Source organism: Ziziphus jujuba, chromosome 2, assembly GCF_031755915.1.
Source record: "Ziziphus jujuba cultivar Dongzao chromosome 2, ASM3175591v1".
NCBI lineage: Eukaryota > Viridiplantae > Streptophyta > Magnoliopsida > Rosales > Rhamnaceae > Ziziphus > Ziziphus jujuba.
Window position 1 is genome coordinate 16,405,975 of NC_083380.1, and position 67,329 is coordinate 16,473,303.

Sequence of the window (67,329 nt, forward strand, 5' to 3'; positions counted from 1 at the left end):
CAGAATGGGTATGCCAATTTTTAAAGGACATTCCAAGGTGACCTAAACCTATGCCAACAATAAGTTTAGATTGTGATAGTTAATCTGCGACTGGCAGGGCATATAATATTATGTATAATGGAAAGTCTAGACATATTCGTCATGGACATAATTCTATTAGACAATTAATCTCAACTAGAATTATCTCAATAGTCTATGTAAAGTCAAAAGATAACATTATGAATCCGCTAACCAAAGGGTTAAATAGAGACTTAGTTGAGAAGTCATCGAGGGGATGGGATTAAAGCCCATGAGTAAAGTCGATACAATGGAAACCCAACCTAGTTGATTGGAGATCCCAAGATCTAGGTTCAATAGGAGAATGCAATTGTAAAGACTGGTATGGATCACTGTAGAGATTAATCTTCTGCCCATTCCTATGATGAAACAGTGATAGATGAACGTGAAGGATAAAGTATGCTTTTCATGATTCCTATAAGTGAGTGTTTGGTAATCGATGCATAGTTATGCTGATTACGCAAGAAATAGGAATCACCTATTTGAGAGAGAACACTTGTTTGTCAGGACCCATCTAAGATCCCTCACCGGAACCCTAGACAAGTCCTGATCCTAGGGAAACACTACCGAACCTTCCAACGGAAAATCCGGCAGCATCTCCCCTAAGGGTAGGACTTACCACAAAATTCCCTGCATATAAAACACACTCCAATAAATACCACCTTATTCCTCCCACCTTACTACAATTTGTTTCCACAAATTTACAGGACTCCAAAATGATAACAGGAAATCAGTAAGCAATTAAACAAATATCTGTCCAATCCGTATATAGAGTGTTATACAAATAAATATGACTTTAATACAATGACAGATAAAGAAGCAATACAAGATGGAGAGGAAAAAGGGAGAAAATGCTTCTTGGACTTTTGGCAATGAACTGAGACGTCGAGCTCGTTCCAGATGATCAATGTCTCCCAACCTAGGTCTAGGGGAACGGAATTTAAAAACATGAGATACAAATCATCTCAGTGAGTGACCCCATCTATTACATAATTATAATATTAATAATATAACAATAAAGGAAACTTAATTAATCAATACCAAACAATTAAATAAATAATTATAATAAATATTTGAAATAATGTTTTCTCTCAAAAACCCTTACAGTTCACTCAGTTGGAAAAGTTCTCCTTTTAAAACATCTTCACAAAACCTAATAATTGTACCCCAAAAATCAAGGAATAATTAATTAAATAAATTATAAATAAAATAATTAAATTAAAGATTTAGAATGTATAATAAGAAACAAGGATAATTTTAATAACAATTATTAAAGTGTACACAAAATGTCATAAATAAAATAAGCAAAATCACAATAAAATTTACATAAAAAAAATAATCAAGGAAATATCAAATTAAATGGAATACAATAATTTAGAATGCACATAAATAAAAATATTAATTTAGAATTCAATATATACATTGAAAACATTTTTAAAAATCCAATAATTAAATTTAGAATAAACATCACTAGATAAAATAAACAAAATCGTAAATAAACTTGTATTAAAGTAATTTGGCATAAAACAAAAACAAACTTAGTATATAAATTATAAAATTTATTGTTTAAATCAATGAAATAATCAAAGAAATATTTTAATAGATTTTAAACCTCAATTTAAAATAGATAAAAGAATACAATAAAATTCATGTTAAAATCTCAAAATTTAAATATATAATATCAACATGGTAAAATAAAATTCTAAAACACCAATTTAAAATAATTGATAAAAACATGAATAAATACATTTTAGAAAATACCAATTGTAAATAGGTGATAAAATAAGTTAAATACATTTAATTCAAATACGACTTTAAAACTTTAGGATTTGAAATTTATATCTGAAAAATAATACTTTACGCACCACACTATATACCAGTGATGCCCTACGATCCCCAGTGTCCCGAGCACCATCTGGCGGGAAGTTAAAGAGAGAAACTTGCATACGGTCGCTTCGGCATCCCAAAAGCGCCGCTGCTTAAACCGTCAACCCGGCCATGGAAGGAGGCAGCTTATGGCCAATATCAAACTTGCCTGTTCTTAGTCCGATGGCAACTCATGAAAGACATTATAACTTGCGCGCTCATCCACATACACAATACAGAACACCAGTATTGTATGAGTGCGTCTAAAATAAATAACCATATTATTTTTAAAAATAACAAATTTTCTAAAACTCACCGTGGAAATCATACCATTTTTCAAATTCACCATCCCACATTTTTTCCTTTAGTCCTCATCATAAATCCATCACTTTAAAATCCATCAATTTCACCATAAATAAATCAATTCCATAATATTTAAATGCATAAAAATATTTTTGAAACATAATACTTTTAAAACAAATATTTTTCGTCAAATCCTTAAAATCATGCTGTACCAAAAATGATATTAAAAACTATATCAAATCCGAATGCAATTAAATTCATATAAATCACCATCGTAACGCCAACATTAAACTTAGCAATAATTTAAATCAAACTTTAAACCATGAATCTTAAGTCCCAAAATATATTTTTGCACCAAAACACATTAAAAAAAATTATCGTAAATTGGCAATATAATTCTATATAGAAATTCTCTTAATATCAAATACATAAAACATATTTATCAAATATTTAATTATGAAATACTCCAACAATGAAATTTAATAATAATTAACAAAATCCCAAATGCATATAATCCTTAAAACCAAAATATTTTATAATGCACAAATATTCAATTCCAGTCAATTTTGGCATCAAAATTCCAAATATAAATTTACTAAATATTTAACATATGAAATATAATTTCCAAATATATAATCAACACAAAATATACAATATACCAACCCGAAATAATTTTGAAGGTGGGTCACTCACCTCGAGCATGCAATCCAACCAAGATCCTTCATAAGATCAATTCTACGGCTCACACGTGCTCCGAATCGAAGCTTGTGAAACGAGGATTACGAATCTGGTCTTACTTCCCAGAGATCGGACCCAAGGTGGCCGGAATCTCGCCGGAAAGCTCTCAGATTTTAGACCCTCGATTCTCATAATCCGTTAAGAATTGAGAAAAGTAGACACCGAATTTGGGTTTAGGGGGTCAAAATTAATGGGAAAGGATGGGTAGGGTGATCGGAAACTCACCGGAATTGGGTTTTCCAGTGAGTCGCCGTCGTCACCTGAATCTGCCACCGCCGGTGGCGTGTTCGGTGGCCACTGGCCGTGAAACTTGGTGAAGTGGTAGATCTGGTGATGGGTAACTCAACAGGACCGATGGTGAGGCAAACGGAGGTCTGGTTTGGGAGATATCAGCGAGAGAAGGAAATCGACCACTCGCCAGAAAATGCCCCGATCCAGGCCCGTCGCCGGCGATCTGGCCGTGATTTTTGGCTGGCCAACCAATTTTTAGGTGGGCTTCAAGCTAGGGTGGCGCATGTGGCTTAAAAGTGATCGGACGGTGGTCAACGATGGTGGCCGGTGGTGGTGGCTTCTCTCCACCTCTCTCTCTCTCTCTCTCTCTCTCTCTCCTCCCCTCTTTCTCTCTCTTCCCCCCGGCTCACGTGTTTTTGCCAAAATAAAAGCCACCATTGGGTGATACTGTTCACTCATGGGATTGGCTGAAAATACGACACGTGGCACACACTGTTCACTCAAGTCAAAATATATTAAAATATTACGGTATTCGGAAAATTTTGCATGTTCATAACTTTCAAACCACATGTCCAAATCGGACGTACCACTAGTCCATGAACTCGTATCGACGAGTACTTTACAACCATGCATGAGTTAAAGCTTAACTTTGCATGAACAAAAAGTCAACTCTGGCACCCCTTGGACAGTTTGGATCTCAACTTGTTTTGCTCATAACTTTCAATCTGTAGCTCCATTTTTAACGTGCTACTAATCTATGGACTCGTGACAACGTGTACTTTTTAACGGTACCTCGGTCAATGTGAAATTCCATCAGGAGCAAAAAGTCAAAATTTGACCCATTCTCGGTCAACGACGATCAAATTCGGTTAACGTTGGTCAAATTTTAGAAATTTTCGATGTACTTTGGGATGGGGTGTTACATTTTTGCTTCGAAAGAGAATTGTTAGAAACTCTCACAGAACCAGGGAGGTGTTTAGGGTCAAAATGAACAAAATAGTGTAGGAAAAAGCCGTATAGCTTGTATATATATTAGGAAAGTGTTTTATTCTGTAATTTGGTAGATTAGGATTTGTTATTTAGTTTCCTAATAAATAGGGTCAGTTATTAACTGATTCCTAATTTGTTGCTTTCCTAGTTTGTTGAGATTCCTATTTTTGTGGGATTCTCATTTTATTTTCCTAGAATAGTGGACTGAAAAGTCAGCCACTCCAATATAAATATTAGGGTTGTATTTCATTATATGAATATAGAATTACTCTTCTCCAAAATTCTCATGGTATCAGAGCCTGGTTTGGCGTGAACAGTACCAGCGTGAACAGTTATTCTGCGTGAACAGTATCCGGTGAATAATTTGTTCCCTTGGTTTACAATTCTGCTCAAGTAAGATTCAAAACCCTAATCCACTCTATTTTCGGTCTCTCATCATGTCCAAATACAGCATGAGTACTCAAACCGATAATCCCTCAGCCAATATCATCGAGAACTCACCTCTTCTCATTACCAGTCATAAACTCAATGGCCACAACTTCCTTCAGTGGTCACAATCCGTCCTCATGTATGTGTCTGGCAGAGGAAAGGATGAGTATCTCACAGGAGAAGTTTCTGTTCCGGCGTCAACTGATCCTAAATATCGCACGTGGAAGACTGAAAATCACATGGTCATGTCATGGTTAATAAATTCCATGACCACAGAAGTTGGAGAGAATTTCCTTCTCTACAAAACAGCCAATGAAATTTGGGATGCAGCTCGTGAAACCTATTCTAGTTCCGAAAATACATCTGAACTCTTTGAGATTGAAACTCGACTTCATGATCTATGACAAGGAGAGATGACTATCACTCAATATTTCAACACAATAACCAGGTATTGGCAGCACCTTGATATGTTTGAAATATATTCCTGGAAATGTCCTGATGATGTAGCTCTATACAAAAAGATTATTGATCAAAAGAGAACATTCAAATTTCTCCTCGGTCTCAATAAGGATATGGACGAAGTAAGGGGGAGAATCATGGGAAGTAGGCCACTACCTCCCATCCGAGAGGCTTTTGCTGAAGTTAGAAGAGAAGAAAGCAGGAAGAAATTGATGATGCCAGAAAATATGAGCTCCCCAACTGTTGAGGGCTCGGCCTTGTATACACACAACTCATCTCAGGATAACAGACAGAGAAGAGGAAAGCCATGGTGCGACCATTGCAAGAGGCCTGGTCACACCAAAGAAACTTGCTGGAAAATACATGGGAAGCCTGCTGATTGGAAGCCAAACCGAACTCGCCAGGACCGAGACAGTCGTGCTAACGCAGTCACCACTTCAGACAACACCAGCACCACTACTGAAACCAATCCATTCACTAGGGAGCAAATTGAGGTACTGCAGAAACTACTCGGACAAATTTCAGATCCTTCACAATCCACCTCACCCACTACTGAACAGCATACTAGCATGCTAGTACATCAAAGTACATTCTCCTTTGCTCATATTGCTGAAACCAGAAAATTAAGACCATGGATAGTGGATTCTGGAGCTTCGGATCACATGACTGGAGATATTAATGTCTTCCACAAGTTCAGTCCATATTCAAGTCCCTCTACAGTACGAATAGCTGATGGATCACACTCAAAAGTGGCAGGAATCGGATCCATTAAATTGACAAAGGACATTCTTCTTTCATCTGTCCTTTATGTTCCAAATCTAGATTGCAATCTAATTTCTATTAGTAAACTCACCCGTGAATTGAATTGTGTGACTAAATTCTATAAAAATCTTTGTGAATTTCAGGCAGCGGCTTCGGGGAAGGTGATTGGCAGTGCTGAAATGTGTGGTGGTCTCTACTTGCTCAAAGGGAACCCTCCTCTACATGGACAAGTTCATTCAAGTTGTGTTTCTGAGTCTGTTTCCAATTCTGTTTCTGTTTCAAATGAGAGTCAAGTCATGTTATGGCATTTTCGCCTTGGTCATCCAAACTTTCTATACCTTGAAAAATTGTTCCCTCATTTATTCATCAATAAAAATTCCAAATTTTTTCATTGTGACATATGTCAACTTGCAAAGCACACTCGACATGTTTATCCTAGCATTCAATATAAGCCTTCACATCCATTCTCCATAATTCATAGTGACATTTGGGGACCTTCACGAGTAAAAAATATTAATGGGGCTCGTTGGTTCATATCTTTCATAGATGATCATACTAGAACTACTTGGACATTTCTTATGAAAGAAAAATCTGAAACAGGGGAAATCTTCAAATCCTTTTATTCCATGATTCACACCCAGTTCAAAAGCAAAATTCAGGTTCTTAAAACTGACAATGGTAGGGAATACTTTACGTCAGTTTTGGGTTCCTATCTTTTGAAACAAGGAATTATTCAGGTGAGTTCTTGTGTTGATACCCCTCAGCAAAACGGGATAGCCGAGAGAAAAAACAGACACTTACTTGAGGTAGCTCGATCACTAATGTTTACCAATCATGTGCCTAAACACTTCTGGGGGGAAGCCATTCTTACTGCCACCTATCTCATTAATAGAATGCCTAGTCGAGTACTTCAATTTCAGAAACCTCGCCAAGTCCTCCTACAAGCCTTCCCTCATGTCAAATCTTTTTCTTCCGATCTCCCACTAAAAATCTTTGGTTGTTCATCATTTGTTCATATACACCAACAACATCGGACTAAACTTGATCCCAAATCAGTGAAATGCATTTTTCTAGGATATTCCTCTCATTAAAAAGGGTACAAATGTTACTCACCTGTTACTAGAAAAATGTACAATTCCATGGATGTCACATTCTTTGAACACCAATCTGATTTTTCCAAACCTGCAATTCAGGGGGAGAATTCGAGGGAATTTCAGCTTTGGGACAGTCTTCAAGATACTCAATCTAGTCTAGCCTCCTTACCCTCTTCCGAGTAATCACTTTCGAGTCCTTATCCTCTTCCAAGTCCTCAAATCCAGGTCTCATCACCTAATTTGCCACATAACACCACTCAAAGTGAGTCACCCGAGTCCACCCAAGTCCAACTTGGTGCAAATCATCAAGAACTTCGTGTCTATTCGAGGAGGAGACGACCTACTGAGAACTTAGAGAACATTACTGAAATCAGAGATTGTCAAGAACCTGAACCGGACCCTCCTGCTTCAGAACTTCACACTGGTATGGATTCTTTAACCTGTGAGCCTCTTGTTCCTTTTGTTGATGATTCTGCTTTGCCTATTGCTGAAAGAAAGGGTGTCCGAACATGCACAAACCACCCTATCGAGAGATATGTGGCATATGGGAAGTTGTTGCCATCATATAAAGTATTCATCTCAGCTCTTGATAGTGTGCAGATTCCCAATTCTATTCAGGAAGCATTGAAAAATCCAGCATGGAAGTAAGCAGTCGAGGAGGAAATCAGGGCTCTAGAAAGCAATGGAACCTGGACTCTTACAAAATTACCTCAAGGGAAGAAGCCTGTTGGTTGCAAATGGATATTTACAATGAAGTATAAAGCAGATGGAAGTATTGAAAGGTTCAAAGCCAGGCTGGTGGCGAAAGGCTTCACTCAGTCATATGGAATCGATTATGAGGAAACTTTCGCACCTATTGCCAAGTTGAACACGGTTCGAGTATTGTTGTCATTAGCCGTAAATAAAGACTGGCCCTTGCATCAACTAGACGTCAAAAATGCATTTTTGAACGGGGATCTAGCAGAAGATGTTTATATGGAAATACCTCCAGGCTTAGAGAACTCTTCAAACTGCCATCAGGTGTGCAAGCTGAAGAAATCATTGTATGGCCTAAAGCAATCACCTCGTGCTTGGTTTGATAGGTTCACCAAAACAGTGGTCACAAACGGGTACAATCAATGCCAGACAGATCACACTCTATTTGTGAAATTCTCACCTAGAGGCCGAATTGCTATTCTCATTATTTACGTTGATGACATTATTCTAACTAGAGATGACACGGAGGAAATTATCAAACTCAAAAGATTACTTGCTACTGAGTTTGAAATCAAAGATCTTGGTACTCTCAGATACTTTCTAGGCATGGAGGTTGCTCGGTCTAAAGCAGGGATTGTTATATCCCAACGAAAGTATATCCTAGATTTGCTAACTGAAACTGGCATGCTCGGGTGTAAACCTGCAGAGACTCCTATGGACCCTAACCTAAGGTTAAGTACAAATGAGGAAAAAGTGCCAGTGGATAAAGGGCAGTATCAAAGGCTGGTGGGCAAGTTGATCTATCTCTCACACACAAGACCAGACATTGCATTCCCAGTGAGTGGTTAGCCAGCACATGAACAATCCAAATGAGGAACATTTAGAGGCTGTAAATCGAATCCTTAGATACCTGAAGATGACACCAGGCCACGGTTTGCTCTTCAAAAAGAGTGAAAGTCGTGAGATAGGGGTATACACAGACGCTAGCTGGGCTGGAGAACTAACTGAAAGGAGATCCACAAGTGGTTACTGCTCCTTTGTTTGGGGTAATCTTGTTACATGGAGAAGCAAAAAGCAATCAGTAGTGTCGAGAAGCAGTGCAGAGTCAGAATATCGTGCTCTTGCTTTGGGTATTTGTGAAGGAATGTGGCTTTAGAGATTACTAAGGGAGCTGAAAGTTGATTTTAAAGACCAGATAAAAATGTTTAGTGATAGTCAATCTGCCATTAGCATTGCTAAAAACCCGATACAGCATGACAGGACTAAGCATGTTGAAATGCATTTCATTTCAGAGAAGGTCAATAATGGAACAGTTCAATTGAGCTACATCCATACTCGACTGCAGCTTGCTAATATTCTCACCAAAGCCATTTCAAGAATAAGTTTTGATGAATTGAAGTCCAAGCTGGGATTGTATAACATGTACAACCCAGCTTGAGGGGGAGTGTAGGAAAAAGCCGTATAGCTTGTATATATATTAGGAAAGTGTTTTATTCTGTAATTTGGTAGATTAGGATTTGTTATTTAGTTTCCTAATAAATAGGGTCAGTTATTAACTGATTCCTAATTTGTTGCTTTCCTAGTTTGTTGAGATTCCTATTTTTGTGGGATTCTCATTTTATTTTCCTAGAATAGTGGACTGAAAAGTCAGCCACTCCAATATAAATATTAGGGTTGTATTTCATTATATGAATATAGAATTACTCTTCTCCAAAATTCTCAAATAGTGAGAACTGAAGTATACGAGGAAGCAATCATGTGTGGGCTATGTTGTCATATACACGAACGATGAAATTGTTCAACGATATCATATCTACCATTAGTCAGTAAAGAAGATGTAGTCTCACAAGGGAAGGTTCAAAGAGTAATATCTACCTATCCTATGCAGGTTTCAACTGCAGAACTTTACCACCAGAGTCATGCTTTGTTTTAGTAGTCAAATCATTCATATGAGAGATTGTTATAGTTTTTGTCCTGAGTGTGTGAATGATTTGTTAGCGGGCTTTGGGCCTCTAATGTTTGTTTCCCTTACAATTGATGATCGAGAAAATAATGGGTTTTGATCAATTTTTAAAATAAAATAATAATTTTGAAACATGGGGATTGAGAAGGAAACACAATTGTGTTAAGAGTTTTTGATGCTTTGACGTTTCTTTTCAACGTTCTGATGAGTTGGGAAAAAGGTTTTACAGAGAAAATTGGTTTTTTGAGAAATACTGTGACAAAAGGAAAAACCAGAGAGAAAACATTGACTGTGGTGAAGTAAAGGTACACAAAAAATTTGAAGGAAAAGTTTTGGAGGTACTGTGTCCAAGATCTTTGCAGCCGTTGTATCTTGGGAAATGATTGTCACAAACCACCTGCATCGGTGGCGAAAAAACGTCTTAAGGACACTATGGTACCACATAGACCTCGATCGAACTTCCAAAGAGTAGATCACCATTAACAAGGACATACAGATTCTGATTTACTTTGATTATTTCATGTAATTTTATTTATGTTGTTTAATTTATTCACATGTGTTTACATATATATTCATACATAATTTCCAACAACTTCTTCATTAATTGAAGACTTAGTAATTGACGATGTGAAGGGATTTCCTCTTTGTGATATCTATATCAAGGTTTTAGCAGAGAGTCTTCAATATCTGCGTATAGTTTGGAATGGAGACCCCAGAAAGCGCCCAACACACTCACTTACATTACATGCTCCAAATCTTCAAAAGCTTTCCTGGGTGGATGGGTTTCCCATTACTCTTTTGAAGGAAATTTTGAGTGTCTACAGTGTTCTGATATATCAATACTTACTAGATGAGAGTCCTCACGTAAAGAAATCATTGCTAAAGCTAATCAAATGATATCCCAAATTTCATACATCTGTATCACTGATTATTATGTTAAGGTTGCTTCTTATCATCATTATATACTTTTGTTTCCCTATCTTATTTCATCAGCTATATATGTGAATTTATTTGTTTCCATAAAAAAAATTGGGCATTGAACACTCTTAAACCTTGTAGGAAATATTTTTACAAGGAAGGCTGCCACTATTTCATAACTTGTGTTCATTGACTCTAATACGCACTGGTTTGGCTGATGAAATCTCTTCTAGAGTTGCATTACTCAATTCGATGCCACATTTGAATGTTTTGAAAATAGGCTTAAGACGATATGGATATTCCAATTACAATCTTGCAAGTAATGTAATACTATATGTATGAGAATGCACTCCATGTGAATTATCATGTCATTATGTTCATATGTCATTCAGAAACAATGCTTTATACTTAGATGACATATGGTATCTGATACTAGATAGCAGAGTCATTCTTTACTAGAATTTATCTTCAAATACTCATATTTGTAGACTTTAACCTACACATTTACATTATCTACAATGTTGTTTTATCTCTAACTTTAGTTTTCCTCAACTTATCACAGGTGGAGACATGTTATAACGTACTGTACTGGGAGTCTCAAAATCTAGAATTTGTCCACTCAATGAAGGAAGTAGAAATGGAGATTAAGGGAAAGTAGGCCGAGATGGAGCTGATAAAGTACTTGCTTAAGAATGCAAAAGCATTGGAAATGATGACCATTCATTATTCATCCTGAAGATTTCATAATGATTCTCTAATGTTTGAAATGATTAAAAAATTCAAAAAGCTTCTTCCTTTGTAATTATAATTATGCATCCTATATGATTTGTAAAAGGTCTAGTGCTTCTAATTTAAGTCGTTGACTTGTAGCATTTTCTGATTGTCAAAAAATAGAAATTGTGATGCTTGTACATGATAAACTTTTGGGAATTCCATTATAGCTTGAACTTTTTATAAAAGTGTTATTTGACAATTTGGTTAGGTCATGAAGTATCTGGGAGCCGTGCACTATTATGGAATGGTTAAACAAGTGAAAGACCTCTAGCTGGTGGCTTAAAACTTTAATGCCTTGCCTTCATTACTCTAGCAAGTATTTTGTTCCCCTTCATTTGCTTCTGTGTAACTACCAAATTTTCCATTAAGTAATAATATCTTTAAAATCGAAGAGCACAAGATTTGCTTATGGTTTTATGAATGAAAAAAATAACAATCATACAGTTCTCCACGCTACATTGAAGACCAAGTTTCCTTGTATTTATCAGTGTGATCTGAATCAATTATTGAATTTCCACATCCTATGTGCTTAATTGTTTATGGTGGAAACTTTTTATCCCTACAGTCAAGAAAGAAGGGTGGCCAAGCATTTCTGGAAATCCTGTAACACTAGCATCTTCTTAAGCCTTCTTCCTTGGTATCTTTCAATGGCACCATACACGTGTTGAGGACTTAATCTGTTGCCTTTGAAAGTGAAGCTTGAAGCAACTTCAATTGTGTTTTGGTTCAGAATGCATAGCAAACCATCGATTACACCAAGTACTAAGATTGAATTGTCATTCAGATGTAGTTGTAGGAAATGTAAGTCATTCTAACTGACTTGTGCGTCCCATAGACTTCTCATTATCCTGCAAGTGTCATAGCAGAATATGGACAAAAATTCTGATGTTGGAACTAGTTAGTTTTTGGTAATTCCATTTTGGATTGAACTTCTAATTGATTGGGCAAGTGTTGGAACTGTATATTAATATTGTTGTCTAAATTGGCTATAAGGACTTGTATAGCTTCACATGTTGATTTTGTGATTCATACATATCGCAGATATGTTATGGATTTTCCAGCTTGAACTTGTTATGGATTTTGTTATAAAAACCATAAAGGAGTTGAAGCTTGGAGCTTAATTACTGCTTTGTGCTCATAATAAATTGGCCAGGCTAAGATGATTCTTAGTGCGATGCTCATTGCTAATAGGTCTCTGGTTCCCAACATATTTATCTTGTGATGGTAATTTTAAGCACACTACATCTTCTCCTATAATGTAAAAAATGTAAAATAGCAATAATAATAATAATGGAAAGTGTGGGAAGCCTTTCATTCATCCACAATGAATAAAGAAATAATAACTGTTTCCATTGGAAAACCGACATATTTCTAGGAATGGAAATATTGCTGAATAGATAGGCTTTAGCAGTCACTGAATGATTAACAAGTAGAAAGGCCTCTAGCATGTTAAATAGCTTTGCATTTTGATACCCTGTCAAATCTTGAGGTTTTCTTCACATACTTTTGTGTAACCACCAACTACAAAATACCAAAAGCTGTATCAATTTTGTTAACTGTACTATTTTAGCTTCATAAATGATAGGGTAACTTCATATGGTATTGAAACTCAAATTTTTTAGGGTTGATGATGATAGATAAACATAGCCAAATTTGTAAAAATCAACTGCCAAACTTTTGGATATTCCAGTCTAGCTTGAACTTCTTAGCAAATTTATAAGTATTGGCATATGATCGAACTTTAACATTGTTTTCTAAATTACATGTTACAAACTTTTGGAGCTTCACATGTAGCTTTTAAAATGTGCACAGGTAAATAAAAGATGCTTTTTGTATTTCATACATGCTACAGACATGTTATCGAAGAAATCTGAAGGCGTAACAAGCTTTCAACATTTTGATCAGAATTTCACCTTAAAAGACATTAGAGAAACGTGTGAGGAATTTGGACAAAAACTCTAACCAAAGAAAAATAATAACACATTTAGCTTCACCCTCTTAAGAAAACAATTTATCTTTACCTATTTAGCTTTACCCTCTTAAGAAAACAAAGTTTTAATCTGAAAGGTCCTTTTATCTCTTAACATTGAAGAACACAGAAACCACTCACATTTGTGGTTGGCACACACAGCTCTAACTTTGTAAATGCAATTCTTTTTAAACTTTATTAGTCTCTATTGAAAGATTGCATACTCCATTACTGCTTTTCTAAAATCATATGCACAGCTAAATAACATGACAACCTCAAACTTAGGATCTCTAATATCTGTTTGAGCATTAACTCAGGAAAATGCCTATTAATGTCTTCTTCATCACTAGATGACTCACTCATCAATACATCATCATCACACTCATGATCAGCCTCAATGTGGACTTCATCAATGGAAGTAGTGAGATTTCTAAGGGTTGAATACTTGCAAACTCAATATTACTTTCCACGTTATCCCTAAATATAACCTCATCATATGACAGCTCATAATTAAATTGTTGAAACTCAAAATCATCATTATCCTCATCATTGAAATCATAATGACTACTATTTTCATACTCGTTGCCACCAACATTGCCCTAATTATTCTCTTCACCTCCCCTAAAATGAACACTCTTTTCACCTCCACTAACATGCATGTCAGATTCAGGCCAACCATTTTATGATTAGGGCTCATTACCACCGACATTGCCTTGATCACTCTATTCACCTCCCCTGACATGATCACTTTCTTCACTTCCATTAACATGCATGTCAAAATCAGGTTAACTATTTTGTGATTGGGGCTAACTGCCACCACCATTGACCTGATTACTCTCTTCACCTCTCCTAACATGCAAGTTAAAATCAGGAATATCATTTTGTAAATAGGGTGGGGTATCTAAACTTAGTTCTTGGGATTAGTGTGGATCAATTTGGGGTTAGCTAGTTCCCAATCATAATTGTAAGGTTCATTGGTTGAAAATCTCAAAGGTACTTGCTGAATGAAATATGTTTACATAACTCTACTATTAGGCATAATACGATACATGTCTACCACATCTTGATTTTTTATTATTCTTACCTTTGTTTCCTAATGGTTTTGCAAATCTATCAAAGCTAAAGTAATACTTAGTGTTAGTATGGTAGTAGTCAATGAAACTAACACTCCCTCCTAAGTATATTGGCTTACTCATCCTTTCAAACAAGTCACCACAATGGTGAGCTTTTAAGATAAAATACCCTGATCTAGCAACTAAAGTCATATTTTAAAACACAAGCAAACAATAAGTAAAAAGACATGCAATGACATAAATGCTAGATAAAAAAAATATAGTTGTAAAAAATTATATTCTTATTTTTCTACTAGTCACGTATATTTATTTGGCATATTTCCTTATTCATTTGAAATTTAGAGTATTTTAATAATTAATTCAGGCGTACTAATTTTCACTTTTTAAATCATATATGAAAGTTTCAGAATATAAAACCTACAACCTAAACAAAGATGCAAAAAATTTCAGAGCCATTTATGATATTTGGGGATCTCGTTCTCCATTCTCTTCATCTTTCAACTTCACGCCTTAGATAAGCTCAGCTCCTCATAATAGCTCAGCTCCTTCAATTTTTGTCTACTTGAAATTCCTTTTCAATTTTTGTTCACGCTGCATAAATTTTTTTCACCAAACTCTAATCAAACTCTACTCAATCAAATCAATATATGAATCCCTAAGATTAATCTTAGTCCTTTTTCAAGCTCAAAATCCCAATCTGAGAGACGATCACTGATCACACACGCGAGAAGCACGTGATGAGGCATGTGAAATTACCTGATCTACCCTTTCTTGGTGAGCACGTGCATGACACATGATCATTTCATTATACATTTTTAACAGAAGAATCAATGGTGCAAGCAAAAAGGAAGTTTATGGCGCATAATCTTAGGAAAAAAAAAGTTTGGGTGCAATATATCAACCTCGATAAAGTTCAAGGTGCTTAGCTACCAAAATCCCAAGCAATAACTAATCAAATAGTTAACAATTCAAGAAATTTCATCTTTTCTTAATCCACCTTTCCTCGACTTTCGAAAGTCAATTAATAATCAAGATTCAATGATAATTAGAAATTAAGTTCATAAGTGTAGAGGAAAACTAGAACAACAAATATGATGCATTTAAACAATCAATATTCAATAACCTAAAGAAATTCATAATCCAAAAGCAAACTAGAAGAAATTGTTAACATTACTTACTAGCATATAGAGGTTTGGAAAAAAAAAATCAAAGGACAAAAAAAACAGAGTAACATATATATATAAACTAGGCAAAAGTTGTTTACCAAATAAAAAAACATAAAGTACTTCAAATTGACCAAAACATATTTTATTCTATATAAATCAAACAAGTAAACAATAAAAAATAAAACACATAATGAAACAACATTTTAAAATGGGCATGTGTTACAATAATATTACTAATTTTTAGAATAAGCAATTAAAAAAAATCAATTTTCTTTTTCTTAATACCTCTAGTTCTGAATTATCAATGCCGCTTATGGAATCTCAACATCCACAGGCTTATTGGTTAAATGACAATTGGCATGTACGATATGGTCGGTTGCTTCTCATGGATTTTCATAACCTTGTTATGCAAAACTGGGATATGCATTTGAAATGGTAACATATTTGTAGCAATGAAATACCATTGGTCCTAGCCTAAATAATAAATCATTGATTGAAAATAGCTATGATAATATATATATATATATATATATATATATATATATATATATATATTGTAATTACTTTTTATACAAGAATTTTTCTAATCAATATTTTTTCAATTGAAAACTTCTTAATTTGACTCAAAATTTTTTTTTTTCAAATTCATACCTTCTCTTTTTTTCTTTTTCTTTTTCTTTTTTTTTCTTGCTTTTTAGTTACTCGGGTGCTTTTAATTTTCTACGTCATATTAATTTTACATTTATTAAAATATTTCACCTCTGATACAATGGTAGCCTATTCTATAGTCAACCATAGATAGGTTGCCCTACAAACAAATCCCCTTTTCATCTTAACATGGGGTAAACCTAGGGCTTCAACTCTAAAACCACAACATAGTCCTGATGGATCACTATGAGCATATTGTACTTCCTAAAAGCATACTCATACTCAAAGAATACTTAGCTTAAGCATAAGGAATGACTTTTGGGAAGAAATGAGAGAATTTAGAATTCTATAGTGAGAACACTAATAATTTTATCGATAATCAAATGAAGTCTTGCCACAACTAAGAGGGAAGTCCCTTATATGGAAGAGAGCCTTAGAAACATGTCAAAACCTAAAGCATGAGGAATTTGTTTCATACAAAAGTTACAATAATTAAAGTAACTAGACAAGACTTAAAGTAGAGGATATCTGCTTTTACAAATCTAATTTTTACAGGAGTTGACTTAAAAATACAATAATCACAAACAAGCAAAGCAGAGAGAATCTGCTTTTTACAAAGCATACTGATATGACTACAATAAGCACACCTTTTTACAAAACAACTTTAAGAATTTATTTTAATCCCATCCGAAAAATGGTCATGAATGAGATAGGGAGAATAGTTCTTATATGTTGTAGTCAACCACAGAGAGTTTGCCCTATAAACAAATCCCCTTTTATCTCAAAATGGGATAAACCTCGGGCTTCAACTTTAAAATAACTACAACATAGTCTAGATAGATCACTATGAGTATATTGTACTTTCTGATGTTCAGGATCCATCGACTCCGTGGTAAGAACAAATCATACTCATACTCAAAGAATACTTGATTTAAGTATAAGGAATGACTTTTGGGAAGAAAAGAGAGAATTTAGAATCCCATAGCGAGAATATTGATAATTTTATTGATATTCAAGCAAAGTCTTGCCATAAATGAGAGGGGAGCTCTCCTTATATAGAAAAGAGCCTTAGAAACACGTCAAACCCTAAAAGTATAAGGAATTTGCTTTAAACAAAAGTTACAATAATGAAAGTAACTAGACAAGACCTAAAGCAGAGTGTATCTGCTTTTACAAGGCTATTTTTATAGGACTTGACTTAAAGATACAATAATCACAAACAAACAAAGCAGAGAGAATCTGCTTTTTACAAAGCACACTAATATGACTATAATAAGCACACCTATTTACAAAACAACTTTAATAATTTATTTTAATCCCACCTAAAAATCGACTCATGACTGGGAGAATAGCTCTCATATGCTATAATCAACCACAGAGGACTTGCCCTAAAAACAAATCCTCTTTTCATCTCAACACAAAGTAAATATTGGCCTTCAACTCTGAAACAACTACAACATAGTCTAGAAGGATCACTATGAGTATATTATACTTTTTGATCTTCGGCATCCACAAATTCCGTGGTAAGAATAGAGCATGCTCATACTAAAAAAAAATACTTGGCTTAAACATAAAGAATGACTTTTGGGAAGAAAGGAGAGAATTTAGAATTCCATAGCAAGAACACTAATAATTTTATTGATATTTAAGCAAAGTCTTCCCAAAATTAGAAGGGGAGCTCTCCTTATATAGAAGAGAGCCTTAGAAACACGTCAAACCCTAAAAGCAGTAGGAATCTACTTTATACAAAAGTTACAATAAATAAAATAACTAGACAAGACCTAAAGCAGAGGGTACCAGCTTTTACAAAGCTACTTTTTGCAGGACTTGACTTAAAGATACAATAATCAAAACAAACAAAGCAAAGAGAATTTGCTTTTAACAAAACACACTAATATGACTACAATAAGCACATCTTTTTACAAAACAACTTTAATAATTTATTTTAATCTCACCCAAAAATGGGCTCGTGATTGGGAGAATAGTTCTCAAGCTCTAGAGTTAATGGTGACCTGAGATAAACCCATGGATCCTTTGAATCTTAGAAGGCGTCAATTATATTTTAGTTAGGATTTGATGGATTAATTTGTTCAAGCATGAGAGTTTCAATTGCATCATCAGGTAGAGAGTTGTCATCTTCGTCTCTCAATTAATTTTTAATTCATCAATGATGATTATTTTGTCTGTTGGAGGAGCCTTTGATGAACTGGTTTCATCAATAAAGTGAGAAAGTCTTGACCGTGACCTAGTTTGGATAATTGGATTGGAAGCTAATGGAGATGGTATTACTTCTCCTAATCCCATGTATATACAAGGTGTCAGATGAGTTCCCATACAAACAACTGGGAGGTTGGTAGTAGAACAGAGATTGATCACTTTAACAGGATGTTGCTAGTTGTTAATTTCACAGAGGTGATGGATTAGAGGAGCAATATTCTGCTCTAGGATTTCTCTATCCACTTGATGCTCTAGATGAAGAGTGAATAATTCATAAGTAAGATTGTGCGTCCATAATTCTTCCTTTTTAATGATGTGGACTAAACCTTGTTATGTGAGAGTACTTATTGAGTTTTGCTCTCCACCAAGAGAGAGGTTCAAACCATTCTAGGAATGTCTACAAAAGTAATTTTTCTTTGCTTGGATCAGTGAGGTGGTGATGTAGCATGAGGGGATTGAAGACTAAGCTCATGCTGAACTAAACTATCAAACACCATAAAAAACCATAACATGGCCTCTGGAAATTCAAATTCAGGAAAGATCTCTACAGGATTGAAAAACATTGTACTGAGATCAAACAGAAGTTCGGGATATTTGGTTTACCATTGTGATATGAGCAAATCGGTAAAATAGAAGATGTTTATGTTAGCAAACTCTTTGATCTGGGTAACAGAAGTAGGATTGGTTAATCCTGGAGGGTAGGTTTTTTGAACTACTACTTTCAAAGGAAAATAGAAGAAAGGAAAAATAGTCCCAGGAACCCACATCACTGAAGAACTATTAAGACTCCTTGACGAAGATCTTACAAAACAGCAAATCCAATAGTTTTTTGGAATAGTCAATTATGTCAGAGACTTTATTCCTAAAGTAACTGAGTGGACGTCAAAATTATTTTCAATGCTGGAAAAGAATAGACCAGCATGGGGATGTTAACTAACTCAAGCAGTACTAAAGTTAAAAGAAGTAGCTCAAAATCCACCACCTCTAAAGATCCCTAGAAAAGAAAGGACAATATTGCATACTGTTGCATCTAATCTTTATTGAGGTAAAATCTTGATTGAATAAGATGATAAGGGATAGGAACATTATTGCAGCCATGCTAGTGGACAATTCAAGACTGCAGAGTAATACTAGCACTCAATCTATAAAGAGATATTGTCTATCAAATATGGCATAAAAAAGTTTGAATTCCACCTCATCGTACATAAATTCTTGATAAGAATGAACAATTTATCTTTTCCAAAAATAATGAAATTAAAAAATAAAGCCCTGCCAACAGCACAGTTATTAAAACTTAAAGAGTGGTTTGCGAAATATGAGTATGAGGTGCAGTATATAAAAGGCCATTAGAACCTTACCCCTGATATACTATCAATGCCAAAGCCAATCAACATACTCACTCCCACTTCTGCATATCACATGATCTACATGAGCCAATCAACATACTCACTCCCACTTCTGCATATCACCTGATCTACATGGCTTCCTCCTTATCCTCCTCAACTTGCAAAGCCTATTTCCCCTTGAAAGCAACAGTCCAAAAAACCTACCCTCCAAGATTAACCAATCCTGCTTCTATTACCTAGATCAAAGAGTTTGCTAAGGCAAACATCTTTCATTTTTCCCATCTGCTCATCTCACAATGGCTAACCAAATATCCTAAACTTTTGTTTGATCTCAGTACTATGTTTTTCAACCCTGTAGAGATCTTCCTTGAATTTGAATTTCCAAAGGCCATGTTATGGTTTTTTATTGTGTTCGATAGTTCAGTTCACATGAGCATAGTCTTCAATCCCCTCATGCTACATCATCACCTCACTGATCCAACCAAAGAAAACTCAATTCTATGGACATTCCTAGAGTGGTTCCAATCTCTCTCTTGGTGGAGAGCAAAGTTTCAAGAAATACTCTTATATAACAAGGTCTAGTCCATGTCATTGGAAAGGAAACAAAAGGTACAAACATATTTTATAATGTCCATACCATATTTTCAAGTTCCAAAAACTAAAGAATTATGGACACACAATCTCGTTTATGAACTATTCATTTTTCATCCAGAACAGCAAATGGACAAAGAAACCCTAAAGCAAAACATCACTCTTCTAATCCATCACTTCTGTGAAATCAATAATTACCAACATCCTCCTAACGTTATCAATCTCTGTTCTGCTAACAATCCTCCAATTATTTGTATGGGAACTCATCCTACACCTTATATATGCATGGGACTAGAAGCAGCATTATCTCCATTACAACCCAATCTAATTATTTAGACTAGCTCAGGGTCAAGACCATCTCACTCCACTCATCAAACTAGTTCATCAAAGGCTCCTTCAACAGACAAAATAATCATCCCTAATGAAATAGGAAATGAATGGAGAGATGGAGACGGAAACTCTCATGCTTGAACAAATTAATCCATCAAATCCTAACCACAATATGACTAATGCCTTCCAAGATTCACAGGATCTCTAGGATTATCTCGAGTCATCATCAACTCCAGAGCTTGAGAATATTCTCCCAATCACGAGCCCATTTTTGGATGGGATTAAAATAAATTATTAAGTTGTTTTGTAAAAAGTTATGCTTATTGTAGTTACGTTAGTGTGCTTTGTAAAAAGCAGATCCTCTCTACTTTGTTTGTTTGTGATTATTGTATCTTTAAGTCAAGCCCTATAAAAAGTAGCTTTGTAAAAGCAGATACCCTCTCCTTTAAGTCTTGTCAGTTACTTTAATTATTGAACTTTTGTATAAAGTAGATTCCTTATGCTTTTAGGTTTTTATGAGTTTTTGAAGCTCTCTTCTATAAATAATTACCAACATCCTCCTAACGTTATCAATCTCTGTTATGCTAACAATCCTCCAATTATTTGTATGGGAACTCATCCTACACCTTATATGTGCATGGGACTAGAAGCAGCATTATCTCCATTACAACCCAATCTAATTATTTAGACTAGCTCAGGGTCAAGACCATCTCACTCCACTCATCAAACTAGTTCATCAAAGGCTCCTTCAATAGACAAAATAATCATCCCTAATGAAATAGGAAATGAATGGAGAGATGGAGACGGAAACTCTCATGCTTGAACAAATTAATCCATCAAATCCTGACCACAATATGACTAATGCCTTTCAAGATTCACAGGATCTCTAGGATTATCTCGAGTCATCATCAACTCCAGAGCTTGAGAATATTCTCCCAATCACGAGCCCATTTTTGGATGGGATTAAAATAAATTATTAAGTTGTTTTGTAAAAAGTTATGCTTATTGTAGTTACGTCAGTGTGCTTTGTAAAAAGCAGATCCTCTCTACTTTGTTTGTTTGTGATTATTGTATCTTTAAATCAAGCCCTATAAAAAGTAGCTTTGTAAAAGCAGATACCCTCTCCTTTAAGTCTTGTCAGTTACTTTAATTATTGTAACTTTTGTATAAAGTAGATTCCTTATGCTTTTAGGTTTTTATGAGTTTTTAAAGCTCTCTTCTATATAAGGAGAGCTCCCCCCCCCCCCCCCCCCCAAGTTGTGGCAAACCTTTACTTGAATATCAATAAAATTATCAGTATTCTCGTTATGGAATTCTAAATTCTCTCTTTTCTTCCCAAAAGTCACTTTTTGCTTAAGCCAAGTTATTTTTTAATATGAGTATGCTCTATTCTTGCCACAGAGTAATCCTGTGATCCGTTTAGACTATGTTGTAGTTGTTTAAGAGAGGGAGCCAGAGGTTTACCCCGTGTTAAGATGAAAAGGGGATTTGTTTGTAAGGTAAGCTCTCTGTGGTTTACTATAGCATAGGCCATCATGGTATCAAAGCCAACTACAACATAGTCCAGACGGATCACTGTAAGCATATTGTACTTTCTGATGTTCGGGATCCATGGATTCTGTGGTAAAAATAAAGTATACTCATAATTAAAAAATACTTGGCTTAAGCATAGGGAATGACTTTGGGAGGAAATGAGAGAATTTAGAGTGCTAGAGACACAACAACTAAAATTATCATAGCCTTTTTTATTTATTTTATTTTTATTGAAGAATAGAATATCAACACCTACTAACAAGAAGAGAAACAGAATACATGGTCGACAAGGCTATAGCTATAGCATAGCCTAGCCTTTGTTAGTATAAGATATAGACAGAAACAGACGGAGACAAGATGTTTGCTAATGAAAGTGAAAGTGTAATTCAAAACAGAATCATTTCTATTTTTGGCAATAATTTCTGTAATTAAAAACAGGATGTGTGCTGGTCCATTTTAGCTTTCAATTAAAAACAGACCAGGATCTGAAATATTTCTATAATTACTCTATCATTTCAATAATAGAAGACAGAAGTACCAATAATATTGGCTTTCATCTCACTAACAGGCCAATATTAATTACACTTTCAAAATAAGCATGTTTCACCATACTACATTGTAGAGACTTAAATAGCAAGCTCAGGCAACCTAGCTAGTAGCTAAATTAGCCTGCATTATTTATATTAAAGATCAATGCTTGTAAGTTGCAACCTAGCTTGTAGCTAAATAAGCCTGCATTATTTCATCTCACTAACAGACCAATATTTTTGATAGATTATTGCTACAATTGCTTTGTTAGATTGTTGACTTAATACAGCACCGTGTTGAAACAAGCATCATCAATATGGGGACATCCTAGTTTAGAAGCACCATAAATGTATGAAACTAAAATAGGCATGTGTTACAATAATATTGCTAATATAATAATACTCAATTTTTTTTTCTTAATCTAATTATTTTTTATCTAAGTATTTTTTTTCTAATATATATTTTTTCAGTTAAAAACTTCCTAATTTTACTCCATTTTTTTTCCCCAAAAATTAATGTCTTCTCTTTTCTCTTTTTTTTTTTTTTTTTCTTTTGGTTACTCAAGTGTTTTTTATTTTCTAACTCATTAATTTTTTATTTATTGACATAGCTTTTCCTCCATTCAACTTTTAATTTATTCATTTGTTGTTTTCTTATCTATTCATCTATTCTATTTTTAAGTCAGGCAGTCTTGTATTTGCTAATATCCTCTTTTCTTTTTCAACTCATATCTTTTTATTTTTTTCCTTTAAATCAATTTTTAGTTTCGCTAGTTTTTTATTTATTTATTTATTTACTGCCTTTTTTCCACTCTTTATTTTTTTTTACCCTTGTTTTCTGTTTAAACTCATAAGGATATGAGTTTAAAACAAAATAAAAGTAAAAACAAAAAGAATTGAGAAACCAAAAAATAAAAAATAAAAAATAAAAAATAAAAGAAATAGATGAGAAGTAAAATAAAAAAAAATTAACTTAAAAATAATTATATATATAACTGCTGAGGAACTACAGTTACATAAAGACATGTTTGAAAAAATTAAAAAGAAATCGGTAGGAAAAAAAAAATGAGTAATTTAAAATTTAAGCTAAAAAATAAAATGCAAGTAGTTAGTGATGCATATAAATACAAGTGGTTAGTGGTGGGGGTGCTCATCAGTCACAAACCAACCATTTTAGACAATAACTAAACCGATCTAATTCTAATCGATTTTTTAATTTTCTCATCCAATCCAAATCAAACTGCATATGCAATTCAATCCACTTTAAACGAGTTTGGATCAGATTAGATAATCAATTTATACTACTAATTGGATTTGCTTGGTTAATTAAATTGGACTTTTTCATTCTTTGGGGCTTTTCAATTTTTTGCGGCTTTTTTCCATTGTAAATTGCCCCAATTTTAAATAGTATCAATAACCTTCTTATTTACTTAAAAATCAATAATCAAATCAACATATGCCCAAAAAATATTTGAAAAAATAAATAATGTAAGTACATAAAAAAACCAAAATCCACAAGTTTAGGACAACCTATCACACAATATCACTTAAATAATACAACAAATAACAAAACTCCTAATTAAAATAAAATAACTAGACTCCATATCAATTACATGAAAAAGAAAAACTGATGCCAAACATGAACTAGCCAATCACTTGTAATCATAGCATCCATGAGTGAAACACCAATTTCTTCATTCATCTATCTATTACTTCAACCAACTAAAATCATTGATGATAAAATAATAAACTTTGCAAGAAATTAAAACTATCAAAGAATAAACTCGTATAAAAAAAAAACCAAAACAATAAAAGATAGAAAGACAAACATGATTAAAGGAGGTAATAGAAAGACAAAATAATCCAAACGAGGTAAATCCATAGGGAATAGTATTTCAAACTACTGATCAAAATACATATATAAAATACAATTTCACATGATTCTTTGCTCATTTCACAATCATAGAAAAGCCACGAGCAATAAAATAAACCAAACACGTATTAACTTCAACAAAGATACACACAAATAGTATCTTCTAGGATTCTTGTCAAACATAGAAAGTCAAAGCTATTTAAAAAAAAAAAAAAAAACAAAAGAGGTTGTCCCTGATTTCTAAGTGCTTATGTAATGCCATTGCGAAAGGAAGAATGGCAATTATCAAATATCCAAAATTCCGAAGGTGGAACATGTTTCAGGTTCAAACTTCAATGCTGTCCTTAATCGAGGACTAAGCAATTTGTATCAAATTGCAAAAAAATCTAATTATATACATAAACATGAAAAGGAAAACCAATATTTATAGCACTCCTCTAAAACCCTGCAATGCCGAGACCTCAAACTCAAAACAAAAAAATAAATAAATAATAAATAATAAATAATAAATAATAATAATAAATTCTAATAACAAAAGAACAAGACAGCCAAGCAAAATGTAATTGTTTGAACATAAAACTTTGTCTTTCTTGTGGTTGAATAAATGGAAAAATATGTTGCAGCAAAAACTAAACGATTAATCAACAAAATACCACTTACAATGTCCATTTAGCTTAACTGAGCAGAATTTTCATTCAAACCATTGGAAGAAACAAGACAAAGACAGAAAGTCCTAGAACGAGATTTTTTCATTTTATGAATCCTTCATTTCCTCATCATCGAAACAGAACAAAGCTCAAAAATCATCCCAAAAAAAAAAAAAAAAAAAAACTATATAAAACTGCGACCTGAGATCTAGAATAACGTAATCGTCCGAGAATTAAAAGATAATCCAAAAGTTTCAAGAACTTTTCCAAGCCAAAAAAAAAAAAAAAAAAAAAAAAAAGATACATAATTTACCTCAGATATGGAAGAATCAAAAAGCTCTGAGCATAAGAATCTCTGCCTCCTGATTCACACCTGGCGTGAATCAACTGACGGACGGACGGCGAAATCGGTGTTTGAACACGCATGTAACCATGTCTATATATATATATATATATATATATCTGAATATTCAACATCCTGGTCTGCTTTTACTTGAAAGCCAAAAAAGCAAAAAACAAGACCAGCAAGCATTCCTGTCTTTAATGTACACTTTCACTAGCACACATCCCGGTGGGTCTCTATGTGTTTTCTGTCTATGTCTTATACCATCCAAGGGCACATGATAGGATATTTCCTTGTCGACCATTTAAAGAAGCTATTCTTCATATATATATATATATATATATATATATTCTTGTCCAACAATGGTAGGCTATATCCATCAAGATATTAAGATTCTAGTTGTCTTCTTGCTAATCGATTAACATATTAAAAATAAAATATAAAAATAAAAAAGGTGGCACATGACCATTGTTAAACTGATTGTTAAATGTATAACTCTCATCAGTAGAAGGCAAATGGTCCTTCCATCAGTAGGAACAGAACAAATATCCTTAAGAATGGTAGGTAGTTGGAGCCAAAATGTTACTTCTTCCATCCAATCCTTTTTTCTTTTATTATGATACTTATTTATTTTATTTCATTTTTTAAATGTTGTGGCATATATAACAATTGGAAAGTTCAGTCTCTCAAAAAGCATGGTAATAATACCAATGAAAATAATAATTCTTAATTCTTAAGCAATTACTGTTTTTATGTATCTTTTATATAAGATAGATACATGTATGTAATTGTTATTGAGCAATCCTTAAGCCTAGGCTACCCATCCATTTTTTTCAAAGTGCAAAAACTACACAACTTCTTAAAATTGTTGCTAGTTAATTTAGCAAACCCAAACCATGCTCTGCACTTATCATCATGATATATATATAAAATGTACGCTATATAAAATTTTGTTTTATGCAAAAATGGATTGAGTAGCCTAGGCTTAGAGATTGTCTTCTTCTTTTTTGCATTTTTTCGGATGAGCTTTGTTATCTTCCACCAATAATCATTACCGATACCTGTAGTTGATGCGGCAAATATTATAATTGAGGTATCTAATTTTTTAAAATTATAAAAACCATAAAAATGAAACTTTAATAGTCAATTAAATTGACACATGATATAGGTTCTTTTGTTGTTCTATTACCAGCTGTGACAAATAGCATTTTCTTTAATCGTTCAATGCTTCCTTCATTACAATGAGGTTTGATGTTCAATTCTTATATTTACATCATATATGTAAAGAATTTTTGTTTTCTCTGTATTTTTTTTTTGTTTAATTATTTTTTCCCCTTGTTTCTATGTTGATTTCAAAAGAATTCCCATTTTATTCTTTCTCTTAGGGCAATCCAGTTGGTTGCCAAACTTTTTTGGATAAAGAAGTATTAATAATTGCTTTCCTTTCAAAGTAATTGTTGCAATATTTTAGCAGTTTCTATGATTACTGGACTTGGCACCTTCAAATAAAATGTTAGTTGAAACAAAAACAAAATAAACAATAAAGTGATAAAGCAATTGTAGAAGCTGAGGACAAAAGAGAATTCTGTATTGGATTGTAATACTAGAAATAAATAGTATTTTATTAACTCAACCAACAAAAAGAATTAAAAATAACAAATGAAGAACAAAATAAAATATAAATAACAAATAAATGAAAGCTAGAAGAATAAACTAATTGAAATCTAAAACTAGAGAAAATTGGACTGAAGTATATTTAAAAGAGGAGGAGTTGATGGATCTATGAGTGGTGACCACCCTTTTATATAGCCTTCACCCGAAGCTTGCTGACAGTAATAAAATACTTGATAGCCCTTATCTCAATTAAAACTTATTTTTATCACAAATAAAATTTATCCCCATCCTATAGTTAAAATTTATCATTTATCCTCACTTAGATAAATTTGATTTCCATATAAATAATTTTCAAATTCCATATTTGTCTTAAAAATTTTATTTTTGGTTCAAACAGTAATTATTGGAAAAATCAATTCCACCAATGGTTTTAATGTTGCTTCGGTTAGGTTCTATTAATTGATAGAATAACTCGTCAAAGATACCAAGACCATGTTTGAAAAGTTTTTTGAAAGTTTAACTCTAGATTTTAAGAAACTCATTAATTTGGGAGAGAAAGAAAAAAGAAGGAAATACGATTGGATCTAAAAGCGTTTCCAATATAAACAATGCACTGTGAGCTTATAGGCTATTACTAGAGAAGGTTTTTTTTCCCAAAAATGGTCTTGCAACTTAGTAAAATATATGTGTATATATATATATATTGTGTTTGTACTAACAAGTATTTTGTACAATAATTAAGTGAATGAGTGGCTAAAACATTGTAATCTCTTCAAAAAAAAAAAATAGGGGTAAATATAGGCAAATCTATTTGGTTGGTTCTACCTATAAAGATGTAAATTAAAAATAATAGGGAAAAAAATAAAAATAATAAAGAGTGCATGATTAATGCGTGTAACTACTTTACCCCATAAGAGAATAATAACAACAGGCAGTGAGTGATAATTGAAAATCATGCAGTTTATGTGAAAGAGCCAAGACGATGACAATTCCTATCCATCTCGAATACATCCCTACTAGCTAGTTTCAATTCATCATCCAATGTTTACTCTTTCTCATAGAAAAAACAAATAGAAAGAAAGAGGATGTGATGGAGGAGGTGATATCGCTCATGGAACACAAATAAAAAAATAAGAAAAGGAATATAGGCTAATTTAGCTACTAGGTTGCCTCAGCTTGCTATTTCTGTCTCTATAATGTAGTATGGTAAAGCATGATTATTTTTTAGAGTTTAATTGATATTGGTTTATTATTGAAATGAAAGCCAATACTATTGATACATCTCTTCTACTATTGAAATGATAGAGTAATTGGGCACACATCTTTTTTTAATTACAGAAATTATTGCCAAAAACAGAAATAATTCTCTTTTTATCACTTTCACTAGCACACATCCCGGTCTCTCTCTGTTTCTGTCTATGTCTTATACCAAGTTACCAACTAACGCTAGGTTAGGCTATGTCTTTGTCGGCCATGTAATTAAAGAAGCTATTTTTCATATCCTTGTCCACCAATGTTAGGTTATATCCTTCAAAATGGTAATATTCTTGTTGATGGATTCTAGTTATCTTCTTGTTAATCGACTAATATTCTATCCTTCATTAAAAAAATAAAAAATAAATTAAAAAAAATGAAGAAGAAGAAGAAACAAGGTGGCACTTGACAATTAGTTGTTGATCTTGATGCTGTGATCTTGAATTAATTGTTTTTTAGTTTGATGTCTCATACTTCTGTAATTACTTGCACCTCGCTAAATGCTTTCTTCTTCCTTAGGATACCTTAAGCTGTATATGAGGTGTCTCTTGCTAAACTGATGTAAAATTTATCATTCTCATTACTTCTCCATTTCCCATTTGACACCAATTCCTATGGTGATTGTTGGTTTTTCTTTCACTTTTATTATCTTTTTTTTTCCCCCATTTAGTCTTATGCTGTGTATGTATGTTAATATATATATATATATATATATATATACACACACACAGAGAGCACGTATCTCTGGTGCAAACATTTACATTTAAAGTGCAATCGTCACTTTAGATAATAATTTTTTTAAAAAAAAAAAACCCATTGTATAAAGTATTATTATTAATAACTTCTTTTTTTAACAACCAATCATCTAAAGGCATATCTGCGTTTTAGAAAAATATTAATATCCACAAATGCACTGCATATGTATAGTTTTTCTATAATGCAAAGTTCACATATTTTTAACATAAATTATGTGGACATATATCAAACAAAATGTTGTCTGATATACATCCACACATTTAAAAAAAAAAATATGACCATCCATACCAAAAAATTTTCATATATATATATATATTTTTTCTTGATCATAAGTATCAATCGCATATATCGTTGATACACAATTATAAGAAACTTAGTTCTTATTGGAAAATCAGGTTATTATTGTCATCATAAGTGAAAAAGTAGATTCCAATTTATTGTTTTTTTTTTTTTTTTTTTGGTTCCCCATATTGCTTCCAATTTTCTTGAAGTCATGTTCTTTAATTAGGAAAGAAGACTCTATAGGCAGACAGGTTAACTATAAATCAATTCATTGTCACATATGCTACTCTTGTTCTTATTATTATTAGTATTATCATCATAAAGTTTGCTGCTTGAAGCCGCTTTCCTGTACTACAAATAAGCAAACAGAACTACATGATCAAAGCACCCTATTGTCTTCTTTATCGGTTAACCAATCCTTACCTTCCTAGCCCAGGCTTGCTTCCTAGGTTAAATAGAAGGCTATACTTCCTGCTTACTTTTTTCCTTTTTCTTTTTTAAATTTATTTTATTTTATTTTATTTTTTTATTTTTGGTTCTTTAATTTAAGAATGTCAATTTGCCCCGCACACCACCTCTAATTGAGCAGTTTTTCCAAAGAATTGGGACCGCAGAATGGGTTCGGAATAAATCTTTAAGGTCTGAATTGGGGATGGGCCAAGATCGGAGAATAAAGAATCCGGCCCAAACCTGCCCCGTATATATTTACTTTTTTTTTTTATATTTTATATATTTAGACTATTATATTTTTTACGGATGTATTTTATTATAATTGTAAATTTGAACCTTGATGTATTTTATTATATTTTTATTACATTTTAAGGGGGTGTATTTAATCTTAACTTTTAATGACTTTTGTAGATTTTAAAAGTATTGGTGTATTAAATATAGGCATTTAAATACTTTTAAAAGTAAAAGGGTATTTAATCCTGATTTTTAAAGATTTTGATAAAGTCTATAAAAGTTGTAGTATATTTAATTATGACTTTTTTAAATCTCTAAAAGTAAAGATGTATTCAATTTGTACTTGATTTTTATAGATTTGGACTTTTGATTACTTTTCTTAACTTTTTTCCACCAGCTACCCCAAAGAAATTTACCGAAAAAATATAGAAGACACTCAAAAGATGTTGTTGCACGTTGAAGGGAAGCTGCTCGGTATTCTTCTGTCTCAATCATCTCAAAATATTTCCAGTACATTGTATATTTTTTGATCTGTGGTTTGGATTTTGTAATAGAGAAGAGTGTGGTTACTCTTTATTACTATTATTTTATATGATTTTTGACTATTGTATTAAAATTACTTTTGATGACTAGAAATCCCTCACCAATAAAAAAAAAAAATATATATATATATATATATATGGTGATTCTTTTGTGATGATGGTGATTTTTTTTACAAACTGTTTTTCTTTTTCTTTTTCTATTCATTTTTTTCTTATTAGAAGTAGAATGTAATGATTGTACTAGTGTAGGAGACGTAACAAGCAAATCTTGACTTTTTCTTTTTTTTTTTTTTTTGGTGAATAAACCTTGATTTCTTTTTGGGTATATAATTGGTGGCTGTGCATCGTTTTTTTGTGGCATAATTTTGTTTGCACTTTCTCTCCTTTTTCTTATTTTTTTAAAGGTTGTTGATGACGCATTTTCTTAGAAAGAAGAAAGACAGAGAAATTTGATTTTAATCATTATAGGCATGTTGTTCATGTACACAAATACACACACGAACACATAGATATAAGCAATATAGTAGTTTTTATTTTTTAATGCTTGATGGGCAATGTAGTAGTTTATGTACAAATATTGTTGGTGGTTAATGAAAAGGAAAGGGACTGATTTTTGTGCCATTTTAATTTCTGTATCCATTTAAGTTGGTTTATTTGTGCTATGAATTAGACAACTCAACGTCAAGGTTATTAATTTTGGGTTAACTGGTCACATCCAGGCGGGCATGCATTAGTATTTGGTAGATCACTATTCTGCATTCATGTGATTTCCAGCTTTTTTTTTTTTTTTTTCAAGTTCTTTTGTATATTGTTTTTAAAGTTTCACAGATTTATTAGCATTCTGCACACTATTCTTTTATTTTTTTAATTGTGTATTGCATTTTATGTAAAATATAGTAATTTTTAATGGAGGATTCACAACAAGAAAATCATAAAGGAAAAGGAAAAGGTGTAGAAAAATATAAAGTATGGTCAATGGACGAGAGCAATGAGTTACTAAAACTCATGGTTGATGCTACCAATCATGGATGGTGTGATACAAGTGGTTTATTAAGGAAGCAAACTATAGAAAAAAGAATACTTCCCGTTCTTAATGCAAAATTTGGGAGTGAATGGACTTATGAGTATACAAGTCGATTGAAATGGTTTAAATAATGGTATGCCAACTACTCTCAACTTATGCAGCATAGCTTTGGATTTGGATGGGATCCTATAACAAAAAAATTTACTGCTAGTGAAGAAGTGTGGGAGGACTATTTTAAGGTAAGCTTTCTTCTATTTAAAATATATATATACAAAAAAAAAATAATGAATATTAATAATAGTAATTTTTAATACATTGTCTATTGCTTATTTCTATAACATACTAGTGCCAATTGTACTTTTGTTTCTTGTTAGTCTCATCCTACCCATAAAAGTTATCTTACAGACACTTTTGCTAATTATGAAGACTTGAGAATTGCAATTGGAAATGGAGCAGCAACTGGGAGACATTCAATTGGATTAGGAGAGGAAACTAATGCAAGAATATTTGACTTAGAAGAAAATAAGGGTGGTGATTTAGACAACCTGACATATGATCTCACGACTGAGACATTCAGACCAAGTGATATACAAGAAACTTCACTGCAGTCTCCAACTTTAGGTAACTTTACTTCATCATTACCTTTTCAGAACACAAGTTCAGAGGTTCCTCCAACAACAAGAAAAAGAAATAGAATGGACTTTGATGGAAAATCTAGTTCTTTTGAAAATAACAAGTCATAAGCAGCAGTCTTGGAGAAGATTAATCAAAGTATTAACAAGTTGAATCAAAGTATTGATTCAATTGATACTAGAGATTATAGTTATTGGGATATTATCAAGGAGATTCCAAACTTGGATAAGCAAGCTTAATATAAGGCATTGAAATTGTTAAACACTAGAGCAAAGAAGATTGAGTTCTTCAAAATGACACCCCAAGAGCGTTTCGACTGGATTAACTTTGAATTGCAAAATTGAGTGATTTTAAAATATATTGTTTTAAGGATGTTATTTTTATTTTGAGTGTCTAACTTATTATGTCTTCTTTTTTTTTTGGGTTAGTATAAAATAGTAATAGAATGAGTTTGACTTGTTTATATATATATATATGATTATTATGAATATGCATTTAAATTCTTTTTAGATCTTTGATCATTGGATGATTATTTTTTTCATTATTTTTTGAGTTATTGTTAAGCTTAACATGTGTACTAAAATAATGAGCTTATTTTTTAATAATTTTTTAAGCTTTTTTTTTGTTTTTTTTAATAATTTGATCAGGAGGCTTCATTTACAATGTCTTATTCTAATATAGACAAAGAAGAAATAGAAGAGGAAGAGATGGAAGAAGAAGAGTATGAAGAAGAATTGCAAGAAAAAGTTAAAAAATATTTGATAGCTATTAGCAGTTCTCCAGGTACTACATGAACTCATAGTTAATGTCAGGACCCATCCAGAATTCCTCCTCGGAACCCTAGACAAGCTCTGATCCCAGGAAAATACCACCGAACCTTCCAACGGAAAATCCGGCAGCACCTCCCCTAAGGGTAGGACTTACCAAAAATTACCTGCACTGAAAACACACTTCTATATTCACCCCATTATTCCTCCCGTAAAACTACAAGTTGTTTCCACAATTTACAGCACTTCACAACAATAACAGCAACCCAGTGCATAAATAAAACATAAGTGTCCAAATAGTATACAGAGCTTTATGAAGTGCTAATCAACAGAAATACAACAAAGATGAAAGAAATAATACAACTGAAATGAATGAGTATAAAGGTACTTCTCGAAACACGGTAGCAGCAGAAAATTGGTTCGCCTCGAAAGAACGTCTACCACCCCTTGCACCTAAGGGAACGGAACTTAAAAACGTGAGATGCTAATCATCTCAATGAGTGACCCTAACTACTGAACACTTTTAATGATAATAATAATAATAATATAACAAATAAGGAAATTGAATTAATACCAAGAATTAATAAATAAATAATAACAGTTGGAAATAATAATTTTCCCTCAAAACTCTCACCAATCACTCCGTTGGAAATGTTCCCTTTTTAAAACGATTTCACAAAATCCGATATTCGTACTTCACGAAAACCAAGGGATCAAACCATTTGATAAATAATAAATAAATAAATACCCCAATATATATAATTAAAATGTAATAAATTATAATAAATAATTTTTGAACACCTTTGGGGTTTGGAACTTTATCTGAAAATTTACACTTGACGCACCACACCATATACCAGTGATGCCCTCCGATACCCAGCGTCCCGAGCACCGATTGGCAGGGAGATTAAAGAAAGAAACTTGCAAACGGCACTTCGGCATCCCGACAGTACCGCTGCTGAAACCGTCATCCCGACCAAGGAGGGGGGCGGCTATGGCCAATAACAAACTTGCCTGCCCACGGTCCAATGGCAACCACGGGAGACATAATACTTGCACGCTAAACCACATAATACTTGCGCGCTAAATCACGTGTACATACACCAAAACACCAATACTGTATGAGTGCGTCTAAAATAATTATTAAACCAACCGTACCGTTTTCCAAAATTACCATGGGAAATATATTAAATTTTCACACTTACCATCCCACATATTTTTATTTAACAAACCGGTACGAAAACATCGATAACAAATAACCCATAATTTTCTCATAATACGAGGTTCAACAGATAAAATACCGTGGGCATAATTATAAAATTAAACCACTAATTTAACAAATATTTTCATAAAATATTTAAACCAATTATGTCCAAAATAATACTTAAAACCTCGTACGACTATTACCGAAATATACTTTGCTCATGCATAATAAATAAATTAAATCACAATAAAGCCATAACTAAATTGTACCACATGAGCATAATTTAAATACCAATTAAACATAATTAATTGCCCAAAATATTTTTGAAGGTGGGTCACTCACCTTAAGCGTGTAAATCAGCTAAGATCCTCCACAGGATCAACTCCACTACTCGTACGCGCACCAAAAACATCCACAGTACACCAACCAAATATATTAATATTTTATTCGGGTAATTCCCAAATGGGTACCCGGGGAGCGAACACAGACGACAACTAAAAATTACGAGTTATATACCGAATCGAAGCTTGAGTGATGAGGATCACGGATTCGGTCTTACTTTCCGGAGATCGGACCCGAGGTGGTCGGAATCTCGCCGGAAAGCTTTCGGGATTCGACTCCTCAATTCTCCCAAACCGTCGTGAATTGGCAGAAAAAGATGCCGGATTTGGATTCAGGAGGTCGAAAACAGTGGACAAGGACCGGCGGTGCACTAAGTACTTGCCGGAACAGTAACTTCCGGCCAGCCGCCGCGGTCACTGGCAACCGTCGCCTGCGGCGGCGCGTGCGGTGACCGTTGGCTAAGATTTTTGGCTGTTTTGTAGATTGAAGGGAGAGGATTCCAATGGGACTGGCGGTGAGGCAAACGGAGGCCGGACGGCGGAGAAATCGGGGTTTGAAGATTTTCGGCCCCTCGCCGGAAAACGCTCCGATCCCGGCGCATCGGAGGTCCGGTGGCCGTGAAATTTGGTGGGTAGGCCGGACTTGAGGAGGTGGTGAGGGGTGGCTGGCGCGTGTGGCCTAAAAATGGCCAGAAACAGGGCAAACGGCGGTGGCTGGCGGTGGAGGGAAAAATCGCCGCCGAGCTTCGCCGCCTCGATCCGGGCACGTCCGGCGACCAACGGCAGTGAAATTTTAGGGTTTGGCCGGAAATGGGGAGAGACTTCCATCTGGCCGGCGCGTGTAACGAGAATCAACCGGAAAATTTGAAGATTCCGGCGGCCGGTCGGTTTCTCTCTCTCTCTCTCTCCTCTCTCTCTTTCTCTCTCTTCCCCGAGATTTTTGTCAAATAAAAGCCACCGTGGTGATACTATTCATCCACATGGACCAATTAGGTGATGACATGTGGCGTTACTGTGCACTTAAGCCAGATATAATAAAATATTATGGTATCCGGCGAACTTCAAATGTCCATAACTTTTTAACCAAATGTACTATTTAAGCGTGCCGCTAGTCTATGAACTCGTATCGACGAGTACTTTACAACCATACAAGAGTCAAAATAAAATTACACAACAAGAAAAAGTCAACTCCCGGCACCTTTTGGACTATTTGCACCTCAACTTGTTTTGCCCATAACTTTCAAACCGTAGCTCCGTTTCCGACGTGCTACTAGTCTACGAACTCGAGGCATCATGCACTTCGCTATGGTACCCTGGTCAACTAGAAATTCCAACTGGAATAAAAAGTCAACTTTGACCCACTCGGTCAATGGTCAACCTCGGTCAACGTGCACGGATTCCGGTGTGATTTGGGACGGGGTGTTACAGTTAACACGTATAGTAATCATGTTCAATGTCCATTATCCAGAAGATCAAAAACATCAATTGGATACGACTACGTACACAAAATATTGAATGAGGAACCAACAAACTTTCGGCAAGTTTATAGAATGTATCCTGATGTGTTTCTAAAGTTATGTAACATTATTAGAGAAAAAACATTACTATATGATACAAGATTTATTTGTGTTGAAGAGATGCTTGCAACATTTTTACTTACTGTCGGCCAAAATTCTCGATATTGTTTGATTCATAAAACATTTGAACGGTCACATTTTACCACTAGTCAAAGTTTTAACAAGATTTTGAAGGCGTTGAACACAATCGCAGTAGATTTGATGGCTAAACCTGGAGTAACAGTGCCATAAAAAATTAGAGAAAGTATTAGATTTTACCCTTACTTTAAAGTAAGTGATTTTTTTTTAGTATTAATTATTATTGTTGTTGTTTTTTTTTAACTATTAAATTGTTGTAATTCTTATAACCTATTCTATATTATTTTTATAAGTATAGGATTGCATAGGAGCTATTGAAGGCACTGATATTCCCACAATGGTACGAGGACGTGATGTAAGCAGTTACCGAAATCGTCATGGAATAATTTCACAAAATGTTTTAGCAGCTTACAACTTTGATTTAGAATTTATGTATGTGCTTAGTGGGTGGGAAGGATCTGCTCATGATTCAAAAGTATTAAATGATGCTCTATCTAGGAGGAAGAGACTTAAAGTACTACAAGGTATTTATATATTTATTTATTCATGTATTTATTATTATTATTACTTTTTTTTTCTAATTATACATGTTACATATTGCTTACTAATTATACAAGTATTATATGGTTAGGTAAATTTTTTTGGTGGATTATGGATTTCCAAATCGATGTCAATTTTTAGCTCCTTTTTGAGGTATTCGTTATCATCTTCAAGATTTTTTAGGTCAAGATCGTGACCCTGAAACTCCAAATGAATTATTCAATCATCGTCATGCTTCACTGAGAAATACAATTGAGAGAATATTTGGTATATTTAAATCACGGTTTATAATTTTCAAAACAGCTCCTCCATTTCCAATAACTTTCTTCGCAAAGAGTGTCGATGAGTTTCCAGAAGAGCAAGATGATGAAGGTTCATCATCTTCAGCAATATCAGTTAATGAGGAGGATGATTCTGAACCAATTATTGTGACTCAGGAAGAACAAAGAGAGCATGCAAATCAATGGAGAGATGCTATAGCTGCTAATATGTGAAATGATGTTGAACATTTTAATGATAATGAACAATAGATTTTTTTTTTTACACATAACAATGAGATTGTTGGTATTTTAAAAAAATGAACATTGGATATTTTTATTATTTGTTAGTAGTAATGGATTGTTCATTTCATTTTTGATAATTTTCTCATTTTCATTTTTAAGTAGATTATACTTTTTAATATATGATTATATTACAAATATTTTTAAAAGTCGTTAAAAATCTTTAAAAGTCACTAAAATGAAAGTCTATGAAAGTCTATCATACTTTTATAAACTCTATTTAAATCCATTAAAATTCAACAAATCCATAAAAATCTATCACTTAAAAAAAATCATTAAAAGTATAAATTGGATACACCCCCCTTAGTCATTTTGTTTACATTTTATTCTTAAAAAAAATTTTATAAATTTCTCAAAAAAAAAAAGTATATCAATTATAATAAAATAAAATAAAATAAATAGGAAAAACCACTCCTCCCCGTCCTCGATTGGAAAATTTCCATCCCCGCCCCCCCTTTAAAAAAAAAAAATCTCGGGGACAGGATAAAAAATTATCCGCGAAAACGGAGATGGGATTTTAAAAATTCCGTCTCCTTCCTGTTCCATTGACATTCCTACCTTAATTTAATTTAGAGAAAGAGAATCCAATATGCAAGGAAGTGACACAAACTCCTCTTAACAAGTCTTCTATGGAAGAAGAAAGCAGCGAGTAGCACTAAGTAATTGATTTTACTAGTTTCATTCCTGAGAGTGAGAGTTCCATATCCCTTCTTCTACGCGAATACCTGAATCGCTACTCTTGTATAGTCTAATTGGTTATCAATGATTATTTTTTTCACTTTATATTATTGAAAAATTTTGTCTAATTGGTTATTATTAATCACTTTTCTCTGATGATTATAGCTAGGACTTGAAAAGTGGGTGATCAGTGGCTTTTGAATTGATTTGTTGCAGTTTGGTCTAAAGTGACTGTTGGTTATAAAAGGTTGTACACATTTTTATAATTTCTTGTTGGATTAGCATTCGAGATTCATAATTTATTATACAGTGTATACAGTCTTTTGTTGGTGTATTTAGAAACACACTGTGAGGCTACGCTGGGAGCCCAATAATCTTTAGCCGACAATAAAAACTCTCTCTAAGAGTCTCTTTATCAATGGGCCTTGTTTTTTTATTAGTTTTTACCAACACAACAAATCAAATGGACTTTGGGCCTTTTGCTTTTCTAACCCATAAGATTGTTCCACGTCATATATACAATGAATTAAGGTGGGTCTCTTATTTTCTTTTATGTTTTTTTTTTTTTTTTTTTTTTTTTATCAGCTGGGTCAGGGACCACGGAAGGACTTTGTTTTTTTCTTCTTTTTTTTTTCCTTCTTTTTTTTTTGTTTTTTGGGTAAAAAATCAGTTTGCTTAAATAGATGGTTTATGATTCTTTCAAAAAAAAAAAAAATGTTTATAATTACACTGACCAATAATATTATCCTATTGTCTCAAACTCTCACAAAAATAATTAAATAAATTACCATAGCACCATTCCTGTCCTATTATCCAAAGTGTTTACATACTGTGAGTTTATACAGTTTCTTTGTTTTATTTGTTCATTGTTATAAAACTTGGTCTAAAACAATTAGCCGATGCCGAGATGGTATTCAACTTGGGCTTGAGTCTCGAAGTTGAGTTTTAATGTCAAATTGAGTATGATAAAATTATTTATATCAAATTGAGCTTTTATACAAATTTTCTTAAAGCAAATTCTAATTTTACATTATTAAGTTTTCCATTTATTTTATGATCAAACATTTTAGATTTACTTAATTATAGGATATTCAATATTTTACGACAAAACTATTTATGTTTGGTGATAGTTTACGGCTAAGTATCTTTAAATTGTTCAGATTATCCAACAATTTAAAATCGTTTAACCTACAAAAATTGAACAAATTTCTGATTAATTAGAGATATTTTGTTGGTATGTGTATATATAAAGGCTTTTTTGAATGAAGTATTTTGTCTTTTTCTTTGTTTTTTTTTTTTTTAATAGAACTTTTATTGAAATTTCCTACATCATTGCATGAATGTAGTTTCTTCTTGTGCTGTTGTATTGCAGCCCTATAAAACAATAAAGGGCTGAAATACAAAGGAGAGGGCAATTAATACCAGAATGAGGGACAAAGTGAATAATACAACTTGACTTCTTCAATTCCTTAAAATAATCATTATTTGATCAATCATCTTTTGGCCGTCCTCTTTTTTTTCTTTTTTTTTTTCTTTTTTGAGAATGCCTTCTAATTTTGGTTTATAATTTTTTTCAAATGATATTTAAGATTTAGTATTTTATAATACAATGAGAATAACAATCCATAATTCATAACATCTTCCAATTATGGTCTTTAAGACTTCTAGAGCTATAGACACAAAATATTTTACCAATTTATTTACCAATTAACATGGCAAAAATATGACACACCTTTAAAAATAAATAAAAATCAATATAAACCATTAAAGCAATGATACATGATTTTGTCACATCACTTGATCATAAACAAGTTAATAAACAATTTGGTTGCAATGTGTAAAGTAGTAAAACAATGGCTATCTCCTTTTACAACCGAGTTATTGGATATCAAATTTGGTTTTGAATTGTGCTTTGAAGTGGAAGTTGAAGGTGGAATGGTTGAGAATGATTCCAAAGCTGCGGCGGCTCTTTTAACTTCAGTGGATCAAACTTTAGGACCGGATTGTTTGCTGGTTGATGATACCAGAGGAAAATTGAATAGTTGTGGTAATTTTAGCAGTGCTTTCTCTAATAGAGAAACAAACAAAGTAATACATGAATTAGCAAAATATGCGGTTTCTAGTGTTCATGCAGAAATCTAAATGGAGAAGAGTTGTTTTAATACTGTTTCTTAATATATATATATATATATATATTTTTTTTGGTCAAAAAAATAGCAAGTGATTTGGTATTCATAACTTATTGTTGTTCCTCTTCTTCTTTTTTTCTTTTTCTTTTTTTTTGTTTTTTTTTTGTTTTTTTGTATTCCTCATATTCCATCGTAGTACTATTTTGTCATGCCACTTTAGTCTATACAAATTCATTTAACAGCTTTTATTTATATATATATATTTATTTATTTATTTATAATCTAAACTATAATTTTCAGATTATATGTTGTCTAATGTATATTCGTAAATTTAACGAATATTAATAATATCTGCTTGTATATATATATATATATATATGAAAATTCTATAATGAGGATGGTCCGTATGAAAATCGCAGTATTAATGACGATTTTTTATAGTATTGATAATTGAATTGAATTTATCTTCTAAAATTAAATATAAATAGTTGATTTAATAAATTTTTAATATAATATTATTAGATGGAAGGATATGAAACTGTCCGTGAATATAGAAGACTGATATAAACACAAGACACGGACCGTGATTAAACTAACAAGTTGAGAGGAGCATCAAAAAGTAAGTACAGACAAGAAAATTTGGGAAAGTGATGGAATTTTTTCTCATGGGTTCACTTTTCAAACCCAACCCCATTTCAATTAGTCCCCTACGCTGTCTTCATCTAAAACCTCAGATGAAAAAAGTGAAATCTTAAAACACCATAAGACAAAACAAAAATGGTTAATCAAAAATAAACAATAACAAATTCTAAAGTATATGTACAGATTAAACATAAACCAAAAAGCATCTTTAAAATAAACAAAAGTAAATTCGTCGTAATGCACTAGAAATCAACAAAAAGTGAACCACAATGGGACAAAACCCTAAATTATGGGTTTCTGTTTCTATGTCTCCTAAGCTTGTGCAATTAGAATATGCATGAACCGTCCAAGTATTACTTTTTTTATTATTATTTTTCTTTACTGTACAATAATAAATACAAATTAGCTCTATCTTTGGAGGTTTTGCAAACCCAAAAAAAAAAAAAAAAAAAATTACCCTCCTTTGCAAGCTTTTTTCATTTTCTCACAACAAGTACAAAAGCAAAATTGAAGGGGGGGAAAAAACAAAAAAATACCAAGTCATTTCTTGGTTTTTTTATCTTTACCAGGGTGTAAAAACGAACCCAAACCAAAGAACTTTGCAGTTCCTTTAGAAATGTAAGGAGGTGGTACATTTATTACAGGAATAATCCTAACACCATTGCCATAAGATCCTCCTCCTCCATTGTTCTTCTTCAGTGGAGGTTTATGCAGAACTGGATATGGATTTGAAGTCGAATAAAAAGATGATGATGATGACGATGATGATGAAACTGATGCTGACTTTGACAGTGAAATTGATGGTTGCTTTGAACCATGCTTGTTAAAATCCTTAAACAATGATCTTTTCGAATTCGAAACCGACCCGGTCGAATTGCTCCTTAACAAAAGTGGTAATGAACAAAGCAAACTCCTTTTGTTATCATAGTTGAGACTACTACTTCTCTTGAAACCCCAGAAGGACTTATTGGAGGACTGAGGAGGCTTTTGCTCAATATCAGAGCTCACAACCATGGCTTCCTTTTCACCATCTTTCTTCGGACTCGGCAGAGGGGGAAGAGAAGGAAGACGTGGGTTTTTTTCATTGTCTTTCCTCCTTTTTGGAGAACAAACTCTTTCTCTAGGTTTTGTTGGAAGGATTACTCCATGAGAGAAAAGCTCATCTGCTGAAGAAGATTCATGTCCATAGCAGCTGCTTGTGAAGCTGAAATCGAAATCGCTATTGGAATCCAAAAGTGATGTGTCCCTTCTTGATTGCTTTTGTTCAAGTACTGGTTGATCATCTTCATCATCTTCAGGGCCAAGATCATAGGAGAAAGATATTCTTGGCGGACTTGTTTCTGAACACATATTGATTATCATCACCAAGCTAACAATTCTGATTCCCTCCAAAGAAAACCAAAGATGGAAAATTAGAGTGGGAATAAAACAGAAACTTGAAAGAGATTGAAATGGATAAGCTATTGGAGTTGAGCAAATAGTGTGGGAATAGGTTTCAAAGATGATGTGCTAAGAAGAACATTTAAAAGGGATTGAAGATTGACTAGTTTTTGGATTGGACATGGGAAGTCAACAAAGAGGACTATGTGTTATTTGAGATCTTTAGGGAACAAAGAAGACAAACAGAGTGGCAGCTGATCTTTATCTTCTTTTTGATTTTTTTTTTTTTTTTTTAATTTTCTGTCCAATTTTCTAGGCTGCAACTGATTCTAAGAAAATCCAGATAGCAGAGGATTTAATGAATATACTCTGGAAGAAAAGCAGAGGAAAGTCTCTATAAGTTGTCACCGCAGTTAACTTTTGGTGACCATAGAATAAAATATGTTCTTTTTATAAACAACTTTGGTAAATTTCTAATTTGTTAAAAAAGAATATGAAAAATAGGAGGGGGTAACAAAAAAAAAAAACTCTCAAAGCATCATTGAGGAAAGAAAATAGCTAACCTGACCAAGCTTCAAGAATTACCATCATAAGAGGCAATAGGAAAAACTGCAAACCAAGAAACAAGTATTACAGGAAAATCAAAAAAGAAGAAGAAAATAATGAGAAATAATTATGTAAATGCACTTGTGCAGAAAAGCAAAAGGCAAAGTAGTTTCAGGGAAGCTGAAATTTATGAGACTTCATCTTTAACCTTATGCAAACTGAGCTTTCTTTTTTATCTATAATGGGAGAGAATCCATGTCTCTCTTTCCATTTATTAGACTTTTGAAGCTTGCTATATCCTAATCACTGACAGAGCTATTTCTTCTTTCCCAAAAAAATTTCTCTCAAAAGTTCTTAAAAATAAATCTAAGGTAGAAGAACATTATCCCATCTCTAACTTTGAACATTTCCCCATGTATTTTATTCATCTTTTTGTTCCAATCCTCAACTCTCTTTCTCTCTCTCACCCTCCCTGAGTATCAATAAAGATATTATCTACACCCTTCATGTCCTAATTATGTCTAAAATAATCTGCAATACGTTATTGTCTATGCAAGTAAATTGAATATTTTTAGGCTCATTGAGTTGGGACTTTTTTTTTTTTTTTTTTTTTGGGGTTTTTGGACAAGAGAAAGAGATCTCTAAGTTGGAAGTTGGCATACCAAATATGATCATGAATTTTACCTTCCTTCAAACCTCACCTTTGCATCCATCTTAAATCTCTGGGGAAAAACAAGCTAAAAATAAAATAAAAAATAAAAATAAAATAAAAAAAAGATATGCTTGCTTTTCCCAATTCAAATTATTTCATTATTTTAAAAAGTAAAATTTCATACTAGGTGCATACATTATCTTTGATCCATTTTTTGGATAAACCATTTATATATATATATATATATATATACACACACACACATATATATACATATTATATCTGTCATTTTCATTAAAGTGGTTTTTTTTTTTTTTCTCCTGTAGTTAAGCCAAAACTTATGCACATCATGATATGTACCTTAATAATTAACTAAGGGCTAATTGAGTCAACTTTGGAAATAGTCAAGTCCCAACTTGCAAGCGAGAGCATCAAGTTTGACCAATTGATCAATTAAAATTGATAAGGAAACAATTATAATAGCAGTCACAGCTAAGAACATTTTTTCTTTTTCTTTTTTTCTTTTTTTCGTGTGGGGTGGTGTTGTGGGGTGGTTGAAGAATAGCTTCTATAGAAGCAAACTGAGCCAGATGTGCAAAAGAGGCTCCCAAGGTTTTGAAATTTTCCATGATCAAGTTGTTTATCATTGCTCAATTATCATGTTGCATCTAAAGAAAGAAACCACCTACCAACCAAATCCAATACAGAGTCCACTATTGAATCCAATCTCAAATTAGAGGGCTCCCTTTATGTTCCTTATTTGTTTGGTAAGCAATTGTAATAGATTGATGGAATGGTTTAACTACCTATATATATAGTTTAGATCAATTTTGCTAATATAATCGAAGTTGCTCATTGAGTGGTGAGCAATACAAAGTTTTGTAGCATCAACAACATGTCACATGATTTTGATTTTTGCTCAACGTCCCCACAATATATTGTTTGCCGTGTATGGAACTGTATATCATCCACTATATACCATTTAATAGGTGACTTTGCCCATTACAGCATTTATAATAGTTAAATAATACTATTTATTTTGTATTAGAAGTGTAAAAATTCAAACTTGAAACCATTATTTAAAAATAAAAAAATAATTTAAAAAAAAAAAAAAAGAATGATTTTGCCGTACAAGAATCCTTTCCAAGAAATGGAGGATCTTAATTTCGGTTAATAAAATTGTGCCGCGTCAACTTTTTCGATCCAATAATAGAGTTATTTCATGTCATCTCCATTAAGTCAAAAACAATCTCAATTGCGATTAATTGGTGCTAATTTCCTTATATGATTTAGAAATTAATAAAAATTAATAATAAATTAATAAAATATAACTACCCAAAATTGAATTGCTAATTAATAACTTTCAAGAAAAATAATCCCAAAATATTATTGTTCCATGTAATTACCTATTAATAATGTTTAGAATTAAATAATAAAATAAATTAAAAGTTTAGCATATTTATGTGCGTATTTGTTTTTGCCAGCTGATGATTATGCGTGAATTTGTAAGTCCAATAAAATCTTGACAAAAGAAAAAGTTAATTATACCGATGCTTATCAGGTCGTGAGTTCGATACAATGGAGAGAAATTATAGTAAATAATAAAAAAATATAAAAGTTTCTTTTAGATTATCAAATTATGACTAAAAAAATATAGTATTTTTTCCCCCCCAAAAAAAAAAAAAAGTTATAGTATCTGCATAGGATCTTAAAAGTGCGTATCCGATGAGTTTTACTGTATATGAAGGAAATATGTCGTATATTATTTTGATTATATTTTGGAATTTTTTTTTTTTTTTTGGTTTAAAAGTAATTAATTAGGCATTCAATTTTGAATATTCATATTATATTAATTTTATTTTAAATTAGAAAAAATTAGTACCAATCAACTACTAATAAGATTGTTTCAAGTTTATAATGATGATATGGGGTAACTTTAACAACTGGATCTAGAAAATTGATGTGCCACAATTTGGTTAATTGAAATTGGAAATCTCCCACTTCAAATAAAATGGAGAGGATCTTTGTCCCATTTTGGCCACTAAAATATACCCACAATGATAATGAATATTTTATCAATTATAAATGTATCCTTGAATCTGCATGATAATTGCATCCTTTTAAGCCCTGATTTAAAAAAAAAATATATATATATATATATATATATATATATATATATACTTGTTTCTTAAAATATATATTTAAAAGGAAAAATAAAATAAAATCCAAAATTGGCCACCAGAGATTGCATCTAATCATGTGTCTAATATTTAGACTAATCATTATTTGACTTTGTAGACATTAAATAATCAATAGAAGGTAGAATAGGATATTAGTTGAAATATGCTATGAAAACACTTGTTTTATGTGTATTGTGCATTTGCAAAGATGGAATCCATATTGTTTAATATAAATTACCCTGATTATTATGGTGGGGTTGCCCTACTTTGGATCACTTCCTTAATTAATAAAACCCATATCAAATAGATTGCTTATGTGGCTCTGTTTGACAATTCTTATATACCTTTTTGATTTTTGCAAGACTTACATTGCGGTCTGCTCAAGAAAAGTGAAACCTCTTGTCCTTCCTAATATATTGACAATAATCCCAATCACTAATTTTAAAAGAATCATGGACTTTTTTCTTCTTCTTCTTCTTTCTTTCTTTTTTTTTTTTTTTTTTTTTTTTTTTCGGTTAATGACATTAGCCTTTTTTTAAGTCCATAAAGCAAAAACCAAAACCAAAACAAAAAAGAAATCAAAAACAAGAATGTTATTCACGACAAGACTAATGAAAAAGGCATTTTTGAAAAAGGGTTTAACGAAAGACAAATCCTTTCTTGCTACTAAAGTCATTTGTAATATAAAGAAAGCCTTGTTTTCAGGGAAAATTGCATCCTAAAGAACCCCACAGTGGAAAATTTCTTGACCACTAGGAAAAAAAAGTTTCATATTCTGTTTCTTTAAACTTCATCTGCAAAATTTTGTCATTTTCTCAACATATTTAGTTCTAATACAGTATTCAGAGTTCATCATAAATTATGTTCAGGCAGTACAAATTAAAATAAGAGGGAAAACAAAAGACATTTTCACCAATAAAAAAAGAGGGGGAAAAAAAAAAGACATACAAAAATCTGATTTTTCTTGTTATAGGAATTCAACATGTACAACTTCTTCCATTGTAATGCATCTTCTTTGGCCAATCTAAGTTTAAAGACCAACAATCTTTTCAATGTATATGTCTTCTTCTTTTTTACTGTGGGGTCAAAGCTAAAACTTAGGTTAAAGAGGTATAAATCTCACTGATGAAAGAGTCCAGATTCAAAGACTTGATAAGAAAACTGAGTCATGGAGGGGAAGTGTCCTATATGGACCCCAATAGACTCTAAAAATGTTTTAGCTTTAGACTACTTTGCATGTGAGAAAACCATGAAAATGGACAGCCAAAGGATTCAAGAGTTGTTGATGACAAAAGAGTACTTGTTTTCAGTGCTTAATCCTATGCTCAACCAAGGTAATCCACCCAACTCATAACCTTGGGTGGACCCTCAAAGGCATCTTTTGAGAATCAGCTTCAATTCATGGCATACCTGTGTACTATAAGATCAGGGATGTTAGCATAGCAAAGACAGTCAATCTCTGATCACGTCAAGCAAATGCAATCAATTTCTTATCACGTCAACCATTTAATATTATACTAATGACTTACCAGATAAATCCTTTAAAATTATTTTTAAAAAGATTAATTTAGTTCAAGTAAATAAAATCAAAGAAATATCCAATAGATTAGTATAATATTATCAAGTCAACTTAATAAAAGACCGACTATATATATATTATCACCATCCAATCGGTTTTGAATCGATCCTTGTCTGATTACATCAATATGGCAGCTTTGGTTGGTTATTCATGGTGGACCCAAATGAGTATGAAAATACTCACCCCAAAAAACCATTTACCATTTCCAATGCTCAAGAAAGAAACCAGATCATGTGGAATAATTCCATTGTATGGGTGGTGGTACCCATTTTCAAGATGCTTTTGTTTTCTCTGGTGAAGAAAACTACAACAAAGCTAAAGCAAGGAAGAAGGGTCCTTTCTTGGTTGAGACTTGAGAAGAGAAAGAATAAAAGATGGAAGTATTTTTCCCAAATACCTTTGAAAAAACCAAACCGGCTAGGGACCCATACTACTTTTCTTTAGGATTGCTCGGGTGATCACACAAAAAAAAAGGCATAATAAAAAATTTCAAAATTTCAAAAAAAAATGGAAAAAGAGAAAGACCAGTTCAAAAGTAAAATCAACCAAAGTTGGTATCTTCATATAGACTTCATGAATATCAGAATTCCACTTTTGCCTTTTCCACTTTGGAATTCGCTAGATGGCTTTTATCTCACTCCAATTTTTCACCATGATGTCTTCACCATGTTAGGCTGCCATCATCTCCACTCAGTAAAACCTTCATTCAGACCCATCAAAATTTCTTAAAGAATCCACTGCTTCATATGGGACCAAAATAAAAGGCAATTGTAAAAGTTCACAGACCATCATTCCCTGAGCATTACGAAGATAGATCAAACTTGACAATATGCAGGTCAAATAAGAGCACAATTAGGGATATGGTGAACAGAATTATAGAACAATGTAAATCGGTTCCCAATTTTTCAAACTCATCTATCAAATCAAAAAGAATCTGAACAAGTTGGTAAAGAAAATCCTTCCACAGAGAATATAATGGTCTGTTTTTCTTCCAGTACAAGTATCTTCTGTGTACTTGATAAATGACCAAAAAAAAAAATCTGAACTCCCCTTTGCAATGCAGGCCATTGGAGTTCATAAAATGGCCAACAGACGTGTACGTACACATGGAATAGATTTACAGTGAGTTGGCAAATCATATTTACTTTACAAGATGATAGAATTTGGATGCTGTTAAGCCGACCCTAATAATAAATCCAATAATTGCACACGTACATCATATGAACAATTGCATCAGTAGAACAGTAACCACCTTAGTGTCCTAAATGTGATCAACGAAGATCAATGACGTCGAAATTTAGATTGGGATTTATATAGACATCTGTACAGGTCTTGTAAAGAGGACCACCATCTGGAGGCTGATTGTGTGGATGAAATCCACGTTGCTGACATTGTCTAATGACAGACATGCCACCAGGAGTTGTCAACCGAAAAATGCCATGAGTTCTACACACGCACAAACAAGATATCACCTTGTTAAATTACAACCATCTAGATAAAATAACAATATTAAGAGATCTGATCTAACCTGCTACCATCTCTTGGCGCCATAACAATTGCAACAGCTTCTGGCAACATAATCTGAAGGAAAAGGCATTTGTGTAAATTATTAAAAAGAAAAAAGAAAATACCAGCATACATTTTGCATAATGTCTAAATAAAATACCAGCATACATTTTGCATAATGTCTATCTCCTCCCTTTATTATACTCGCACGTGAAAGTGGATATGTCTTTATTAATGGTCAAGTAAAGGTAAGATAGAGGAAACAATTGATTCTTAAAATTAGAAAGCAGTTTCAAGATGTCATTTCTGCAATTTCAATTCCTAAAATAAATGTGGAAGAGTATATATAAATATATATAATTAAACATTGAATTGGTGTTAAAACTCAGACAGATACCAACAACACGGGTTTACTATTAACTTTAATCAAGTGAAAACATAACATTTGAAATAATAGAAGAAAGCATAATCCTGAAATGACTAATTAATAACATGGGGTAGTTAAAATGAGTTCCAAGCGTAACAAACAAATTTTTCAAGAACAAGATGAGCCACACACCTGATACGAGTAATGGGTATGAACATCAATTGATGACATAAAGCAAGACTGGGTAGGATGAGTCTGGAGAGTGCACAATAATGAACAATTAATCAGTCAGCATAATAATCCATTTGTCATGTAACAGAGTAGCGTTCAAAGCATTATAGAATAAGACAGGCTTCATTAAATCATATGTAATCATAGTAACAATTCATTGCGAATTGTATGCCTTTCTGGAGAAGAATTAGGATTTCAAGAAGATCTCTAAGATTGCTGCATTCTTTTCTATTTTCTTTTTTGTTTTTTTCTTTTTTTAAGATGGCATGCAATGTGAAAACATTGTTCATCTTCATTATTAAAAAACAATTGATTTCTACCAAGTTGGGAAAATATTATGATCAACATACATATTGCCCCACCTTACCTCCTACCAACCAATAAAAATAATATATTGTGAAAAAATAAGTGAAAAAGAAAATACAACAAAACGAATTTCAAGTCCAAGGTTAGAAATAGAGATTGCATCATCTAGATACTCACATGGATCCACCCAAGGGGGAAGAGAGACTGCTTATCTTGAACTTCAAATATTTCCTCTTCATTTGTGGTCTGACACTGATAATAAAGTAAATGTTTAATGTAAAATATATATTTATATATATATATATGTGTGTGTGTGTGTGTGTGTGTGTGTGTGTACATATATATATATATATATATATATGCATATAAGAGAAAAAAATGAAATAGTCTCTGAAAAATAAGCAAAGTAATTGCCATACAGAGTCAGATGTTGATTCCTGCTTTGGAATGATTAGAGCTGTAACATAAAATTTCCTGTTTTTCTGCAGAAAATAACATTTTGAAACATTAGATCATGAGGTATTAGAACAGAAACTGTATTTCTTTTAGACACATACAAGTGAACCAGCTAGAACTCCACAAGTCTCTAAGTTCTTGTCAGTATTTGACTTAGCCAGCTTCATAAAACTCTCCATCATTGTTGTTGACTGAAAAGGCAAACAGCAGTCAGCATTGGCGAGAACTTGTACTTCAATCTTTAGTATTAATCCGAATTAATTCAGAGCAGTATCAAGAGCTATATCATCAAAATGATCATGCCCATACCAATATGTCATTCCTGAGGAAAATCTATACACAATTAAAAACTCAACTAGAAACTAAAAGATCTTCAAGAATCTCACAATGTGTAATTGCAAGGGAGTTTCAGCACGGACAACTTCATCCGTGGAAAGCATCTCCACTCCGCTTTCTGCAATGGAAACTTGGGGTGAAACTGCAGGAATCAAATCTTGTACTTCAGCAAGTACAGGAGGAGGAGAAGGCTGTCGGATAACTTCTGTATGAGCAGGAGGCTCTGTTTCTTCAAAGGAAATAAGGGAACATGGTTCCTCAATTTTATGTGACTGACTATCATCATTTCTCTGAGTCGATTCCAGACTTAGTGTTTCAAGTTCTGAATGGCTTGAGTCTTTTTTAAGAGTAGGTTCATCCTCACTAGGCTGCTGTATACTGTTTGCATAGAAAAATAATGGGACAAAATATATCCATATGTAAAAAGTGTTTGAAAACTTAAGCAATATTCAATCCTCAAAAAAATAGCTTAGTTTTAGCTTTTAAAAAATAAAGTTCCACCTACCAATAACATAAATATACCCAATAAAAGGTAAAAGAAGATGGTATTCCCATAGTTTAGATACAATCTAACTAGTGTTCCATAATAAAAGTAGAAAGTGTTGAATGCTAGGATAGCAGTCAGACCTTAGGATTTCAAGCGGGCTAAGGTCTGTAATGCTTGGATATTGGACCTACATTCACAAACAATGAGTCAGCTTCGCCCTCACATTGAATTAAAAAATACAGCTAAAAGTCATCATACCCCTTTGTCACTTCTAGGTGGCTGCCACTGCCCGTAAAGCCCATTTGGACCCAAAATGGAATGTTTTGAAAGAGTTTCATCCTTTGGACGAGGGACACTAAAAGATCTAAAACAACGAAAGAAAGCAAAGCTTTACGGTTCTCATTCAAGCATATCTGGTAAAGTAAATGAGCCCAGGAAAAAAATATATATGAGATAAAATAATAATAAAAAGACCAAGACAGATAATGATTTAAATAAATGAAAATTTTATGATTTCTTCTAATTGAGAATGAACTTGCTATTAAATAAGCGGACTCTTGAAACATAATATTCATGGTGACAAAATTTCCAAATTTAAAAAATATGAGATAAAATAATAATAAAAAGACCAAGACAGATAATAATGATTTAAATAAATGAAAATTTTATGATTTCTTCTTGTTGAGAATGAACTTGCTATAAATAAGTGGACTCTTGAAACAAAATATTCATGGTGACAAAATTTCCAAATTTAATCCATGCAAGGATGCCACCACCGTATCCATAACTGTATTTATTACCTCTGGAACACCAATTAACTAAGGATAATGCTAGAAACATTGAGAGATCATATCTCCAGTATGCATTTTGAAAAAATAATGCAGTAACTTTCCTTTTCATTAATTATGAATCTTCATTATGAAAATAGTCCAGATAGCTAACCAAATACAAAATTCATATATGCTTCAAGCTGCGCCATAAAGAGTGTTGCCCAATGGGCATTGCTTTCCTGGGAATATACTTCTCGCTTTTACAAGGAAAAATAGATTAAAAAGGTATTTCTTAAATGCCCTATCACTATAAACAGGGTTCAAGCTGCAACAAAAGAATCGCCTACAACCTTTCCAAGGAAAAATAGCTCTAGAGGTATTTCTTAAATGTCCTATTGCTGTTGGGAAAGCTTACTACATAGTAAAACTTGCACACAAACACTCCATCCATGGTTCAAGCTGCACCAAAAGGAGTGCTCTAGTACAGGTCACATGAAGGTCTGGGCACATACTTCTGCATTTTCAAGAAAAAAGTGTCCCTCCCTCTCCCTCTCACACACAAATTATACATGTTTCAAACTGCGCAAATAAGAGTGCTTTATACGGATCACACACTTGGAAATATGCATACGAACACACACATGCACATACAACACTGAAAGATTAATGATCAAAGTTTTAAAGAGTGCCTTTTGTGTTTGGCTTGATATATAAAGTTGAATCCACTTCCTTAAGATTAAACTTTAGGCATTGATGGCATGTGCTATAAGCACATTGTTAGTATAATTCAACTCAAGCATTTGAAGAACCATAGAGAGATAGCAAAACACTCACAATTTTCGAAATCGCTCTTCCACAGTTCTGGATTTTGGCAATAGCTGAGTGCTCGAATTCCTGTATACCAATTCTCGTGCAGCTGGTCTTGCTGCCTATAAGATGATGAATAGCACAGGAACAAAAGTTCATCCAAATCAAGAGAGTAAAACTATACTAGTAGCATACACTAGTAGCATACTCGTAACAAATTCTCACTAAATTAAAGATTGCAGCTAGAAGATGCAACCAACATAGCACAACAAAACAAATAGGAAGATGATATAAATTCCAACTAACTTGTTAAAAATCAAAGCAAACCTTTGTCATATCATAAGTAATTAAATTTTGCTTTTTGACAGGAGACCAATCCAATGAATCCCTTTGGTTAAAATGGCTCCACCCATTGGTCTGATTTGCATACTTTCTGTTCAACTCATTGACCTTCTGTTGAACTGCTGGCTTCAAATCCTCCAGCTCCTTTAAGGCATTCAATAAATTCTACAATAAAATAAAATTGTGAGGTAAATATTTTAGCAAAAAACTTCTGTACATAAAACAAATATATTATAAATGGAATACCTTTCTCAAATAATTTTTTTGGCTTTGAAGTGAAACTCTATAATCTCGATGGCATGGTATTGTCTCAGAGACCAAACTAATGGAGAAGAAAACAAATTCAGTTTCAGTTACATCTTTATGAAGATTTCCTGTTCTTACACCACCTATCTGGCTCCCTGCTTGATTGACTGGCTAAATAACAACCTTACCTAGGAATTAGTGGCAACTGCTATCTGTTTCTTACCTTGAAAACCTTAGAAGCATTACATATAGGTCTATGATATTATTCTCTGCTCGAAAGATGTTGGCCTACAATGTAACAACCTTGTTAGGAGCTGAAAATATGATTTATAACTTCTGAAGAAGCTGGGGATTTAAAAATGGAAAAACATACACACAAAACAGAACCATTTACACATGATGAGTGCATGTGTGTGTGATATCTGTTACTATGTTTAGGATCATGAAAACAGTAAATGCGAAAATAGGCTAAGGAACAAAAAGCATTAACCCAAGTCCACAACATAAACATTAGAAAATTCATAAAATATTATGTATTCAACAACTTAATAAGAAAGTACAAAAGAATAAACAAAGCGAAAAGAAGTATGAATGAATAATACTGCCAAGTTACATTGATGATTGCTACAAACAATAAGGAATCTAACTCAATAAACATTTATCCTGTTCCATTTCTGTGGAAAAAAAATTATCTACGAATCTGAAAACTAAACAAAAGTAGGGAAAAAGAAGTACAAAGTTATTTCTCATATTCTAGATACTATGCTAGTTAAAAAATTTGTAGATATAAAGAAATATAGGTGAAGTCATCCAATTATGAATAAAATAAGCAAAAGATTATTGATGCAAGAATGAACACTCTTACAGTCTGTGATCTTAACAACTCACATGGTCACACTAACATCACCAAATCCTTAATCATAAGGCTCACACCTTTAAGCTATTCATATCCTGATCCTCTAAGTACATACTCCGTATGAAACATAAATAGAAAGTATGAAACATGCATTAAGCAATATACAAAGTTAACTTTCAATATGACACATGGTATATTCGGCAAAGGATTTACACTAGGAATTTAATTTTACATACTACAATCCTGCAAGAAAAATTCTCATCAAATCATTCAAGAACAAGTTTTTCTTTTGGAATTGATAGCGACTAAACTACACTAGTGTATTGGCACAAGAGAAGTTTATCCAACTACTTATTATTTGGACACCCTTACTAAAGAAAAATCAAATTTAATGTGTCGGACATAAGAAGAAAATATTAAAAAATATATATATTAAAAAAAAATTTGTAAGAATTTATTTACTTCCATGTAGATATTCATCCCTAATATCCTAATAACAAACCTGCAATCGCAAACAACATCGAAAAACCCTAATTTTTTCTTTTTTTCAATTACATTCGTGAACAACCCTTTTGTATTTTTAGCTCATATGTATACACATTAAACATAAACCTACGGACTTCCTAAAACTAAATTTACCGGAAAATTCTCAGGCAGAAAAACAAAAATCAGCCAAGAAAATTGCCAAATCCCAAGGGAAACAACAAGCAAGGCCTCGAATTCAAATATTAATAAACTGTTTGTAAAATTCCCAAAAAATAATAATAATAATAATAATAATAATTGTAAACCATAAAAATGAAATTAAATAAAATTGTTGGAGTGGGCGAAACCTGTCTTAGAATATTATCAGCGATCCGATAGTAATAACGGAGAGCAATCCGATTATCGACATCGAGTTTCTGAGCACTCGCAGCAATGTTAATCATCTCCGTAGAAGACCTCATCTTCTAATCAGCCAAATTTTCTTTCTTTTATTTTCTTTCTAGGCAAACAGCATTTTCTGGTATCGGAATTAAGGTTACGTCCTTAATCGGCCGATCCGGAGAATGGAAGGTCGTCAATGGCGGCTTCGGTTCAGACGTCCAGTGAAAAGACGGAGAGAAGGTTTTGCGGTACCACGAGGAGGTCATTCTAGCTTTCTCTCGAGGATAAATATGGAACTGCATATTATTTTTTATTATTTTTGTTTCTTTTTCTTTTACCCACACTTTGGACTCGAAATTTTATTGCATTTACTTCCTTGCACTATTTTTTTAATTTAAATTTTAACAGTTTTAAAACAAAATAATGCCGTACATTGAATGTAATAAATAAATAATGCAATTTACAAAATTAGACGTGCATCAAATATATTACTAAACCAATCAAAACTACATAAAATTAGAGGAAAAATTATTTTAAAAACTAAATACATCAAAAATTATAATTTAAGGATTAAAGTGTTAAAAAACAAATATAATTTAGATTAACAAAGCTAATAACTTTTTCTTGGACCTAACTTTTAAGCTTCCATTTGGTTTTTGACTTTTTGAGAAGTGAAAAATCAAATATGCTATTGTTGAATCACTCACATATGCATAACTACAATTTGTTAAGCATTAAAAAGAGGTGGTTTGTTTGGTTTACCTATTTTAGATTTGATTTAAATATAATTTAGTTTCTGTTGCTTTAAAAATGTCATTTATTTTTTTAGGTTTCAAATAGTTTTTATTTTTTCTTCTTTTTTATTCCTAAGGTTTGATTTAAATACAATTTAATCTGTACGGTTTTAAAAATGTTATTTACTTCTTCTTAGTTTTCAAACAATTTTAAATTTCTTCCTTTATTATTTCATTCATACCCTTTCAAAAAATTTCATTTATACCCCTTGTAGAAGTGTCACTTATAATTTTGAAAATCTAAAAGACTAAATTGAAATTAATATAAACTTAAAGAAATCTAAGTGAAATATTCCCTAAAAAAAATATTTTAATAATAATCAAAATATGTGACTAGAAGGATGGAAAACCACTCTAAATCTAGTCAAATTTATTAAAACTTAAAAGGAAAAAAACCAAAGCATTAGAAAATAATTAGTTTGGAAGAGAGCCTTACTACAAGTAAGTTGTTAAAAAACCTAGGCTAGACCTAATTTCGACTTCCAAAGGAAAGTGAGCTTGACCAAATGAGCCATTAAATCCAAAGACAACGATATACCCTTATCATCTCCAAACACAAGTTTCTTTGCACCAAAATCCAAAGACATCGAACAAGATAATGGCCAGCACATATTTTGGAAGCAAGCAACAATTGTCCCCATATGCATTGTTGAATTTATGCTCAAGAAGCAATTTGAACCGTTGATCAAAAGTCTTAATTAATAATGGTCATTAGATCCCGAAGCTAGCTAATAAAGCGACAAAGCCTATTAACATAGACAAGTGTGGCCCATCTATTGGGCCCCAAACTATTAGGAAATCCTGAGAGACTAAGGTTTGGAGTCCATATATAGACTACTTTCTAAAGAACCTCCACGGAAATTTCTACAGTTTTCAGTTTTCGGATACTGAAAAACACTTTTGAGCTTTCTTGTTTCTAGTAATTGGGTGTGTCCACAAATAGATTTGTCACAACTAAAGTAGCTTAGAAAATCCAGCGCAAAAGGTTAGTAAAACTTAATGGATAATGACAATTTATCACATGCTTTATTCAATCTTGATCAGGCTTCCGCTGTATACATGATTCCAATAATTAGTATCAGAGCCTTGATTGAAGTGATGAATGATATGAAAAATAACATCCTAGGTGCCATATATCTAATATATATCACATATACATGTAGATCTTTGCTTGTGTTTTTTTTTTTTTTTTTTGGATGTAAAGAGGAGGCTAATCATAAGATTAAGTTTCCTCCTTTATTTATTTATTTATTTATTTTTCCTGTAATTTTTTATTTGGAATTTTATATGTAAATTCAGATTTATTGGAAAAATATGTAAAAGTACTCAAGAAAAACTATATACATGTTGTTGTTCATTTTTTTTTTTGTACCGATTGAAGCTGCGTTTTGACGAACCGACACCAAAATCAAATGAAGGACACAGAGGAGGATCGGTGGGAGGAGGACCACCATCGAACACCGCTGCACGCGGTCACATGCGCCACCCAAATTGGCTGCGAGTGGGTTTTAGGCGCTTGACTTTAGCTGGCATGTGGGGGCATGTGCAGTGTTGGAATTGGACCATTTTTGGTCAATTGTTTCCATCCACAGTGATCTACCTCTCTGTGAAATTTTGTGATGATCCAAGTTTTTTGTGACGGCCGAAGGCGGTTTCGATACTCGGGATCAATAGAGGACATGTTAGGGTTTTGTGTTTTTTGGGCTAAAAACCCTATAAATCAATTCTAACTTGGCCCACGCCCCATAGATTTGCAAGACCTGAAGAAAAGAAGAAGTACGGGCCAGATATCAAGTTGGGCTTTTTGGCCTTTTTTGGGCTTGTAATTTTCTTTTATAGGAAACCATGGATTAGGGCCTATTAGTTATTTTGTGTTTATAATTGTTTAAATTATATGGATATAACATGTGATATGTGCTTAACATGCCATTTAAAATAGGTTGTGCCATATAATTGCATCATTTGATATATACATATGCATAATAATATTTAGTTTATGTATATAATATTATTATGGAAAATCCTAATTAATTAATGTACAATATAGAATGAGTAAAGGTTAAAAATTAATTCAATTAATTTAAAACATGCGACATCCATTAATGGTCCAATAATAAAATGGTTATGTGATGCCCCAACTGATAAACATGATAGGATTTTATTGGATTAGATTTAAAATAATTTCAAAATTTTAATGAGGATGTACGGCCCAACATCAACAATGCTTAAATATTAAAGATAATTTTGAAATTAAATTAATAGTTATTATATTCAATTTTAGTAACATTAATAATCCTCCCAACGAGGCTCTGTTAGTGTTATTATAAGCCCAAAGACTATTGAAACAATGGTTGATTTTCTAAAATCAATTTTGAGTGGTATATATCAGTGTTATTTAAAAAGGCTATGTCTAAAGAGGTGGATTTTTAAGAAGTCTGAGACCCACCTTACTTTTTCTAGGAGCTGACTTGGTAGGATACTATGTATATCATGATCAAAATAGTATATTTTGTTCAAATCAATTTTGAGTGGTATATGTTGGTATTATCTAAGAAGACTATGTCTAAAGATGTAGGTTTTTAAGGAGTCTGAAACTCACCTCACATTTCCTAGGAGCTAACTTAGTATGACACCAAAACATATCATGTTCAAAGTTTAATTTATTACAAGTGTCTTGTCTACCATAAGTATTTGTAATGGAAATTAAATTACTGTTACAATAAACATTAATAATAAGTAGTTTAAGGGATCTACATATTTGTATGTTCGTTGTGTTGATTACGTGTTAATATGTTTGCATTTTAATTTTCAGAAAATAGCATCATTTAATCTTCTAGCTACAATTTTGAGTCAAGAGCTATTGAATGGAAATAACTACGACCTATCGAAAACCAATCTTTATATTGTCCTTAATTTTAAGATAATAAAATTTATTACAACAACTCTGAAACCTAGAAGTTTGCTGCTAATACTTCAGAGGAAACTATGAAGCAATTTGTAAATTGGAAACGAGCAAATATGACAACTCACTGTTATATTTTTTCCAACATTGTAGAACATCTGCAAAAGCAACTTGATGATCTAGATTGTGTATCAGAAATAGTTCAGACTCTACATGGAATGTTTGTTAAAAGTAGCAGTACTGCTAGATAAGCAGTCATAGGGGCATTAATGAACACTTGTATGACTGGAAGAAGTATATGGGACCATTATCTAAAGATGATGGGGCACATCAGTACTACAGAAGTGATGGGGCTTAAGCTGGAATAAGAGATGAAGATTGACATGATCTTTGAATTTCTATCGGATAACTTCAATCAGTTTAAAATGAACTATAATATGAACAAACTAAAGCTTACTCTTGTTGAATTGATACATGAGCTTGAGAGTGCTGAAAGGTCTCTCATGAAGTAGAGAAGTGTGTAACACCCCATCCCGAAGTACGCTGGAATTTCTCAGGTTGACCGAAGTTGACTGGGTTTGACTGTCGTTGACTGAGAATGGTCAAACTTTGACTTTTTGATTCAGAGATAATTCTAGATTGACCAAGGTACCGTTGTGAAGTACGCATCAACCCGCATTCGAAAAACTAGTAGTAGGTCAAAAACGGAGCTACGGTTTGAAAGTTATGAGCAAAACAAGTTGAGGTCCGAACTGTTTGAGGGTACCGAGAGTTGACTTTTTATTCTTGAAAAATCAAGGTCTGAATCATGTATGGTTGTGAAGTACTCGTCGATACGAGTTCATACACTAGCGGCATGCCTAATTTGGATATTTCATTGAAAAGTTATGGACCTGCAAAGTTTTCCGAATACCGTATTATTTTAATATTATTTTTAAATATGTAAATAGTGTGTGCCACGTGTCAGTGGCTGGCCAACCGGTGAGTGCACAGTGGCACCTATGGGGGCTATTTTCACTGGGTGAGAAGGGGGTGGAGAGGGAAGGAGAGGGAGGAAAGCGAAAAAGGAGAGAGAAAGAGAGAGAAAAATGGGGGGAGGACCGGGCACCCTCGATCCACCACTTCTAGCTGTAACCACCACACGTGCCACACCACCATGACCCACCCCACAATACCGGCTGACAGGCCAAATTTCACGGCCAGATCGCTGACTACGCGCTGGGACCAAGCCATTTTTCGATGAGTGAGCTGTTTGCTTCCATCGCCGATTTCTCCCAAACTGGACCTTCATTTGCCTCACTTCCAGTCCCATTGGATTACCCATCACCAGACGTACCTCCCCAAAAATTATCATGGCCAATGGCCACCGAACGCACCGCCAACAGTGGTGGATTTCGGTGGCCACAGCAGCTTGCTGGAAAACCCGTCTTCAGTGAGTTTCCGATGCCACCTCCTACCTCTAATTTGACCTTCCAAATCCAAATCAGAAGTCCTTTTCCCCCAATTCTTAATGGTTTGTGAGATCCAAAGATATTAAACCCGAAACATTTCCGACGAGATTCCGACCACCACAGGTCCGATCTCCGGAGAGATAAGACTCAATCCATGATCCTCGCATCATAAGCTTTGATTCGGTATATCATTTACGAATTTTGGTTAACGTTTGTGTTAAATCCTCAAGGTAACCGTAAATAATTTATCCGATTAAATTATTAATTTAATCGGTTTGTGTATTGTTGATATTTTAGGAGCACGTGTAAATTGTGAAATTGATCCTGTGGAGGATCTTAATTGAATTGCGTGCTCGAGGTAACTGACTCACCTTTAAATTTATTTTCGGGCGTTAAATTAAATATATTTTGTGTTTGCTATTTAAAAGAATTTCCATTCAAATTATAGTGCCAATTTTATGATAAATTAAAATATATTGCTGCCCAATTGTATTTTGGATTGTAAATATATATATATATATATATATATATTTGGTGTTGATTGAATATATGGAAATTTTATGTTTATGTGTTGAGTATTTGATAAATGCCTATTTGGAATTATAATTGCCAAATTTGGGATAATATAAATATATGTGCTTGGAGATCATTTTTTTTTTTTAAGAAATTGTGAAATTAATTTTTATTAAATTATTGTTGGAATTAATTGTGGATTATTTATGTTTGATAAAAATATATTTTTATGAATTTATACATATGTGGATTTTTATGCGAATTTCAATTGTATTGAATTTGGAGGTTTTGAAGAAAATATTAATTTTAATTTATTACGCATTGAAACAATGGTGGGAAAATTATTTTATGGTATTGGAAAATTTTGGATATATATATATATATATACACCGTTGGATTTATGATTACGGAATGATTATGCCACTGAGATTTGGTATATGTGCATCAATGAAATTATAATGGATTTTAACATGAATTTATGGATGTTGAGAGAGATATTAAATCCAGTGGTAATGATGAAATTTTGGTATTTGTAAATGGTATATTTATATATATATATATATATATATATATATATATATATATATATATATATATATATATATATATATATATATATATATTTATATGGTTTTTAAGACGCACGATGCAGTACCAATGTTATGTAGTTGTGGATGTGATTAACGCTTTGGTGGAGTGTGATGAGCGCGTCGGTTTATACTCTCCCATGGTTGCCATCAAACCAAGGGCAGACAAGTTTGATATTGACCATAGCCATCCCCCTCCATGGCCAGTATTAATGGTTATAGCATCAATGCTGCTGGGACACCAGGGCGACTTGGATGCAGGATTCTCTTTTTAACCTTCCAGTTAAGCTGTACTTTGGGATGCTGGGCACTGTCGGGCATTACTGGTATATAGTGTGTGCGTCAAGTTTTTTTCCCGTCTCGATTTTCAGAATTAAATATTTTCAAATTATATTTGAAATTAAAAGTATTTAATTGTGATTTTATTATTTATTTAAATTGTGTCCAAAAATATATTTTACCATATTTTCAAGGCTTACATAAATTTAAGATTTATCAAAAAGATTTTCTATGGCATCTCGTATTATTTTATTAAATTACTAAGCATAGTTTTTATAAATTATTTATTAAAATCAATTTTGTTTTACATTAAACCCCTTTATTACTAAAATTGATTTGTTGTATATTATTTGCATTTTATTTATTAGTATGTCTTGATTGTTCCCTTGGCTTGATTAATAAATGTCATGATTATATGTTGAATTAAATGTTGGCTTGGTTAATTTATTTGTGATTGTATTTTATCTTATGATAATTATTATAAATTCAATTATTTGTTATTATATTAATCTCGAAGCGTTAATTTTATATTCTAAAACTATTTGTATTCTATTTGTTTTATTTGTTAATTACTTTATTGGTTTTCGAATTATATAAAATATTGGGTTTTGTGAAAGACCTTTTAAAAGGGAAACATTTCCAACTGAGTGAAAAGTGAGGTTTTAAGAGAAAACATTTCTTTCAACTATTATTATTGAATTACTTATTTATTATTATGTAATCAATTATATTTTTTCATTATTATTATTATTATTATCATATAATAGATTGGGTCATTCACTGAGATTATTAGCATCTCATGTATTTTTAAATTCGTTTTCCTAGACCTAGATTAGTAGATGTTGATCATCTAGGACGAGCTCGACGTTTTGGTTTGCTGCTGAATTCCAAGGAGTCCTTTCTTTCTTTTCCTTCCTATCTTGTAATTTTTTTTTTAATCCTTTGTTGTATTAAATTTCATATTTATTCATTTATAAACCTTTGAGGCTTTGTATACTATATTGGATGTTTAATTATTTAATATTGTATGGATTCCCTATTCATTATTTTGAAGTGCTGTAAATTTGTGGAATCAAATTGTAGTAAGGTGGGAGGAATAAAGTGGTGCTTATAGGAATGTTTTCTATGCAGAAAATTTTAAGGTAAGTTCAATCCTTAGAGGAGATTTTGCCGGATTTTCCATGGGAAGGTTCGATAAGGTTTCCCTAGAATCAGGGTTTGTCTAGGGTTCCCGTAAGGGATCTTGGACAGGTCCTGACAAACTGCTTATTATGCTGAAAGTTTCTCAAAATCTAAAAGGAAACCTAAGGATGGAAAGAAGAACAAAAAGCATAAGGGTACTGATCCAGCTGTCAAACCAACTGCAATGAAGAAACAGAAAGGAAAATGCTTCAAGTATGGTCAAAAAGGTCACTAGAAGAAGGATTGCCCTAAATTATGATAAAACTTTTTTCTCCAATAGCTATACTTAAATCTGTCCAAATTCTTTGAGCTGTAGCAGCAGCTCTCAATTATGAGATTCGGCAAATGGATGTTAAAACAACTTTTCTAAATGAGGAGCTAGAAGAGGACATCTATATGTAGCAATTGAAATTGTTCATCGCAAAAGGTCAAGAACACGGGGTTTGCAAGTTGCATAGGTTTATTTATGGACTTAGACAAGCATCCAGGTCATGAAACATTACATTTGATCAAGTTATCAAACCATATGGTTTTAAGAAAAGCCTTGATGAACCATGGATGTATAAAAAGATTCAAGGTATAATGGTAATCTTTCTAGTTTTTCAGTAGATGACATTCTGTTAATTTGAAACAATGTGAAAGTGTTGTCAGACTTAAAAGGGCTAACTGAAAGAGCACTTTGATATGAAGGACTTATGTGAACTTAACTATATTCTAGGAATCAAACTTTTACGAGACCGAAAGAATAAGGTGTTAGCTCTATCCTAAGTTTCTTATATTGACAAAATAGTGACCAAGTTCGGCATGAAAAATTTCAAAAGGGGAATTCTACCTTTTAGATATGGAATTAATCTTTCTAAAGAGCAATCACTAAAAACTCCCGAAGAGAAAGAACTCATGAGTAAGAAACTTTATGCTTTGACTATTTGTAATCTCATGTATGCCATATTATGTACCAGACCAGATATTTGCTATGTAGTGAAAGTCATAAGCAGGTACCAATCAGATCTCGGAATAGAACACTAGACTGCAGTGAAGCATATACTCAAGTATTTAAAAAGAACGAGGGATTATATGTTGGTATATTCCCGTGAGAGTCTTGAAACACTTGGTTATTCTGATTTTCAAGGGGATATTAATTCTAGTAAATCAACATCAGGATATGTGTTTACCCTAAATGGTGGAGCCATTTATTGGAGGAGTGCTAAACAGACTTGTGTTACTAACTCCACAGCTGAAGCTGAATATGTGGCTGCATCTGAAGCTGCAAAGGAAGTTATATGGCTTAAGAAAATTCTTTTTGGATCTTCATATGATACCAAGTGCAAATTAGCTCATTACCCTTTATTGTGATACACAGTAAAAAGAATTCAGATATCATAAAAAGCAAAAACACATATTAAGAAAGTACCACTTGATCCATGATTTCATTTATAGAAGAGATACAATAGTTATTAAAATAACATCCGAGGAGAACCTAGCAAACTCTTTTACTAAGACTTCCTGAATGTGTGTTTGAGAAGCATGTAAATTATATGAGTCTTAATAGGGGCCCATGCTTACTTTAGAGTAAGTAGGAGTTGGTTACATTTATGCTCTAGGAATAAGACTAATTGTAATTTCATTTTCTGATTTAATGGTTTGAATTTCTTGAAGTCTTATGTAAGCATTATTTTACGTATAAAGTCCAGATTTATTATGTAGTATATGATAATATGGATGAGTTCGTAGAAGACATGATTATAGGTTCTTATAATTAATGAATTGTCTCACAGTTGTTAAATAAGGCTAGACACTTTATTTAGACTACAATATTTTATGAAATAAACTGTCTTAGTTATTATGAAATATTGGAATAAAATACAGTCATTCAGAGAGGATCAGAAGAGATTTAATTAAGGATAATTTTTTGTAAAATGAATTAAATCTTAGGCAATATTAGTTATGTTATTTTTCTTAATCCTGAGTATATTATAAATATGTAGTTAAATTATTATTATTCTTTGAGTTATCAATAAGTTAGGTCTATCTTCAAAAGCCAATATCTTGATGATTTGGGAATAATAATTAGTTGATTATCAAAGTTTATGAAATATACAAAAATGGAATTTGTATGAAATATTTTCTTGATATGTTTCAATACTTGGATGTTGAAAGTCATTGGCTAGTGCATTGGATTCATTATAGAAACTAATAAATCAAGAGAATAAAATATTATTTAATTGACAGAAATTATTATCAATTAATTATTGATATTTTACAAAGGAAAAATACATTTAATAGATACATTATTAATTTTGGAGTTCATATCTAGGTTTTTAGTCGAGTAGCACTAGATAAGATCACGGTCCTGAACTTGATCCTAAGCAAGTGGGAGATTGTTGGATTTATACTCTAGAAGCAATCTGAATCATTGATCAAGAACCTTGATTAATAATGGCGGTTGGATCTCCAAGCTAGCTAGTAAAGTGACAAAGCCCATTAACAAAGACAAGTGTGACCCATCTATTGGACCCAAAGCAATTAGGAAACTCTGAAAGGCTAGGGTTTAGAGTTTATATATAGACTACTTTATAAAGAGCCTCCATGGGAATTTCTGTAGTTTTCAGTTTCCAAATAGTGAAAAACACTTTTGAGCCTTCTTGTTTCTAGTAATTGGATTGTCCACAAACAGATCTATCATGACTAGAATAGCTTGGAAAGTCCAGTGCAAAAGATTAGTAAAACTTAATGGATAATAATAGTTTATTACATGTTTTATTCAATCTTGATTAGGCTTTTGTGGTATGCATGATTCCAACATACATAGTGATGCACCTATCATTTCCAAAGCATAGAAACTGCAATATCTAACTCTTCCTATCATCCAACAATGATGCAATATCATCATCACTCACTTGTGTCCAAATATAAACTCGTCCTATTTGCCAACATCATATGTTATGATAATTTGAAGTGCTATAATCTAATGTTGTCAAAGACCAACCCAAAACCCCAAACAAAAAGCAATAAAAAATTATAATAAATAAACAACTATGCAATTACAATAACATTTATAATAACTTAAAAAAATATTTTAAAAAAATGGAAGATTTAAACTCAAAAATATTGTTTGATGAAGCAAAGATTTTACTACTGAATTGTTCTTAAGGGACAACCTAAAATACTATTTGAGAGAATGATAAGTATTTTAATCCAATAAAAATAAGCATGGATCTAGCATTTATATTAATAATTACTCATTATTTGTTTTATATCCAAAATAAAATAACAAATAATTAAGTAATTACTTCATGAGAAAACCTTGATTTCTTTAAATAAATTGGTAAACATTTATCATAACTAATTTTATAAAAAACTTTTATGAGGGAATGAATGTCTTGCAATGCCACAAACATGCAATATAACACCCAAAATAATAATAATAATATTTTTTGTTTTAAAGAAAAGAAAAGAAAGAAAGAAAGAAGCTCTATTGAAATTGTAGGTTTTAGTGAAATAACAGTTTTGGTGATAAAATGAAAATTTTGTTGTTCCAAACCTAGATTCACAAGGTCATGAGCCTCATGACTTTCACTTGAAAAAATTACTAATGTAGTAAAAGAAAATAGAGATAAAATTGTCCGATCTGTTAATACAACAATGAAGTTAATTAATCCAACAATGTTTAGCTGTTTTATTTTAATATGTAAAATAAAAAGAAAAAATAAAAAGGGAAGAAGAGTGTTGTAACTTCCATAAGCTATTTAAATTAATATTTTACAAAACTTTGTTTTTATTAATTCAGTTGAAAATTAGTAGTATCAATTTACTATTAGATAATGATATGTCAAATCAACATTAAAATCACTTGTGCCTTTTTAAATTAGCTACATTCCATGTTCTCGTGATTATGATAATTAGTCCGGAAACTAATGACGCCTATTGAGCAAAATCAATATCTTGTAGCTAGAAACATACGACGTTTTAGGTTTAGATTTTTTATCCCATCTTATATTTTTGGTTTTGCCTGTAATAAAATTTCATCGAGAAAGATAGTAAAAAGAAATAATAATAATAAGCAACTAAGAGTAAATTCATGAAGTTGTATTATTGATTAGACATAAATGACAACATAAAGAAAAGAAAAAAAAAAAAAAAAAGAAAGATATTTAACTCATATGTCTCCTCAATTATTAAGTAGTATGCATTTTGATTCATAAACTTTATATTCTTGTACTTCAATTCTTAAACTTCAATTTTTTGTGTATTTTGGTCATTAAACTAATTTTTATTTACTTTTAGCAATTTTGAGGCATGTAGTGTATTTGATGTAACAAGTATTTTAAATTTGTTTGACTTTATAATAATTGTACTGCAGACCTTAATTAAAACTGTTAAAAATAGATAACAAATGGTTTAAAAACCAACAATGTATCAAAAACTAAATTTTAGGAATCAAAGTGCCAAAAAACCAATTTCAGGAAAAAATAAAGTGTCCAAAATAAGATATCATAGACCACAGTGCAAAAGCCTAATAATTAAAAAAAAAAAAAAAACATATGTGCTACAGACCCTAGAAAATGAGATATAAGATACACACCCCTGTTAAATGAGGGGAGAAAGGGGATTAAGAGCAGTAGGCATATATACTTTCACCAAAACAAGAGAAAAATGGTAATGTCAATTGTTTGGTTGGTTAAGTATTTTTAAAAAAACAATTATAAAAATATATTGTTTTTTAAAGTCAAATAATTTAAATTAATTTAAATTACATGATATTTCAAATTGAGTATATACATTCCCTTGGATATCCAATATAAAATTTTTGTTCATTCTCGATAGTGCTTTCTCATCAATATCTTAGAGGATTATGAATC

At 32.4% G+C, this 67,329-nt stretch overlaps 3 protein-coding genes, 1 long non-coding RNA gene and 1 pseudogene across 7 annotated transcripts; 2 read left to right on the forward strand and 3 right to left on the reverse strand.

Moving 5' to 3' along the window:
- Positions 1-12,578: 12,578 nt before the first annotated feature.
- LOC132800472 (uncharacterized) lies at positions 12,579-26,003 on the reverse strand. The gene is made up of 2 exons (XR_009635586.1): positions 25,514-26,003; positions 12,579-12,801 (listed from the first exon to the last, which is right to left on the reverse strand). It is a non-coding gene; the product is annotated as an uncharacterized LOC132800472 (long non-coding RNA).
- A 5,647-nt stretch (positions 26,004-31,650) lies between these two features.
- Positions 31,651-33,126, forward strand: LOC112491750 (uncharacterized protein At2g29880-like). The gene is made up of 4 exons (XM_048474722.1): positions 31,651-31,761; positions 31,861-31,938; positions 32,074-32,364; positions 32,980-33,126. The coding sequence occupies exons 1-4, from the start codon at positions 31,651-31,653 to the stop codon at positions 33,124-33,126; spliced, it is 627 nt and encodes a 208-aa protein (XP_048330679.1).
- Positions 33,127-36,422: 3,296 nt separating this feature from the next.
- Positions 36,423-37,369, forward strand: LOC107418778 (uncharacterized; annotated as a pseudogene).
- A 3,924-nt stretch (positions 37,370-41,293) lies between these two features.
- Positions 41,294-43,533, reverse strand: LOC107409478 (uncharacterized). 4 transcript variants are annotated; one of them, XM_048473037.2, is made up of 3 exons: positions 43,437-43,533; positions 42,792-42,837; positions 41,294-42,226 (listed from the first exon to the last, which is right to left on the reverse strand). In XM_048473037.2, the coding sequence occupies exon 3, from the start codon at positions 42,208-42,210 to the stop codon at positions 41,389-41,391; it is 822 nt and encodes a 273-aa protein (XP_048328994.1). In that variant the 5' UTR covers positions 42,211-42,226; positions 42,792-42,837; positions 43,437-43,533; the 3' UTR covers positions 41,294-41,388. The 4 variants fall into 4 exon arrangements, with proteins under 4 accessions (XP_048328994.1, XP_060670130.1, XP_015872401.2 ...); XM_060814147.1 differs by having other exon boundaries at positions 43,459-43,477; XM_016016915.4 differs by lacking the exon at positions 43,437-43,533 and adding an exon at positions 42,983-43,407.
- Positions 43,534-48,132: 4,599 nt separating this feature from the next.
- Positions 48,133-55,048, reverse strand: LOC107418792 (AMSH-like ubiquitin thioesterase 1). The gene is made up of 14 exons (XM_048474002.2): positions 54,729-55,048; positions 53,263-53,327; positions 53,040-53,115; positions 52,779-52,958; positions 52,479-52,573; positions 51,133-51,238; positions 51,015-51,061; positions 50,438-50,765; positions 50,153-50,242; positions 50,015-50,077; positions 49,773-49,847; positions 49,251-49,313; positions 48,714-48,766; positions 48,133-48,631 (listed from the first exon to the last, which is right to left on the reverse strand). The coding sequence occupies exons 1-14, from the start codon at positions 54,840-54,842 to the stop codon at positions 48,457-48,459; spliced, it is 1,530 nt and encodes a 509-aa protein (XP_048329959.1). The 5' UTR covers positions 54,843-55,048; the 3' UTR covers positions 48,133-48,456.
- Between the last annotated feature and the right edge of the window lie 12,281 nt (positions 55,049-67,329).

Bases quoted from the DNA above. Each gene is read 5' to 3' on its own strand.
- LOC112491750 (XM_048474722.1), top strand. From the start codon at position 31,651: ATGGACGAGAGCAATGAGTTACTAAAACTCATGGTTGATGCTACCAAT. The intron at 31,939-32,073 runs GTAAGCTTTCTT...GTTTCTTGTTAG, and splicing joins TGTGGGAGGACTATTTTAAG to TCTCATCCTACCCATAAAAG. The intron at 32,365-32,979 runs GTTCCTCCAACA...TAATTTGATCAG, and splicing joins TTCAGAACACAAGTTCAGAG to GAGGCTTCATTTACAATGTC.
- LOC107409478 (XM_048473037.2), bottom strand. From the start codon at position 42,210: ATGATAATCAATATGTGTTCAGAAACAAGTCCGCCAAGAATATCTTTC.
- LOC107418792 (XM_048474002.2), bottom strand. From the start codon at position 54,842: ATGAGGTCTTCTACGGAGATGATTAACATTGCTGCGAGTGCTCAGAAA. The intron at 52,959-53,039 runs GTATTCCATTTA...ATTTTATTGTAG, and splicing joins AAAAAAATTATTTGAGAAAG to AATTTATTGAATGCCTTAAA. The intron at 51,239-52,478 runs GTGAGTGTTTTG...TCGTTGTTTTAG, and splicing joins GAAGAGCGATTTCGAAAATT to ATCTTTTAGTGTCCCTCGTC.